The sequence below is a fragment of the Crocuta crocuta genome, unplaced genomic scaffold (assembly GCF_008692635.1).
Source record: "Crocuta crocuta isolate KB4526 unplaced genomic scaffold, BGI_CrCroc_1.0 scaffold348, whole genome shotgun sequence".
In the NCBI taxonomy this organism is placed as follows: domain Eukaryota; kingdom Metazoa; phylum Chordata; class Mammalia; order Carnivora; family Hyaenidae; genus Crocuta; species Crocuta crocuta.
The window spans coordinates 2,597,462-2,659,610 of record NW_027529573.1 but is presented as its reverse complement, the minus strand read 5'-3'; the positions used below and the strand labels follow the sequence as shown (position 1 = coordinate 2,659,610).

Below are 62,149 nucleotides of genomic sequence, written 5' to 3'. Positions count from 1 at the left end.
GAGAGAGAGAGAGAGACAGCGTGAGCAGGGGAGGGTCAGAGAGAGAGGGAGACACAGAATCCGAAACAGGCTCCAGGCTCTGAGCTGGCAGTCAGCACAGCCCGACGCGGGGCTCGAACCCACGAACCGCGAGATCCTGACCAGAGCGAAAGTCGGACGCTTAACCGACTAAGCCACCCAGGCGCCCCAGCCCCCGCCATTTCTGTTCCCAATAAAGAATGAGTGGTCTCCAGATCTCCCCTTTCTAGGCCAGGGTTCTACCGGGCAAAGCCCGGGGATGACGGGAATAGGAAGGAGGCCCGGTAAAGCAATTCAAGCCCCAAGACCCAACTTTTGCCAAGGGCTCCAACTCTAGGCCTGGACACGGGGTTCACAAAGGTGACAGGCTGAGATGAGCCGAATACCTAGACAGCGAGGCCCTCTCGCCCTTTTATTCACTCCCCGTTCCGTTAAGTGCTGCGGCCCAAACAGGGGGTCAGGGGCTTAGAAAGAAGAGCCCACGTCCACCCGTTGGGGAAAGAAGACTAAGACTCGCCGCTCGAGACGTACTGCCAAAGTAGGTACCTGGCTCTGCCGGGCCGACGGCTCCGAACTCCTCCTCCTTCTGCGCCTTCGTGTCTCGAACTGCTTGCTGGGATTCGTAGTCCTTCCTTGAGTATCAGTCTGCCGTTCCCAGAAACCTTTGGGAATCATAGCAGAGACAGCGCGGGGCGGGGAGGAGGTAAAAGAAGCGCGAGGGCTTCTGGGTGTTGTAGTTCGAGGTATTCAATCAGCAAGAGATTACAGAGGAGAAAAATTGGATAACAAATCACACCATACTATTTGGGCCGTCCTGATTTGACTCCGATGAGATTTTCCCCCTCTGCAAGCCATCACTTGCCTCTGTCGTTCAAAATGACAAGCATTGAGATTCAGAAAAACTACAAATCCCATAAAGTGTTGCACGTCTAGGGCTTTTGGAGAGCATGGTCGGCCGCGGCGCAGGCGTGGTCTCAACAGTGGAGAAAGATGGCGGCCCCGGCGTTTACTGCGAGGTTATATTCTCTACTGTTCCGCAGGACCTCCACCTTCGCCCTCACCATCGCCGTGGGCGCCTTGTTCTTCGAGCGCGCCTTCGACCAAGGCGCGGACGCGATCTACGAACACATCAACGAGGGGGTGAGGGACTGGGCCATCCCTGACCTTGGGCCCACCTGAGGGGTGACTGTGGGAGTGGAGGTGGGGTGGGACTTAGTTTTCCTTACAAAGAGGGGTTAAAGCTATGGGCGTCTTCTGTCGGTCGACTGCCGTATGTCCTCTCCACCAGCTGTGAATCCCCAAACATTAAATGAGGTTAGTAGATCCCATTTGGGGGGTGGTGGTTATAAATAGATATCTCACCTCCCACATACCACTTGTTCATTTGCAGAAGCAAAAACTAAAGCCTAGTGAGAGCAAAGGACTTAACTAAGGCTACCCCATTAGAAGTCAGTGGCGAGTCCCACTGTCTCCTGAAAGTTTCAAGGGCAGATATGAGCGGGCAATTGTGAAAAGGACATTTTAGATTCTATGGCTGGCCTTTTCAGATTGCACGCTTCACCTCCCGAAGGCTTCCCACGCAGACATGGTAGTAATAATGGTTAAGAAATGGGAATATGAAATCAGAGGCCTGGATGGTAAGACTGGGCCTTGTCACGTGATAACTGTGGCGTTCATTTGGGCGAGTTTCTTAACTTCTATAAGCTTCATTCTTATCTGTGATATAGAGATGTTAATAATAGTAACTAGAGTAGAGAATTACTGTGAGGATTATGTGAGATACAGACAAGGTGCCACAGGACCTGGTAGGTGGTGCACTCAGAAAAATAACATTTTGTGACTTTCCTCAGGAGAACGTAGGTAGGGAATGACCATACCTTTTAGACTCATTGTGTGCGAACAGTGTGCTAGATGCCGTACACACTTTATATCATTACACTGTGGCTCATACTAGGGAAGGTCTCCTACAGATGGCCGCCTTGTTTCGCCATTCACTTGTGTTTTTAATTCAGAGCTGTCTGACCCTACAGCCTAGGCCGACTCTGCCCACTAATGCTGTACGGTCTGTGGCCTGGACAACTTAATGCCCCTCTGAAAGTGTTGCCACTGTTCCATCTCCTGAAAGCATTTCTGTTGGCCATTCCCAGTGTTTGGGAAAGGCATTTAGGTATGCCATCAAAACTTACCATTCTGTGCCTTTAGGAATGGAAATCCAACTAGTTCCTGACCCAAGAATCAAATATTTAAGAAACTAAAAAACAATTCAATTATTTGGGGCTATGCATTTAGGATCTCTTGAGTAATACCTGGGAGTTGAGAAAATAAGGCATCTTCCGGTCTCTGCTCCTTAATTGTGCACTTTTGAGCAGTTACTTCAATCTCTTCACCTCAGCTTCCTGTAAAAGAAAGATCATCCTTTCCCACTTAATTTTACATGGCAATTGATAATATCAAAGCATTTTACAAGTGTTTGGAATGTGCGTCAAGTCTAGTGTTGCTTCCATTTTGCCCACCCCAGCTGTCCAGACATCATACATGTTTCTCTCAAGCTTGTTTTAGAGACCAGGACAGTGGGAGTAGCTGTAAAACGTGAGAAACAAAACTAAAAGTTTGTGTTTTTAAAATGCAGAAGCTGTGGAAACACATCAAGCACAAGTATGAGAATAAGTAGTTCCTCGGAGACCTCTACCCAAGTCAGAAGGACCAGGTCCATCCACCAGCTGTTTGCCCAGAACCAGGGCCTCAGCCTGAAGATGATGCTCACATTACTCGTCACCGACCACCTTTAGCTGTTGGCAAGAGATGGCTTCACCTGACAGACTCTTTAACTTCTGTGTCTGAAGTACGTTTAATCAGTCATCAGCAAATAAATGTAAATTGTCCTTGAGACATGCTTCTGCATCTAGTGCTTTGTTAACTCTACCTGATCTTCACTCGTTGGTTGTGACCACTTCAGAGTTTTCTGCAAATATCTGAAGGGCAAGTTCCATTATTTCGGGTTCCCCATTAACTTCCAAAAAACTCTGGTTTGCAAAACATGAGCTATAATTGGAGGTGTTACTTTCCAACTCTTGCTTCTAAATCAGTAATTCCACTCTCTCTCTCTCTTTTTATTTTTTTTAAATGTTATTGTTTATTTTTAAGAGTCAGAGAGAGACAGTGCAAGCAGGGGAGGGTCAGAGAGAGAGGGAGATACTGAATCCGAAGACAGGCTCCAGGCTCTGAGCTAGCTGTTAGCACAGAGCCTGATGCAGGGCTCAAACCCACGAACCGTGAGATCATGACCTAAGCTGAAGTTGGACGCTTAGCCAGCTGAGCCACCCAGGCGCCCCCCTCTCTCTTTTTAATGTAAGCTCTGCATCCAGTGTAGGGCTGAAATTCACAACCCTGAGATCAAGAGTTGCATGCTTGATCCTGGCCTCCTGGCTGGCTCAGTTGGTGGAGCATGCAACTCTTGATCTAGGAGTTGAGTTTGAGCCCCATGTTGGTTGTAGAGATTACTTAAATAAATAAAACTTGAAAAGAGTTGCATGCTCTACCAACTAAGTCAGCCAGGTGCCCCAATAATTCCATTTTATTTTGGGGGCACCTGGGGTGGCTCAGTCATCGGATGAGCATCCAACTTCAGCTCAGGTCATGATCTTGCGGTTTGTGAGTTTGAGTTGCACGGCAGGCTCTATGCTGACAGCTCAAAGCCTGGTGCCTGTTTTCAGATTCTGTGTCTCCTTCTCTCTGCCCCTCCCCAACTCATGCTTTGTCTATCTTCATTTCTCTCTCAAAAAATAAACATTTTTAGGGGCGCCTGAGTGGCTCAGACGGTTAAGCATCCAACTCATGAATTTGGCTCAGGTCATGATCTCACAGTTCATGAGACTGAGCCCCTTGTTGAGCTCTGTGCTGACAGCCTGCTTAGGATTCTCTCCTTCTGCCCCTCTCCCCCAAATAAAGAAACATTTAAATGTAGTTAATACAGTCACAGATCCTGGCTCATGGACATAACTACTGACAGAGAGAGATGGGGGGATGTTTAAGGACCTGGAGAACCAGAAGATTCTTTCAGGAGGCTGTGGAGCAGTAAGGCTGTGAGGAAGGGGGGTTCAAGGAACATAGTACATTCATTCATTCAACAAATATTTGGGTGGCCACTCTGTGAAGCATTGTGGTAGGTGCTACCAGGCATGTGGTGAGAAACATGAGGCTTGAACTACAGGAGACACTGTAAATGCCAATTTTTTTTTAAAGTGTATTTATTTTGAGAGAGAGAGGGAAGGGCAGAGAGGGAGAGGGAGGGAATCTCAAACAGGCTGTGCACTGTCATCGAGGAGTCTAATGTGGAGCTCAAATTCATGAAATGCAAGATCATAACCGGAGCTGAAATCAAGAGTGGGGCACTTAACCCACTGAGCCACCCAGGTGCTCCTTGTAAATGCCATTCTGTATCAAATCTATATGGAACTTGTACTATGAGAAAGTATGTGTGAAGTGGCACCATTTTCCTGAAGGATATTTTGTACCTATGTATTACAGTCTTTAATGTGCATATCTTTGACCCAAGAAATCCCACTTCTGGCAAATTTTCCTTAAAAAATATGGGTACCCATAAGGGAAGTTCATCATGGTGTTTTTTATAATGGGAAAAATGAAAACAACATCCAAAATAAGAACTGTTGTTCAGGTGAAATATGCAGTTGTTGACAACCTTGTTTTAACTGGAAGATCCAACACATATATGGCAAAGTACCAACCTCACTAATACATGAAGTAGTCTTACAAGTTAATAAGAAAAAGGTAAATAACTCAGAAGTTAGTACAAGAAATACAAATGGCTACAGACATGAAAAAATGCCCAGTTTCATTAATAAACAAAATGGAATACTCTTTTTTGACTATCAAATCAACAAAGACGCAAAAGATTAGCAACCCCAGAGAATTTCCGTATCTGTGTGAGCTCCCCCTACGTGCATATGCATGCTATTAAATTTGGTTTCTCGAGCTCCTGGCTGGCTCCATCAGAAGAGCCTGCAACTTTTGCTCTTGAGTTCGAGCCCCATGATGGTATAGAGGTGACCTAAATAAATAAAATTTTAAAATAAAATAGGGGTGCCTGGTGGCTCAGTGGGTTAAGCAACCGACTCTTGATTTCAGCTCAGGTCATGATCTCACAGTTTGTGAGTTCGAGCACAGCATCAGGCTCTGTGCTGACAGTGTGGAGCCTGCTTGGGATTCTGTCTCTGCCTCTCCCCTGCTCACACACTCTCTCTCTCAAACTAAATAATCATTAAAAAATAAATAAATTTGGTTTTCTCATGTTTACAAAAAGGGTGTTGCCTGGGTGGCTCGGTCGATTAAGCATCTGACTCTTGATTTCAGCTTAGGTCATGATCCCAGGGTCGTGGGTTCGAGCCCTGAGTTGGTCTCCACGCAGAATGTAGAGCCTGCTTGAGATCATCTCTCTGCTCCTCTCCCCTGTTCATGCTCTCTCTCTCAAAAAATAAATAAAATACACATAACGAAATTTACCATCTTAACCATTTTTAGGTGTATGGGATATTAAATATACTCACATTGTGGTGCAGCCTCACACTGTCCATCTCCAGACTGTCCTCATCTTGTGAAACTGAAACTCACTACCTAGTCAATAGCTCCCCATTCTCCCCTTCCCCAGCCTCTGGCAACCACCATTATAATTTCTGTCCCTATGATTTTGACTAAGTACCTCCTATAAGTAGAATCACATAGTATTTGTATTTTTGTGGCTGGCTTATTTCTCTTTAGCATACTGTCCTCAAAGTTTATCCATGTTGTAGCATTTTGCTGAATTTCTTTTTTCACGCTGAGTAATATTTCATTGTGTATATATACATACACATACACATTTTGCTAATCCATCCAGTAGACACTTGGGTTTCCATGTTTATGGTATTTTGAATAATGCTGCTATGACCATGGGTGTACAAAAGTATCTTCAAGATCCTGATTTTAATTAGGTATATTAGGTATATATATATATATATATATATATAAAAATATATATATATATTGGGTATATACCAGAAATAGAATTACTGGGTAACACAGTAATTCTTTTTACTATTATTATTAGTCAGTGTGCTTTTTGTTTTTAAAGTTTAGTTTTGAGAGAGCACACATGCATGTGAGCGGAGAGGGTCAGAGAGAGAGGGAGAGAGAGAATCCCAAGCAGGCTCCACACTGTCAGCACAGGGCCGATATGGGGCTTGATCCCATGAATCATGAGATCATGACCTGAGCCAAAATCAAGAGTCGGGCTCTTAACCGACTGAGCCACCCAGGCTCCCCTAATCAATGTACTTTTAAGTAATCTCTACAGCCAACATGGGGCTCGAGCACACAAACGCGAGATTAAGAGTTGCATGCTCTTCCGACAGCCAGTCAGGCACCCCAAGCATGTATTATTTTTATAATAGGAGGAGATTAAAATGAGGCTGCCTTTGGGGCACCTGGGTGGCTCAGTCGGTTAAGTGTCCGACTTTGGCTCAGGTCATGAACTTGTGGTTCGTGGGTTGAGCCCCGCGTTGGCGGGCTCTGTGCTGACGACTAAGCTCAGAGCCTGAAGCCTGCTTCAGATTCTGTATATCCATCTCTCTCTGACCCTCCCCTGCTCATGCTGTCTCTCTCCCTCTCTCAGAAATAAATTAAAAAAACATTAAAAAAAATAAAAAATAAATTTAAAAAAGGAGGCTGCCCAGAGAGGGTGTGAACACAGACAAATACAAAATGTGAGCCTCTGGCCCTGGCTCCAGGCCTAGAACCCATTGCTCGGAGGCCCCAGGATTCCCCTTCCTGAGGTCAATGAGAACTTGTCCTTGAGTGGCACTGCCAACTAAGAGCTAGGCCTTCCCAGAGCTCCGTGGGTGGATGTGTCCCACAGGTGGGGGAAATAAGGATTAGCACCCTCCTCAGACTGGCACCAAGAAGCTGTTTATTACTGGAAAAAGTTTCCTTCCCCAGCTCAGCCTGAGATAGTTCCTGGAGTCCAGAGCTGAGACAATCTTTATGGTTAGAAAGCCCCAGGAACTTCTCACCTGTTCCCCTCGGACAGGTGTTAGGAAAAGCTAAATGCCTGGGTACCTCATAAAAGTAGGTTCCTCTTCTGAGAAATTGGTCTCCAGTATAACTCTGAGCAAGCAGGACCACTCTCGGCTAAGGATATTGGAGCTAATGTCCTGTTTCAAAAATCTCTAGAAAACTGATAGAAACCAGTCATTTGGTCATTCGGTTAGTCAACCAATACATCAACCAATACATAATGTATTGAGTGCCTACACTGCCTGGCTCTGTTCTAGACACTGGGTATAGAGTGGAGAACAAGAAAGATCCCTACCCTCATACAGCTTACATTCAAGTAGAGGAGACAGATGGTAAACAAATTAAATAAGTACTTCAGCTCATGTTAAGGGCTATGAAGAAAGTAAAACTGGGTAAAATATAGGGGGTAACTCAGGTTTAAAGAGCAGTGTGAGGTGCTACTAACTAGGTAGCTAGTGAGGGAACATGTATGGTCTTGTAGGTCATGCTAAAAGAGTGTGGATTTCATTCTAAGAAGAAAGGTAAGCCTCTGGAGGGTTTCTGATTAATAGCTTACACTTCTCAACTAGTTGCCATGAGCCAGGCATCATATTAAGTGCTTTGCAGTTTGTGTGTCACTTTACTTGAAACATAATCCAAGAGGTCATTTTATTATTCCCACTGAATTAACTCTAGTGAGGTGTAAAGAGCACTGATTTCAGAATGGACAGCACTGGGTTAGAATTCAAGCCCCACCACCTACTGGCTGTGTGAATTTAGGCAAATTACTTACTCTCCCTGAGCCAGTTTTCTCATCTCTAAAATACGCAGCATGGTATTGCAGAATGGCAGCTATGATTCTTGTTATTTCTGGAGATGTTGTCGTCTTGGAGGGGTGTCAAAGGGAGTCAGGATTACTGTGCAGTAAATCCTCACCAGGCTGACTGCTTAATTAACCCAGCCAGGGGCTATCCGGGCTGACACTCTAGGGCTGCCTGCCAAGGTTCAAAACTTTTCAGCTCTGGGTGGAGTCCAACTTGTCCTGGCAGCTCAAAGAAAGGCCCAGCCCTTGGAACATTCTAGACTTTTCCCCCGGTAGACACAAGGATGCTGCCTATCATAGGCTAAGTTCCTCAGGAAGCCAACTCTGGGCTTAGTGTGCAAGAGGTTTACTGCTCAGGTCCATTGAATTATTTTTTTAATGTTCTTTATTTTTATTATTATTTTTTTAATTTGAGAGAGAAGAGTGTGGGAAAGGGGGGTCAGGGGGGAGGGAGGGAGAGAGAGAGAGAGAGAAAGTCTCAAGCAAGCTCCATGCTCCGCGCAGAGCCCAAAGCAGGGTTAGATCCCACAATTCTGGGATCATGACCTGAGCTGAAATCAAGAGTTGGACGCTCAACTGACAGCCACCTAGGCACCCCCATTTAATTTTTTAAATTAATTTTTTATTTGAGTGTAGCTGACACACAGTGTTACATTAGTTTTAGGTGTACAACATAGTGATTTGATAAGTTTATACATTATACTATACTCACCACAAGTGTAGCTACCATCTGTCATCAGCTATTACAGTATCATTGACTATATTTCCTACACTGTGCCTTTTATTCCCATGACTTACTCATTCCATAACTGGAAGCCTTTATCTCCCACTCCCCTTCACCCATTTTGCCCCCCTGCTTATCAGGCCCATTTTATACCTACATCTACTCCTTGAGACTCTGCAAGAATGGATCTGCAAAGTAAAAATAGTTAGACATGCAAACTTGTGAAGATTTTGGGCACCTGGGTGGCTCCGTTGTTAAGCATCTGACTACAGCTCAGGTCATGATCTCACAGTTCATGAGTTCGAGTCCCACGTCAGGTGAGCTCATGACCTGCATCGGTGAACACGAGCCCTGCTTTGGGTAAAAACACAAGCCCTGGGTGAGCCCCACTTCTCTCTCTGTCTCTCTCTCTGCACCTTATGGGATCCTCTCTCTCTCTGTCTATTTCTCTCTGCAGCTCTCTCTCTTGTGCCCTCTCAAAAAATAAAAAATAAAAAAATAAACTTGTGAAGATTTTTAAAAATTATAATACCCAGCCTGAGCAAAGATATAGGAAGTGATTTTTCTCAAATCCTGTTAGTGGGAAGACCAATGTGACAGTAAAAAAACTTGACTCAGCAATTCTAAGAACTGACCCTGAGAAAATAATCATGGATGTGGACAAATATTTAGCCACGAGGTTGTTCACTGTAGTTTAATAGCAAATAATCAGAAACAACCAAAATGCACAGCTACTGGGTTGACTAAAGTATAGTCTGATAGAATAGCATTAACCCCTTAAAAAGGACAAAGACTAGCAATGGAAACATGTTCACAATGTCTAACTGAAAAAATGGTGGCAGTAACGTGTAGTATGATTCCATTTTTGGAGAAAAATTCCTTTTTCCAAAATAATGTCGGAAGGATACGAGCTAAAATCTTAACAGCAATTCTTTCCGGATGGTGAAACGTTCTTTCTCTTTGCTTACTTATGTGAACCACACCGAGAAGCATGTTACTGTTTTTGTAATAAGGGGGGGTGGGGGGAGAAGCAATATAAGTGATTAAAAAGTAATAGATTCCATCCCATAACTCAGCCAGCCCTTCCAATAACAAGGAACAAGGACTGTCCTACAAATGAATTTGAAGCCTTGCGAGGAAAGGACAGAAATCAATGAATTTCAAATGTCTGAGCAATGCGCATAGTTGGAGGGAATACAAATTCCTCAGGCAAAGTGAGGGTGATGGCAATTGCCTTCGTACGAGCAAAGGACGAACACTCTGCACAGGGGCAGACACCAGCACACGTAGAGGATCACACACCCACACGCAAAAATAGCTGCCTTCTCTAGGCACTCACCCAGGGCCAGGCCTCGGCCTGGTGCCACGAACGTACCCTAGGTCACTAGATTCTCAGTTGCAGGTGGGCGCTGCTCTCCACGCCATTTTATAAGTGGAAAATGAGGTTCAGAAGGGTTAAGTATTTTGTCTAGGGTAACACAGCTAGTGAGAGTAGAGCAGAGGTTCAAATACAGCACAGTTGACTCCCGAGGCTATGCTCATAGCCATAGCTCCACACGGTGTAAAAATCATTTCTCTCTCTTCACTGGGGCCTTGGCCTGATATGCTTGGATTTATACACAGACTGAATGCCAAGGGCAGACTCCAGCAGGCATCAAGGACAAGGCAATGATGGAATGCAGAGAAAGTGTCAGCTGGGAGCCACTTGGCCGACAGTCTGTGAATACAGGGGTGCTATCTATCTGCTTCTCCTGGCCCATCCTCCCTTCATAACTCCTGCACAGAACCTTCCTCAGCTGCTCTGGACACTTCTTCTCCACTGCACCCTTATGAGGCTGCCAGATCAACTCCCCTGCTCAAACACCTTTGATGGCTCCTCACTATAGGTAAGACCAAGTTCAAATTCCTTGGCCTGACATTTAAGATCCAAGCTACCTCAAATCTCACTTTACAAACCTTCCAAATACGGTCCTTGCTATGGGTCCCTTTGCTGTCCTGTCTTCTGCCTAGGCATGGATTACCGAAATAGCACATGCCTGTGTTTGAATTCTAGCTCTGCTACTCTCCAGTCAAGTGACCCTGTCAGGCAGGTTGCTTCCTCTGTGTGAGCCTTGCTCTCCTCATGTGGAAAATGGGACCGTGATGGCAAAACCTCACAGGGTGTTTGGGAAGATATGTGTGAAAATGCTTGTAATGTCCTCAGCACATGCCGATTAGGGGTGGTTTTGTTATGTTGCTACAGTGAGTAAATAAAAGGGGGCTCCCTGCACAGTCTTCAGGACCAGTGCCTAATTAGCATATTCAATCCACAAAATGCAGGCTGAGAACTTTGGCCATGACTGTACAGCTGAATCATCCAAGTGCCCTACCCCTTGTCCCAGCTGTTTTGAAACTGGGATCCTGACATCCTTTCTATCCCCCTAACGCCCGATCACTTTCTTGTGCTCCCCTGTGTGTGGCTGGGATAATCTCGTTTTCTGTGTCTCTAACTAACACTGTTTTAAACTCCAGCAGACTTGTGCATTCCTCCAGTAATCCTTATCTCTTCCCCACACCTTTAACCATGTAACAGACTCCTGTCTGCCTCTATCTATCTTCCTCCCTTCCAGATGTCTGAGCACATTTCTGTCTCCCTCCTGTAAGGGCTATCAACAGAGAGGCCACTTCCTGCCCTGGGGCTGCAGTTTTGTGTGATGCCTTGTGTCTGCAGCTCACTAATCTTTCTTTATGAAACACCTCTTTCAAACTGGACCCTCTAAGGGGCATCCCTTCCTTCCATTAGCAGACAGGGGAAACTACTGCAAAGTGGAGATTTGGAAAATATGTCCTGCCCAACTTCCTACTCTCATCTCCTTCTCCCTGCTCTTCCGTCAATGGAATGAGTTGATTTTATAGGTTGTATTAATAGATGTATGGTATTTAGAACAAAGGAGGTGACAGGTCCTCTTTTCCATGCTGAGCCAACCACGCAGGGATTAAGTGTCCGCTACAGGGAGCAGGAAAGCCAAGAGGCTGAAAATATGGACTTTGGAGGCTGGCAAGCCTCAGTCTGAATCTTGACTCAGCCACTGCTCAGCCATGAATAAGTGGCCAAACCTCTAAATGAGACTTACAATTACACCTATTACATGGTTTTGGTTCAAAGATTCAGTGAGGTAATTTCCTGTCCCACAAAGCTAAGCAGGGTACCTCCCCCTTGCTCCCAGGGCACCTATCACATGCTTATCAGGCTGGATGGTGCCCTTCTTCTCTTGCCAGCTCCTGTGTGTCCAGTTCATCCTGAGACCAGAGGCTTCTGGGAGGACCGCCCTAGAGGAATCGGGGCAGCCGTGCTGAGAAGGTGAGAGGTGGAGTGCACAGAAAGCCAGCTGGGACACTGGTGGGAGGCCCCTGCCACCCTTCTCTGGGGTCCCTGTGAACAGGGCCCTGCCAGTTCACTAGCCTGTCTCACAGCGGGCCAGCACTGCACACCTTATCCCACCAGCATCTCAATTTAGAAACAACTGTGGCTCAGAGAAACGAAGCCACCTTGCTCAGAGTCACAGGGCCAGGGAGTGGCCGAGGCCGGCTTGGTTCTGACCCTGGAGCCCAGGCCCTGCTCTAAATGGCAAAAGCCTAATAGACCACTGACCATTCAGAGGACCCTATTACCCAAGAAAAAGTTCTGGCGTGCCATTGCATGTTACTTGGAGGTAATACTCTGGGGGAAGAACCAATGCCTTTCTGTGTAGACCTGTCCCGAGCTGGGCAGTCTGATTTTCCAGCTGTGACAGGCTGAACACATCCCTGTAGCAGGTCCTCATCTGTCGCCCCTCTCCTGTGACAGAGGTCACCGGGAGCTGGGGCCTGCGCTCTGCCCATTGGATCTGTCGTGTGGCACCTGATAGGCCTCTCAGAGGGAAGGAATAACAATCTCACCTTCTAAACAGCCTCCCATCCCAAGCGGTCCCAGTGTGACCATGCCAGGCTTCTCTAGAGGCAGGGGCCTTGCGGGGAGGCTGTTTCATGACAGAACTTGCTCGTGGAGCCAAAAGCTTTGGAGTTCAAGCTGTTCCCTGATTCTGTCTTTCTAGTAGGAATGGTCAGCAAAAATCCAGACAGAGGCAGCTCTAAATCTTTTCCTGGCTCTGGGACCCCAGCATTCTATTCTTGGAAATGTGTCCACTGGAAATAGGTGATTTGTGCAAAGAAGTTTCTGGCAGGGTGATTAAAAGAGAGAAGTGGAAACTGCCCCCAAAGCAAGGTAGACAGGCAATTTTCTTCTCTCCTATTTGAGTAAGATTCACCAATTTCAGAGTGCACCTTCCCTCCATCTGACCATCACAATTACCCATGACCATAAGGCAAGAGAGGGTAAATGATCATTCCCATTTCATGTCAGAAGAAATTGAGGCCCAGAGAGGCCAAGTAAATGACCCAAGGTCACACAGCTTGCTGAAATTTAGGGCCTAGACCCCAGCCTCCTGACCCTTAGTCCAGTGCTCTTTTCACCACCCCAGGTCACCGAACAAAATAACAATAAAAAGGATGGGCTTGTGAGGCTTGTGAATGTACATAGGAAAGAACGCAGAATAAGCAGATCAGACGACAAGATGGGAGACAGGGTGACAGCCTGTGTGTAAGCTCTGCAAATAAAATTCCGAAATGGATGGGAATGGCTGGCCTCCATCCCACTGGGTGTCCCCTTTCGGCCAGCCTCTTCTGTGAAAACCACTTTAAGAAGGAGAAAACCATAATTACCCCCTTGGGATGGCAGAGCACTTAAGGGACCAGTCGGAGTGTCAAGGGTGGGCTCACACAGCCAGAAAAACCATATTCAATGTCATAATGTCATAGTTGGGAAACTAGAATTAAGCGCCTGTTATTTTTGTAATTCAGACCACAGAGAGCAAAGCTTGATATAACCTCCATGGCTGGGAGAGCATCATGGAAGCCCAGTGAATTCTTAAGTAGAGCAAACCTCCTCACTCCCAGGGGTGGGGGAGTGGGTAACTGAAATCCCAGGGTCTGAGATTGTTGGGAGTTTAAATAGGTTGAGAAATTCTGGACAAAATGCCCTTTAAGGCTCTCCCAGGTCTGCCAGCTGTGTAAAATTCTCTTGATGATTATTGATTGTTGGGAGAAAATTTTCAGTGTGATGTGCAGTTTGAATTTGATTCTCATTTTAAGATCCCCCCCCCCCGCCGCCCCATACACACACATTGGACTGGAGATAGTAACTTTAGACTGCATTGTTTACCTTGCTTAGGCTACAGGTTGGCAACAGCAGCCTCTGGCCATAGGCCCCTTCCTCCTGCCCCAGCACCCAGGGATCTAGCTAGGACCTGACACCAGGCTGATCTGGGGAGCTCCTACTGGGGACTAGCCTTCCCCCAAGTGGGTCCCTTAGAGCTCTGGCACATCCTGTCAACATGGTCTGGGTTCTGACGCTCCCTCCTCACTTCTGAGCTCCCTCTTCCTCCTCTCTGCACCAAGTTTCTTAGAAGAGGGGCCCACTCCCCTGCCTCCTTTTCCTCCCCTTCCATTCTTTCTACTGACTGCCTCCCCATCACTTCCTGGCCAAGCTGGGGCAGTGGCCCAGGGAGCCCCACTAACAGCCTTCTTAACCTCCCAGCTGCTGCCTGACACTGACCACTATCCTTTGCTTTTGGAAAGTCTCTTTGCTCTTGTCTTCTTTCTATTCCCCTTGCCTGCCCTTTTCTTCATTTATTTGTTTTGTTTTTCATTCAAGTTTTACTTTAGTAAGTCTCCAAACTGAAACTCTTATCTATGATGCTGGGAAAACTTAGACAAAAGCTACAGTTAAAAAAAAAAAGTGAACAGAAAAAATAATTGGGAGAGAGCTGTGTGGTATATTCTTTTTTGTTTATTTATCTATTTTGAGAGAGACAGACAGAATGTGAGTGGGGGAGGGGCAGAGGAAGAGGGAGACAGAATCTGAAGTAGGCTCCAGGCCCTGAGCTGTCAGCACAGAGCCCGATGCAGGGCTGGAACTCATGAGCTGTGAGATCATGACCTGAGCTGAAGTGGGACGCTTAACCGACTGAGCCACCCAGGTGCCCCTCTATGTGGTATATTCTTCAATCACTCATTTTTTAGGGCTCAGTACAACTGTGACTAAATCGCTTTCCCAAAATGTCTTCACATCCAGATCCCGCCTTGGACTGTGAACTCCATGGGGGCGGGGCCCAGTCTTTCTCACGCACACCTGACACAGAGCCTGGCACCTAGTAGATGTTGGTCAACATGTGCTGAGTGGATTCATTTGTCCTCTCCTCCCCTGGTCCTTCCAACCAGGCTGAGGACAGGCAGTAAATACTGGGAGTTGTGGGCAAATGTCCTGGCCATGGCCTGGCCTCTGGTCCTAATTCTGGGACTCCCTCTGTCTCTCCTATCCTTCTTCCATACTCACCTTGCATCCTTTGACCCTGGCCTCTTGGCCCCTCCCTGGCCTCAGTGCCCCTTGGGCTCTGCTGCTCCCCTCTTGGCTGAGAGAGCTCTACCCTCAGCCTTTTCTCTGCTTCCCACGGAGAGGGACTGGACATAAAAATGAAGAATCATTCAGTGGACTCGATGGCAGCCTGGACAGAGGAAAGGACGCACGGATCTGAAAACTAAATGTGAGAAAAAATGCAGCAGGACACCTGTGATCTGACAGTAGCCAGTGGTGCACATACATGCAAGTAGAGTCCCATCAACCTGGTCTGCCCTCCCACCCTCCTGTTCTGCAGCTACCTGACTTGTATTTTCTTCTTTCTTTGTAACAACAGTAGTAACAAGGATAAAGATGTGGGGGCAAGAAAGGAATGGCATGTGGTTTCGGGGTAAAGAGCATGGGCTTTAGGAGACAATCCAGGGACCGAATCCCACCTTGGTCACCTGCCAAATGTGGGGCATTAGGCCGGTCACCTACCCTCTCTGACCTTGGTTTTCTCATCCGTACCTACCTTGTAAGAATCAAACAAGATAATGCAAGGAAAGAGCCCAGCAGATACTCTGGTCATGGTAAGTGCTCAGTAAGTGCTTTTATTCTCATTACAAATGTCATGGTCTTACCATCATTTTCATTTATGCACATTCCTTTCCAGACTCGGTCTGCAGGCAAATATTTAAAAAACATTTTCACAATCATGATGCATTACCATCCAATTTATTCTCTTAAAAAAAAACAACTTACTCATCAATATTTAGCTTTTTACATTGCTACTAAGTGTTCAATGACATCATTTTAAAGAAGGGGGCTCCACAACCACCCCCTGCATTTTTGGTGGGTTTACTCTTGTGTTGTTCGTTTCCCTCCCTGTATCGTTTAACCCAAGCTCCCAGTGTGACAGGGACAGGCAGGTTCTTGCCAATCACGTACCTTTCCAGACTGCACCTGGAGCTCAAAAAGGATCTGTATCCAGGCTCTGCTGCTAACTTGCCATGGGCTGTGGACAAGTTCGTTGCCCTTCCTGGGCTCCCAGGTCCCTTTTTTATCAATGACAGGCTCTGCCCTACCTATCTCACAGAGGCACAGAAGCACAGCTCAAACATGTCTGCCATCATTGCCACTCATGAGCTAGAAACAAAGACACTCAAAGTCCTAAGTCCTCTGGGAGGCACTAGGTTGTAAAAGCTTCCTAGGAAATGCCTGTGATAGTCATGTTCTCTAACAGGGTGTAGAGAAGGCACTTAGAAATTCCTGCTTAGGGGTGGTGGGGTGATGGGGCCCATTGATCAAGTGAGCAGGGTTCAGGGCTCTCACCCCACTCACTTGTAACACTCTGCCATTGCTCGTCTTAAACCTTGGGGCCTCTTCAGAGGATTTAACTGGCACCAAGCGGAAACCATTCACTTGGCCCAACATACCCACTTTGCAGATGGGAAAACCGAGGCCCTGAGAGGTGAAGGGATGTGCTGACCAGCACCGTTCTGAATGACCCCTGAGTGAGGTGTTTGCAAAGCATCCCTGAAAGGGTGCCCTCAAGATCTGAAATGAGAAAGAACATAGTTCTTCAAGGGAGATCAAGTTTGACCTAGGAGTACTTTCTGGGAAATTTGAAAAATTGCCTGTCTTCTCAAATCCTTTAAACCAGGATGCCAGTAGGAGGTTTGAACACCACTCCAAGTGGTTAGGAGGTACGTATGACAAAATGAAGGGCAAAATGAGAGGGGCTGTGTGAACAGTAACATGGTAGGAAAAGTCCAGAGCTCCCCTCACTCACCTCACTTTGCTTCAAGTCCAAGAACTGGGTCTGAGGAGCTCAGGGAGAGAGAAAAGAAATCACCCTCGCCTCCATGGTCCCCGGCAAATGCCTCTGGGAGGAAACAGTCTTCCTGCTACCTGTCAGAATGGCTGACCTCCCAGCCTGATCTCACCTAATTCAGTAGCTGGAGGGGAAGACACCACTCCCATCTCCGCTCTGCATCTCAAATGCACCAGGAGAACTGGCGCGGCTCAGAGGAATTGCTATTGATTTTCACTTGTGCAGCTGACCTAACAAAACCAATTCGTCAAGTGCCTGTCTGCCTGGCTGCTCCAGACACTCATCCTAACCACGTGCAAATAAATTGCACAAGCATCTAGGGTGATTTGTCCAGGTCCAGCTGGGCAGGGGCCCTGACTTCCCCAGATGGACGCCAGGCTAGGCTGGGTAGGATTGGGCCAGCAAATACCCCACTGCTGATCCTCTGTTGATCAGAAGTGTTCAGGGGTGAGGTGGGGTGAGGAATCAGGATGCCTGCCAGCTGCCGCCACACTATGAACCACTGCCCACCACTCCCCTGCCCTGGGAGGAGGTTTTGAGGAACTAGGCCCAAGTCCTTCAACAGGGCTTGGCAGTGACATCCCCACTTGTGTCTCCTGGTCTCTGACCCCTTGATTTTGGAGGATTTGATGGGGTGCACACACAACCAGGACACACCGAGCTCCAGTTTTGGCTGTTACTGGACAGGTGTCCTTGAGTCAGCTATGGGATGGTGATGACAACACCTATGGGGGTCTAGGACCCTAGAAAGGCCAGGGGTCAGACTGAGGGTCCCTGTTCTACTTCCTAGCTGTTGCCTGGGCTGGCACCTTTAGCTTTCAGTGCCTCACCTTCCTCACCTATACCACGGGGCTGGAAATAGTACCTACCTCCCTGGGAGGAGGTCTCAGGGACTGAACAAGAGCATGGAAAGGACTGCAGGACCTCACACCCTTATCTCTTCCTTCCACGAGCAGGGACTAGGTACTCAGAGAAAGGAGTGATGTGCTCAGTACCCCAAGGCAAAGCCTGGCAACATCAGGAGGGGTTACAACGAGACGCAAGCACAAAAGGCTGATGAGAAGAGCGGGTGATCATCCGGCTCTCTTGCTCTCCTGATGGTGGCTGTCACTGAAGAATGGGATACAGGGGGAGCGGGCCATGGGCACATCATGGATCATTGCTTGAAAGGATCAAAAACTTTATTTGCAGGCCTTTTTTGTTTTGGTTTTTAAAATTTACAGGTTTCCTGCCATCCAGGGTAAAAGAGAAGTGGTGTCTTGCTGTACGAGGTTTGTGGGGCTTGCCTTGGGGCTCTGTCCCCATCCGTTTTGCCTGCTCGCTGGCCCCAGGGGTTCTTCCACTGTGGGATAAGGCACTGTGTGTTCTGCAAGAAGGCGCTCACGGCTGGCTGGTGGACGACGAGGCGGCCTTCTCAGGGGCTGCAAAGCTGAGGCTGTTGAGGGGTGGAGTTGAACTTGGGGCCCTGGCAGGAGGCCAATTAGTGAGAAGACCCGAGGCTTCAGTTACTCAGCCCAGCAGGTCTGGTGCCATTGCCCCCCAGCTGGCTCTGCCATGGCGGCCTCAGGATGGAATCATGCCTTTGCTTCTTTTGCGGTCAGCCATGGTTCTCCGGTTGTGGTTGGCTCGTGTTGCCTTGTTGGCTTCCTTCTTCCTGCGTTCCTGGGTTGTCTCACGGCTCTGCCCGTGGCCTCGGGGGCTGCCGGCCACTGCCGTCGAGCTGTCATGCCGGTACCTGAGGGAGGAATGACCCACCCCAGGAGATGGGAGGAGCCTTTCTCGGAGGTCCCTGGGAGAGGACACACAGCTTGGGCCAGGAAACCCATGTCCCAGCTTCCAGTGGGAGAAGAAATGGAGCCCAGCATGGGCAGGGCTATGGGGGTTTTGGCCGGTCCTGTGTCTAGTGAATTCTCTTCTCTGAGCCTTGCCTCTGGATGGGTCCCTGGTGAAGCTGAGGGAAGGTACCTGCTGTGGGCTGACCACAGCCCACAATAAGGAGAGGAAGGCTTAGGGATGGGGATGGGCCTGTTTCTTCCTCTGTAAAATGAGGATAATGAAATAGTGGCTACTTCATATGGCTGTTGTGAGGATTAAATTAATACATGTAAAGCACTCAGGGTTTATGTGTGGGCTTCCTAGGTGGTTGGCTGAGCCCTCCCTGGATAGCTCCCCTCTCACCAGAAACAGCTTTTTAAAATGCTTACCCCTTCCTGGCGAGGAACGCCATGCGCCTAGCTTCTGCTTTCTCCCGCAGCACTGCTGGGTCCTGCACGAAATGGTCAGGCTGTGGAGGGGAGGGGAGAAAAAAATCTAGAGTCACGAGCCTGTCTATCCCCCAAGGCTGTGGCAAGGCGGCGCCTGACTGAATCTTGTTGATACCTCCATGCCAGGAGTGGGGGAAAGCCAGGCTGTGGCAGGGTGATGTCCTAGAAGGAGACACCCTTGCTTGGTCCAAGGTTTTCCATTCCAAATCTCTCTCCTCTGTCCCTCCCACCTCTTTTGTGATGGGGAGGCAGCTAAAGGGACTGAGGCTTTCCCACACAGGCATGATGGGACAGGTGGACCATAGTTGGAGCATGGATAACAACCGGGGGTCTGGCCAGGATGGCCACCATGAGAGACCACATAGAGCCTTGAAAGCTGCCCCTGGGAGCTGACTTGTCCTCACTCTAGCACCACTACCAACATGCTATGGGAGTGCCCACTCTTTTTTTTTTAATTTTAAGGTTTTATTTATTTACTGGAGGAGGAGAGGCAGAGAGAGAGAGAGAGAGAGAGAGAGAGAAAAGGTAGTAGGAGAGAAGAATCCTAAGCAGACTGCACCATTAATACAGAGCCTGATATGGGTCTTGAACTCAAAAACTGTGAGATCATGACCTGAGCCGAGATCAAGGGTCGGATGCTTAACTGGCAAAGCCACCCAGGTGCCCTGAGGGAGAACCCACTCTCGACTGTGCTTTTGTTTTTTGTTTTTTTTTTTGTTTTTGTTTGTTTTCGCCAACAAAAAAGGAGCCTGAACTAGCAGCAGGAAAAACTGTGACCTAAGAACCATAGATAGCTTTTGCTGGCCTGTACTGTTAAAACACACACACACACACACACACACACAGAAGTACAACAGATAACATTTGACAACTGGAAGATTATACATAGAAATCTGGGCTGACCTCCTGCCTGGGAAGGGAAAGCCCTGGAAGCTCTGGGCCTACATGTATGCTAAAGAGCCCCTCGGGCAGGGTGTATGTGTGCTTCTGCTCCACTAGTCACAGTCTCCATCAGGCCCTACTACTCATTTACGCTGGTAACCTGGCCTGGACACATCTGAATTTGTCACCCTGATGGGAGGGCACGAGGGGATGCAGGGGGTCCCAGGGTGCCACTAGGGTTCAAGCTGAGCAATCCGCCCTTAACTGTTTTATATGTTGAGGTTCTAGTTAAGATTTCATTTGAAGAAAAAGTTCAGCTGCTAAAAAATAGAATTTTCAAACTCACCAGCCCAGATGACCACCAAGGGCCCTGGGGCTTTAACATCTCTGTGAATTTAAGAACTGCCATCCTGAGCATGGTGGCCAAGTACTGCCTGGCTCTCTCTCTCGGTCCCCAGGCTCCTGGGCCTCATGAATCCAGTGGCCCCTAATCCATCCCCTGAGCCCCCACTGGGTATGGAGGTGAGTTCTAAGCTAGCAACTCTCCACGCAGGCATCTCGGGCTTGAAGGAACCCCTCTTCTTCTGAGCAGTGACGATGGGGCTGCCTCAAAGCCAGATGCAGGCAAGCAGGGGCCCGTGCTCCCAATTTGCCCTTCAGAACTGCACCCTCCAATTCATCTGCCACCTGCCTACGAGGTACCTTGGGAGCCTCAGCCTCAGCCTCCTCCTCCTCCTCTTCCTCGTCCTCTTCCTGCCCTTCCCCGGGCACTTTGGTTCTTAGCACCTGAGGGATGGTGAAGGGCCTGAGGGTTTAGAGAGAAAGTGAGATCAAAGATTAGATTAAACCTGGAGAGGGAGCTTCAGGGAAGAGGGAATCAGGCTGGGTGAGAGGGAGCTGTCAGGATGGGGAAGGGCTCAGGCAGCTGGAAAAAAAACAAAGTGCCTTTCAAGCCAGCTCTGCTCTAGCCCCCGGACCCTCTAGGGGTACCAGAGTCTGATATGGGGGCTTAGCCAGAGCGGGGCAGCTCTACTTTTCTCTGCACTGGGAAATCTCTGTAAGGTTCCACTGGGGAGAATTTTCTGCAGTTAAAAAGAACAATGTAAAATGACAGCCTGAAACCAAATCAATGCTGCCCCACTCAGGATGGGTTGGACCAACTGGCCAAGGGGGTGGCCTGGGGTGAAGGGAGCACTGGACCGGGAGTCAAGAGACCTCGGTTTGGGCCCTGGCTCTACCACTGACTTGCTCACGTGATCAGGGCCTTGGTCTCCCCAGCTGTATACACAAGAGGCTCTGGGACTGTCGCTGTGCCCCTGGAATTCTGCCCTCTGTCCACCCTGCAGCCTCACCTGCGGCTGATGAGCTCATCATCCGAGTCGGCATCGTTGGCGCCCACCTGGTTGCCATCATACGTGTCATCATACTCGTCCTCATAGTCGTCCCCGCGATAGGGCAGGCCCTCACCTGGCTGCAGCGGCACCTGCAACAGCAGCAGCATGGGGCAGAGGGGCCCGGGGCTGGCTGGCTTCCCCCACCCGGCAAAGGGCCGGCAGCCTGGGGCCGCCTACCTCCTCCACCACCACGCTGTACTGCTCGTAGCGCTGCCGCTGTGCCACCACGTCCCGTTTGTCATTCAGCAGGCTCCGCGTGTTCTCCTCCTTCCTAGAGTTGTGAGGGGACAGCGCAGAAAACCATCAGGCTTTGGAGGCTGCAAGTGCCAGGGCCCAAAGTACCAAGGGCTCAGGCTGGCACAAACTGTGACAAATGGTATCAAAAACTGGCAGGGGCACCCACTGGGGTGCCCATGCGACCAGGTCCAGCCACTTTGGAAGGCACTCCAAAACAGCTGTTGCAATGTAAAATGTGCCCACCCTTTGGCCAGGAAATTCCTCTTTGAGGCGCCCACCCGGGGGAAACACTGGCCATGAGCATTAAGAGCTCTGATCGGAATTTTCTTCCCAGTGTTGTTTGTAACAACGAAAAATGGAAAACAACTAGTGTTCATCACAAGTGAAATAGCCAAATAATGCGCCACATCTTTATTACAGAACGCCAGGTGGCAGTTATCAAGAATGACATTCATCTGTTTGTGCTGATGCAGAGAGAATTCTAAGACTTACTCAAGAGGAAAAAACCAAGCTGCAGAAAAATGTATATGGTATGAGTCCATTTGTATAAGAGACAGAAAGCAAACCAAACTAGCTGTTCCTATGAGCACATATGATTTACATACATCAATGCACAGAGAGGACTAGTTAAGTCCCCCACCAAATGACAATGGTTACTCCTAGGTGGGGCCTGGTATTATTTGAACCTTTTAGAAAACAAAAACTTAAGAAAGGGAAAGGCCAGGGGCACTTGGGTGGCTTAGTCATTTAAGTGTCTGACTTTAGCTCAGGTCGTGATCTCACGGTTCGTGAGTCGAGCCACATATCTGGTTCTCTGCTGTCAGCACAGAATCTGCTTGGGATCCTCTGTCCCCCTTTCTCACTGCCTCTCCCCCACTTATTCTCTCTCTCAAAAAACAAACTTAAAACAGAACAAAAAAAGAAAGAGAAAGGCCATATGTGGCCTTCTTACTGAGTTCAAGGGAGCCACAGGGGACTTCCGGGGTGTGAGGGGCAAGCTGGGGTCCTGTCCGCTTCCTCCTACCCCTGCTTCCTCACGGTGACCTTCTATCTTATACAGTTCAATCTTCCATGTCAAATTGCATTGGAAGAAAAAGCCCAAAAGTTCAACCGCTGTGATAGCACAGGTGAGGAACCTCGGGTGCCGTGGAGGGAAGAAGGGATGTGCCTGGGATCAGTGAACTGTAGCACAGCCTCAGTGGGGACTCAGGGCTCTTGACTGTGGCTTCGCAAATCTGTAGAAAAACCTGGCTTGTCAGACACATAGGCCTGTGGAATGTAGTTTCTAGCCCTGCAGGGGAAAATCAATATGAGATGCCAGGCAAGAAAATCCAGCTTAGCTGTGAAATCAGTTTTCTGGAATGTATCAAAGGTAGGGGGGGGAAAAGAAGAAGAAGAAGAAGAAAAAGAAGAGATACAAACTCATACACAGCTCCATTAAAATCTTCTATTAACTGGCTTTTGGTGCAGGGAGGGACAAGGGCCTGAGTCTCTCAGGCTGTCTGCCTGGGAGCCTGGGGCAGGTCAGGTTTTGGCTGCCTTGAGTAGCTTTTACTAAGGGCCTACTACATGCCAGGGAGGGTACTGAGGCTGAGCTGGGGACAGACTGAAAAAAGAGGAAGATCTGGGTCTGTCCTCATGGAACTCACAGTCCGGTGAGGGTCACAGGCAAATGGCAGCTGACACAAAATGTACCGAATGGACGCAAGCCTGCCCTGGAACCCGGACCCTCCTCGTTTAGGGGGTCTGGCTGGTGGGGGTAAGGGGGAGGAGAAGATGAAATGGAGGCTCCGTGAGGTGGGGGGCATTTGATCTAGACCAGAGAAGATTCTTAGCCCACAGGGAAAGTCTGTATCACACCAGGAAAGGGGGCCTATGCCTGTGGCCTTGGCTCCTACCTGGCTCTTTTCACCAGGCTGGAGGCAGGAGAGGAAAGAGACAGAGAGGAAGTGAAGGGGGTCTGGGCAGTTGGTGCCACTGGAAGGAACACATCTACTCATTCCACATACATTTCCTGAGGGCCTACCAGGTGCCAGGGCCTGTGCTGAGCCAGGTGTCCAAGGATGAATGAGAGGTGTCACTGTCCTTTCTGCCACATCCCACAGCCCCTGGTCCATCCAGTTCCCGGTTCTTGTGTGGAAGGTCCCACTATGGGCCTCTGGTTATGTGGCCCCCTGGCAGGGCCAGAGAAGCCTTGCAAACTCCACTCACCCAGGGTCCTGGGAGAGGACAGAGGCAGGGCCAGTGGAGCCTGGTGCTCTGGGCAGCCCCATTCAGGGAGGTGCAGCTTTGGCCCCATGACCTCCCCTTTGGAGCCAGGAAGGAAAAGAAAAGTGAGGCTCAAATCCAGCCAGGAAAAGATTCATCGGAGGCCTGAACTTCAGTCAAGTCTGGAAACACAGGCAACAGTCGCTCCAGAGATTTCTTCGGAGCAGGTGCTTCCTCAGGGATCCCAGGGGACATGTGGGCTCCCCTGAAGCTGAGGGGAGCCCACTTCCCTCCTCACTTCTTCCAGCCTATCCTTCAAGGCCCAACTCAAACTGGCCCTTAGCGGGGTGACTCCCACCTTTGAACTTCTAAAGGAACTGTAGAGCCAATAAATCCTTCCTTTTCAAGGTAAGGAAACGAACCCAAGAGGCAGAGCAACTTTCCCAAGGTCACACAGCTTCTGTCAGCAGAGCCAGGCTAGAACACAGGTCTACTGACTCAAGTCTACTGGGTACTTCTTGAGCTGTGTGATCATAAGCAAGCTCCTTACCCTTGCTGAGTCTTTTTTTTTTTTTTTTTAAGTTTATTTACTCATTTCGAGAGAGACAGAGAGAGTGAGCAGGGGAGGGGCAGAGAGACTAGGAGAAAGAATCCCAAGCAGGCTCCGTACTGTCAGTGCTCGAACTCACGAAACACAAGACCATGACTTGAGCTGAAACCAGAGTCAGACGCTTAACTGACTGAGCCACCCGGGCACCCCTCCTTGCCAAGTCTTGATTCTGCATCCCAGGGATGAAATTGGATAATGACTAGAAGTGAACTTGGCACATGCTGGGCTCAACAAAATGAATCCTATTTCTTTTTACTGCAGGACTTGTCAGAGCCTTTAATGTGCTAATGTGCTCTGTGACTCACCAAGTAGCAAAGTATACAGACTTTTTTGGCCATAGAGCCTGTTTTGAGGGAGAACACTCATAATCTTCCAGGGTACCACTGTTCAGTCCAAAGGATTTATGGGACCCCACCTTATACACACTGCCTCCTTCATTTTCCTATGATATACCTGCAGCACATGTGCTCGGCCTCTACCCAACAGCCATCCCCTACCTCACCCCCATTCCTAATATACCCTCACATTTGGTTCAGGTCTTTCCACCTTTCCCCCTTCTCCTGGAGCTCTGGACCTCAGCCCTGTGACCCAGCTGCCCACTGAGATATGAGTGGAGTCTGGAGACTTCCAGGAAAGGCCTCCTAGTCTCTAAGAGAAATACAGGAAGACCTGGTCCAGACTTCCTCTTGGCACTGTCATTTCTGGAGGTCATAGATGAAGTAGCTGTGGCCACCCATTGGTTTTGAAGGAACTAGCTCCCAGAGATGAAAAAGATGTATCCTTGATGATGAGATTATATCACAGGTTAACCAAGCCTAGATGGACCCACCTTGCAACTACTTTTCCTGCAAGGGAAAGATTTCTCTATTACTTGAGCCACTGAGTGCATCCTATTTGATTTAACCACATACACACATTTTAACTCAAGTGTGACCTTGTGCTATTTTTCTCATGTGCCCGTTGACTGCCCTGTCCAGATTAGGACAAGTGTCGCTACGGAGGCCCTTGTATGCCCCACCGTGGCACCTCTCCCACTCCGTCTCTACTTATTTAATGGTCTAAATCTTTCCCACAGTCTCTGCGCTGTTTGAGAGCGAGGCCCGGGTACCCTGCTCACCTTGTCTCCCTGGTGTCTAGCACAGGATCTGGCATTAGTACATCACTTAATAAATATTTGCTGAATGAATAAGTAAATAATGGACACATGAATGGAGGCTTTGCCTCTTTGCAATCCCCAGCCCCTGGGCTACCCAGCACAAGGAGTTCAGTAAACATTTGCCTCCCAGTCTTTCCGCCCGGCAGCTCGGAGTGCCCTACGAGCAGGGCACAGCCCTCCTCATCTGCCTCTTTCTCCACAGCAGAAGCTGCAGAGGGTCATTCAGACCTGGAACAGTGGCCATGGAGGCAGGATAACATCACTAGTCTGGGATCTGGGGATGTTGCAACGTGTGTGACTCAGCAGTTTACAAATGCTTCCTGTCCAGCCAGCCAGATGGCTTAACAGCTGCCCTGCGCCCGCTCCCCAAAGCCCTCAGCCAGTCAAGCTTCCAGCACGGGGCCCTCACTGAAGCAGCAGCCTGTAATTCTGCCACTGGGGCTCCTAGCGCAAGAATGGGGCAGGTCCCCCTTCGCCCCTCTCTGAACCTTGCTGTCTCCATATACGTGATGGGGGAGAGGGTATGCTGTACTTGTCCAGCGGTCCCTGGATTTCTGGATTTCATGAACTAGTACAATTTAGTAGACCTCTGGGGGCTAGCACAGTGTTGTCAATGTCTCATTTTGCCATTTGTCTTGAACTGTCATCACTATTAACTCTTGGTCCCTCCAGTGGGCCTCCGTTCCAAAGCCAGGTGATCTTTCCAAAACACGTTGGCTCCTGGGACCCTCATCATGCTCCCTGCGACCTCGGGGCCATTGCCCCTGTTTTTCACTCTGCCTGGAAAGTTTCTCCTTCCCCGCTCTTTACAGAATTGGCCCTTTGAGCTTTCCTCAAGCTTCTACTCTTGGTCCCATATCATTTCCTCAGAGGAGTCTCCCAGCCTGGATGGAACCCTCTACTAGAGGCTCGGAAGTCTGCACGCCTTCACCTTATAGCGCCTGTCATATCTGCAATTTTACTTTGCTTCTTTGACAAAGTGATTAGTGCACACTCCACAGGGGCAGGGGCCATGTCTGTTTCCCTGCCCGCTACACCTCCAGCACCCGATAAATCCAGGGCCAAGTATGCCGTGAGCACCAGGCAAATATTTGTTGAAAGAATGAATAAATCATAAATGGACTTTTCAATGCCAAAAGGACATAAACTAAAAGTAAGCAGAAAGACCTTAAAATGGAGTAAGTTCACCTTCTGAAAAGCTAAGTACAAGTCCTTTGTTTTCTCATTTTGTCACAGGATGGAGAAAATCAGGTCGAGGAGCATCTTCTGGGAAGTACTGCTTGGCTCTGTCACCCAGAGATTCGACGATTGACACATCCAAAGTTGTAGGAAGGGAAGAGGGGGACAGTTTAGGTCCCTCTGGGCTTTTGCTATCAACAAGGGGATTAATTTAAAAAACACCCTGTCAGAGTCAGAGCCTAATGTATAAGCATAAGAGAAGCTGCCCCTGCCTGCTGGGAGCACACAGGTCCTGGACTGCTGGGGGGGTGGTGGGACCCTGAGCCGAAACTCAAGCCAGTTCTGTAAACATGGAGCCCTTAGTTTCTCTGGATTTTCTCACTGCACTTACAGAGTTGGGGTGCCTGGCACCCTGCAGCCCACTGTACTCACCTCCTGCCTTTGTGCACCCGGCTCAGGTCCACTGTATCTCTGCTGAACACATCAAACTCGTCATTCTGGAAGATGTTGTGACGAGATGTGAGCAGGGGTGTCGGGTCTGGTTTCACCTGTCTGCGGGGTAACAGAGAAATCAATTCGAGGGAGAACAGTCAGCTGATGTCTACCTGTGCTCTCTTGACCCATACCATGTTACATCCATCAGATTCTCCACTCCCCTTCCACGGCCACATGATACACAATCTAAAAATCCTGCCCTGTGGCCCCTACATGGGTATGCAGCCATGCCTCACAAAGATCCCCCTCAGTCCCACGTGCCATTCAGAGATCTTCTCAGAAGTTCCCTCCCTCACTGAACACTCACACAGTTCTGTAACACAGGTAGCTAAAATGATTCGACCTCTCTGGGCCTCGGTGCCCTCCTCTGTAAAAAGGGCACAAAGTGGCTAAGGTACTTGTCCAAAGGCTCGAACTTCATTCATTCGATAAACATCATCTTCTGCGGAGGAAACACCCATTTGTGCACTCATTCCTGCTGCCCCACAGGCCTTCAGAGGAACAGTGGGTCAAACTCAGAAAGGGAAGGTGTGAAGAAAGTGAGAAGCTCTGGCTGTCCTCCCTCAGGAATCTGCTGGAAAGGTGACAATGTCAGGGGCAAGCCAGAGACTTCGGAGCTCTGAGAGGCTGAGCAAACCCTTTGTCATATCCTGTGTTTCTGACGGGTCCTCTAGCAAGGAGCAGCTGCGATGTCCAGCTGTGCACGCTCTCCACCCTGCAGGGGGCATGTGAGAACCACCCGGAGGGCCCTAAGTTTTGCTGTTTTCCCAAGGAGGCCATTCAGTTACACGGCTGGGGAACACTGCTATAGTGAAGAGAGAGGAGGCCGAGTTCTGGCCCCCGAGCGGGAAGCAGAGAAGCTAAGAAGGGGCCCTGACGAGGCCCCCGGAACACCTGTAGCTGGGGCCCTGAGACAGCCTGGGTGCCGTGAGACCCCTCCCACCTATGTCTCCCACCTGTCTAGGCTGCGGTCCAGCTGACTGAGGGCAGGGGCCAGCTGCTCCTCCAGGATGTTGTTGATCACCTGCTCCGGGCTGTAGCTGCAGTGCTCCAGGCAGGCCAGGATGAAGCCCTCCCCGAGATCTGGCAACAGGTCCTTCACCTGGGAGATGAGCGAGTCCAGCTCCACGCCACACACAGGGGGGCCCAAGGGAGCAGCCGCCCCCATGCACTGTGGAGAGAGCTAGAGTGAAGGAGGGAAAAGGCAGGCCAAGCAGGCGAGAGGGCAACAGGCCTCCAACAGCACAGGACCTGGAATCGGGGGACCTGGTATGAGTTCTGGCCCTGCCACTCCTGGGCCAAGATCTCAGCCAAGTGACCCAGGTCTCTTGAGTCTCCAATTCCTGAAGCCCTGTGAAGAGGGGAGGGCTCTATGACTTAGTGGTTGAGCTACTTCTGGCTGTGTGATTTGGGGCAGGGCACTTCCCCTCTCCAAACCCCCAGCTTCTTCCATGTAAAATGCGCGTACTGCCTTCTACCTCACGCTGTTTCAGACGGTTCAAAGAGACTAATGAGGAGCACAGTGCCTGGAGAAGGCGAGGCACTCCACAAATGGTCATAACTTCAACTAATCCTTTCCCAACTCTAACAGGTTAATGGCTGACATTGGAGAGAAACAGCAACCAACAGCCCTGGACTGTGTGGAGATGCTCCCCTTTGACTATATTCTTCTTAATAAGGGAGTTCAGTTCATATCCTGCTTGATGTGGCTTAAATCTGTTAGAGTTTTCATTTAAGGAAATCCCCAAATCAAAAAACAACAATAAAAATCATCCGTGTCTCAGAGAAGAAGCCACATGGGGAAGAAGGTGGGAAGAGTGGAGGGGATTGTCATTTTCCAAGCCCCTATGACAACCACAGGGCCTGAGTCTAACACAGGAAGGAGAGCAGCGTCTGTCGACAGCTAGAGGGCCAGCTGGGCTTGCGGCACTCCACCCAACAGCTCTGGGAATCCCAACAACCTCGTGGAGGTAGGGATAGAGACTATCCCCACCTTATACATGGGGAACAGAGGCCAGATGTGAGTGATGTGCTTCCAGCCACAGAGCTGGGAGTGGCATAACCAGGGTCCAACCCCAGAGACTGTATGGTCTTAATCCCTATGTCACGCTGCCTCCCAACATGCAGGGAAGAGTCCTGGGCTCAGGGGCAATCTGTATGGCCACAGACTCGGCGAGTTCTGGAAGAAGCTGGAACACCAGAAGCTTCCACACTTGCTCAGTAGAGCCCTGCAGTCCCATGGCGGGTGTCCAGGCTGGCCAGGCAGTGAGGGAGACCAGGCGTTGCTCTCCACTGCATCCAAAGTGGCTATGCGGTCATCTGTTTAGAGGAGAGCTCTGGGAAGGATTTCACGTGGAAAAAAGCTCCATCACTTCATTTTATAGAGGAGAAATGGGGGGTTTTGGCAGCTGCAGGGACTTGCAGAACTCTCTAAAGGCAGCAGGGAGCTGACCCGCAGCTCAGGGCTGTCAATTCCAAAAGAAACCTTTTTCTCAGAGAGCAGAAACAAAGAAGGGACAGGTTTCCCGGAAGGGGGAGGGGAAACAGGAAAACGTCGCTCCAGACACACACCTCCTCTTCCTCTGAGTTTTCCAGATGTGAGGATGGTCCACTGGCTGGTTCCACCATCGCAATGACCCCATTGGGGTTCTCAGCCACCGGTGGGTCTTTAGCATCTGTGGCTTTCTGTCGGTCCACCCCTTCCCACGCACTCTCGACTGCCTGGAGGATGTAGGCAGTCCGAGTCTCGTCCCTGTGACACATGTTAAGGTGTCTCTCTCTCAGGTGCCAGAGCCTTTTCTGCCTCTCTAGCTCTAAGGCAGCATAATTTCTCAATCCTGTCCCAGCATCTGACCCTTTGACTTGTGTCAGGGGCTATCTGGGTTGTCTACCCAGTGGGCATCACAGGTACCGGGGCTGCTTGAGGAAAGAGGCCAGATCATGGCCACACTGGCCTTGAAACCTAGATCTGCCACTCAGCAGAAAGCAGCTCTGGATGAAGACAAGGCCACGGGCATCCTAGGACATGATAACTGGAGGAGCCAGCAGCAACTTCTATGCACTGACCCCCAGGAGGAGGACCTGATGGAGTCACTGCTAACAGGGCTTCCTGACCCCTTGCTGAGGGCTTGCAGAGGGCCCATAGGGTATCCCTGAGGCAAGACTAGCCCAGCCTCCAAAATGGCCCACAGGTTCTCCTCCCTGTCCTTCCTCCCTCTCTACCACCCTGGGCACTGCCAAGCCAGATATCTGGGAGTTGTCCTAGGCTCCCCCCTCTACTTCTAATCTAACTCCCCACTGGCCATCCCTGGATGCCAGCAACGGAATCCTCACCAGCCCCTGGGGCTCCCAGAAGTCTTAAGCCTGTCTGTTCTCCTCCCTGTGCCAGACAGAGCTTCTCCAAAGTTTAAAACTGACTCTGTCACTCCCTGTTTCACACTCTTCCATGACACCCCGGTGCTTGTAGGACAGAGTCCCAACTTTCAGTGAGAGTCATCCCAAAGGCGTGCAGGTCTGCTCACCCCCAGCTCATCTACCATGCCGTAGCCTCCTCCCCCAGTCCCCAGGCCCCCAGCCCCACCCTGAGAGCTACGCAAAATGTCTGTGGGCTCCTCAGATGGGCCTCTCTGTCCTCCATCCATTGGGAACACTTAGCTCTGGCCTTGGCCACCTCCAATTTCTTCTGCTGGTCTCGGCTTGGACATCACCTCCGTCTCACAGCCTTACCCTGAGCTTGCAGGGTTAGGTGCCTTCCTTGTCTTTCCTAAGCCTCTGAATTTTTCCCATATGACACTTTAACTGCTTGTTTACTTGTCTGTCTCTTCTCCTGCAATGAGGTCTGTGAGAGTGGGGCTGAGTCCATGTTTGTCACATGGGCCCGGACACTCAGTAAACAGTTAGAGAATGCAGGATGCTACCCCACCCAGCTCTGAGGATTGGAGTAGTCATCTCCTCCAGAAACAGGGGCTGGGGCTTTGGCGGGCTTCTGGGGAAAGCTGGCTGACCCGTGTGTTCTGGGAATAAACCTCCCTCTGCTCCTCTGGGTCCTCGCAGCCCAACTCCCGCCTGGCCGGGCCAGGTCCTGTGCCAGTGGCTGTGGAAGGATACAAGACTGCTGAGGCCTGCTGTAGCAAGCTGACATCATCGGCCACAGGGAAGAGTGTGTCGTAGTCCCGGAGGAACCTGCCGAGCAGAGAGCAGATGAAAGGGACAGGGCTGGGGCAAACCGGTCTGCTGCCCAACCACAAATCCCAGAACCTTAGACCATGATGAGCATATGGTAGAGGCTCTAGGATGTAAGGCCTTGTGGGGACTGGTCCCAGCTCAGCCACACTCACCTCTTCTCCTGCAGCAAGGAGCTGAAGATCTGAAGGAACTCTTCGATGAAGCCCTGAATGTTGTCACAGCTGGAACAGGACATCAGGGAGGATGAGCTCACTCGATACAAATGATCTGTAGCTCCCCTCCCTGCTGCCCGCCCTGCTCCCCTGCGAGGCCTCAGACCAGCTGGACGAAAGAGGCATTTGTCTCTTTTCCCCATCACTGTTCAGCAACCCCGGAGCAGGGAAGGGGGCAGATGACATGAGGGAAATACCTCTGCTGGGCTTGGGGAGGGTTCTTCCACCCGGGCAGCTGCTCCCCAGGGCTCACCTATTTTCCAGGATGGGGAGGAGGCAGATCTGGTTCATGAGGATGTGAAAAATCTCCAGTAGCTTCTTCCTGGAATGGGACAGTCTCTGCCACAGGTCACCTAACAGCCTTTGAAGGCCCATGAAAGAGGAAAAAAAAAAACAACAGAGATTTGGGAGATTAAAAGGCCTAGAGGGATTCTCAACAGCTGCAGGTTTCCCTCCCCACAGCTGAGAAAGCCTCACAAGTCACTGGACAGCAACTGGCAAAGGGTTACAGGCCCTGAGAGGCGAGCTGATTCCAGGGCCGCTTCTGAGTTTAAACAGTGGGTGGGAAACCAGTAGGTCAGTTACCAAGAGCTTGGAGCATCAGCTGAGAGGAAAGGTTAGGACGCAGGGGGCAGGAGGCCACTAGGTAGGGACACTGAAGCTAGAGTTGCACAGTCCATGGTGCCACCTCGTTTGTCTTAGAGATGGAGATGTTAAAGCCCAGGAAAGGCAGGGCCTCTATCTCCCATGACAGTGTGCTTAGTTTTGGCCCCGGCTCACTTGCTATCTTCAAGCCTCCTCTTCTTGATTGCAGACTCTAGTTCGGGAATTGCAGTTTCATAGAAGGAAGCTAGTCTGTGGAGGCACACATGGGGGAAAAGGCAAGATTAGTTCATAAATACCACACTTCATCAGAAAATCAAAGCAAACCACAGGAAGCGGGAAGGCCCATTTCTCACTTCCAGGTTGTCACCACAACAGTTTTCTCCCAGAACCACCCTGGCTCTTCCCTAAGCCCAGACTGGCCCTCTGTGGATGGTCCCAGAAAAGCCTTGAGAAGTGACCCGTAGCTATATCCACCTTTCACTGGGAAACCAAGGCCCAGGTAGGCTCATTCTAACAGAGCAATGAGCTACTGAGGTTTGAGAAACCAATACAAGGCCACTCTGTGTTTGCTCCAATCTGTCAGTAGCTTCCTACCTCCTATGACATGAAACTGTAGCTCCTCTCTCTGGTACATCCATAGCCAGCACAGACTAGCTAACCTTGCTTCTCACCTCAGCAACCTCACAGTGACCCCCCGCCCTTCCCAACTCAAATTCAAACTCTTCAGCCAGTGACAGATTTCCAGATCATGCTCACTCACGTGACTTCTCCTTCCTGGAATTAGGTGCACAGCTTCAGAATTATGTTACCCTTACAACTTAAAACGCAGCTGCCTCTCTTTTGTGGTCTAATTCTTCCTCTGAACATCTTAAGCTTCCCAAAGCCAGAACAGTAGCCTTAGTGTCTAAGATGATGCTGAATTTGTAGCGGGTAATCTATAAACATTTAACTACTGACTGGCTGGATTCTGGCAACTTCTATGTTAGTGTAGTCCTGTGTGCAGCAGAGGGTAACTAGGCCCAAAGAGACAGGCTTTACTAGGCCCACAGCATGGCACCCAGAAAAAGAGAGGGCAATTTGGCCCAAACAGATTCAGGTGTTGCCAGGATACATCGCTGGTGGGAAGGTAAATTGGAACTACCCCTATGGAGGGCGATTTGGTGAGATCTATAAAAATTAAAAATGCACAAACCATCTGTTCTTGTGATTCTACTTCCAGGAAAGTATTCCTCAAATATACTTACAAAGGTACAAAATGATGTATGTGCAGTTATTCTTTGTAACGTTTTTCTGTAATAGCAAACAACTGAAGAAAAATCTAAAGATCGATCTATGGGGTCTGGCATTGGTATCTAGCCATACCAAAGACTGAGGATGCTTTGTGTACTGATACATATTAAATTTAAAAATAAACTGCAGGGCACCTGGGTGGCTCAGTTGGTTAAGTGTCTGACTTCAGCTCAGGTCATGATCTCATGGTTCATGGGCTCAAGCCTCGTGTTGGGCTCTGTTCTGACAGCTCAGAGCCTGGAGCCTGCTTCGGATTTTCTGTCTCCCCCTCTCTCTGCCCTTACGCCACTCACGTCCTGTCTCTCTCAAAAATAAACAAACATAAAAATTTTTTTAAAAAAATGCAAACAGTACATATAGTACTCATAATATGTCAGCAGTTTAAAAGGCAGAGGGGGTGATATATAATGTGCATATTTACTTGTATATGTGTATTTATATGCATATCTCTGGAAAACCCCACATAAAAACCTTAACAATGGTTATGTGTGAGGAACAGAACTAAAGAAGGGGGAAAGGAAGACTTCATTGCATATGTATATACATCATATATGTACTATTTACATGTATGTCTGTGTGTGTATATTTATACACATTTAATACACAATGAAAAGTCTTTTTCTCCCCCTTCTCTAGTATATATGTTCATATATATGTATATATATATTTGTTGCTGTTCGTGTTGTTGTTTTAATGTGTTTTTTAAAGTAGGCTCTGTACCCAGGTGCCCCTCATTATATATTTTACACCTTTCCAGTTTTGAACCCTGTGACTGTATTATTCATTCATAAAATTAAGCCACAGAGAGAGATATTCTAATATACCTGAGGACTTAGAGGACGGAGGTTGTTATGAGAGGATTAGCGCAGAGTTGTGTGGTGCCCACAGCCCCTTCCAGAGAGTTGCAGGACTGAGCTTGCTGCGTTTGCTCAGCGAGCGTTCTTGGCCTCCGGCACAGTGAAAACAGGCTGGGCCAGCCCAGGGCTGTTTCTGTTTGTGGGTCAAAGGCAGTGCCACTTGCAGGCAATAGTGTTTTCCTTTCTTCCTCCTCACCCCAAGATGGGTGGAGCCACTCCCCTGCTTTCACTGACCCTTGCAGGAAAGTCAGTTCTTCCAAAAATTACCCTCCATTTCCAGAGACCCTTTCAAAAACAATTTGAGAAGATGCTTTAATAAAATGGGAAAATGCCTGTGGGGGTGCCTGGCTGGCTCAGTCGGTAGAGCATGTGACTCTTGATCATGGGGTCATGATTTTGAGCCCCACGTTTGGGGTAGAGTTTACTTAAAGAAAGAAAGAGAAAGAGAGAGAGAGAGAGAGACAAAGCAAGCAAGCAAGCAAATGCTTATGATAAGTGAAGATAAACAGGGTACAAAATCCTAAGAATATAATGATCTCTCACGGTGATTTTAATTTTCTACCTTCCAGAATTTTCCAAATTTCATATGAGCATTTGCCAGTTTATGCTACTTTAATCATGAGAAAAGATACCTTTTTCAAAAAGTGGACAGCTACAGGCTCATCCTAACCCCTTTCTTCCGGGGAGGGTGCTGATTGGTGCTTTATTCTAACATCTGGGAGGCTGATCAGTCCTCACATCTGATTTTCACGAGCTGAAAAGACCCAGGAGGGGTCAGAGCACCAGCTGCCATCTCTGGCACATGTAAGCACTAGATAAATGTTTTGTTGAATGGGCAAGTAAATGACTGAATGGACCGATGGCTGAGTGGACAGAGTTGGGCAGCTCCCAGAAGCTCCTGCGAATGGTGGGGAGAGACGCCTGGCAAAAGCAACAGCCAGAGGCCATGGAGAACAAGCCAGTCCCCACTGTTGCCAGGCAACATGCAGGTTACCAGTCCAGGCCTGTGGACCTCTTTCTCACCACACAAGGAACGGACCATTGTTCGTGGCACTAAGTGGGCAAGGAAGGTCTCGCTCCCTATATCTTTCTTTACTCATATCCTCCTGTACAACTTTCCTCATCTTGGCAGGATCGTTCTAGAACTCTTTTGGATAGAAGCTTTCAGGGGCTCCCTACTGCCTTCAGAATAAATGCCCCACTCCCTGCCGGCAAGTTCAAGGCTCCTCACAATCACTTCTAGCAACTCTCTGGAGACTCCATTGTTACCAGCTCCTCTTCCTGCTGCCCCAGGCCCTGCTTCATTCCAATCCACTTCCTGGCTCTCCTTGGACCCACTCTGGGCCTTCCCACCTGTACTCTGCCTGCCTGGAATGCCCTTCCTGCTAATGTAATCTTACTCTGTCTGGAAGGTTCCTGTTCATTCTTCCAGATCTTGCTTAAGAGCCATTTTGAAACCTCTTATTTCACCAGATGGAATTTTGCCTCCCTCCTCTGTGTTCCCAGGGCACTTCATAATATGGCCACAACGGCTGGCCCCACAAGTCAGCAAATCTGCCTGTTTCTTCGTGCATGCTCTAGACTAGATGCTGAAGTTCTCAGACCACTTCTTATTGTCTGTTACTCCCTTGTACCTGTCCGTGATAGGAACCTTGAAACAACAGAACTGAACTAAAACTGCCCTGTTCTTGGTTGCTGGGTTTTTTTATTCCCTCCCCTGCTTAGTTCTTAGCCCAAAATGGGAATGCTTCTAAAATGCGGGCTTGGAGTGCCTGGGTGGCTCAGTCAGTTGAGCGTCCAATACCTGATCTCGATTTGGGTCATGATCTCACAGTTCATGGGTTTGAACCCTGCATTGGGCTCTGTGGTGACAGCTCAGAGACTGGAGCCTGCTTCGGAGTCTGCGTCTCCCTCTCTCTCTGCCCCTGCCCCACCTGTGCTCTGTATCTCTCTCAAAAATAAATGACATTAAAAAAATAATAATAATAAAAGTTAAAAAACAATAACTAACTAACTAAATAAATACAATGTAGGCTCCACACAAGCAGGAGCCTTCTCTGTTGTCCTCACTGCTGTACACTCAGGCTGGAAGAGGGCCTGGCACATTCTAAGTACCCAGTAAGTATCTGCTGATGGAGGATGTCAACTACAACCTCTACTTCAGCAGTCAGAACTACTACTGTACCTGTAACAGAAGTCATGTTTCTGGAAGGTTTGGCAAGCCAAAGGGAAGATATCCAGGAAGGCCCAGAGTGTAGTGCAGGTATCACAAAGGTAGAGAACAACGTCTTTTAATTCCTGTTGCCAAAAGAAAACACTGCATTATTTTCCTCCACCCCCATACACAGCTCTGTAGTGGGTCTGAGACAAAATTGACAAAAGCCAGGAGGAGCCAACAGGAAGATACCTTGTTGGGGGGATGAGAAACTAGACATTTGCGCAAAGCCTGGCTGGTCCATCTCGAGGAGCACCATCTGTACAAGTTACTCAATCTCCCTACTTCAGGTCTTGCTATCTTAGCTCCAATGGGCACTGACCCAATGAGCTCTGGGGTTACTTCTACATCTAGGATAATATACTTCTCTCCTCTAAGCTGAAAGAGAATCACCCCTGAACCTGAAGACAATGCCTGTGGTCCCACACAAAAGCACATTCTACTGAGGACAACAATATCAAGTCCATATTTTTCATACAGTTTGAAGAGGACAGAACATACATGTTCCTGAGTCTCTTGACTACTTAGAAAGGAGGCTAAGCAGTTGTTAGGATCTCTATTTTACAGAGAAGGAAACTGAGGTTCAGAGGGGTAAAATGACTTGCTCCCACAGTACTCTGTGTCTTTCTGAAACATGTGTTTAAAGCCTATTTTCCGAAGAGACTGGAAGCTCCAGGAGGGCAGCTCACAGCTGCCTCTTTCCTGCTCTGCCTCTTGTGATTTTAGGCCTTTTAGGCCTTTTAGCATAAGGCCTGACGCATGTCTAGGCTCCTTAAGTATCCACCTCTGACTCAGACTCCATGAGAGCAGGCGCCATGTCTGCTTTTGCCTACAGTTTTATCCTGAAGTCTCCACACATGCTGGGGGCTCCTCAGTATAAATTCACTGAACGAACACAGGGCTCAGTGAATAACACGAATGAGCTCATTGCGCTGAACTAAGTGAAGACTAAACCCCCATCCTCTGACCTCTAGTTCCCTGTTCTTTCCACTACTCCATAAGTGAAGCTCCCAGGGAAAAATAAAAGCCTGCTGAAATGGTCTAAACCTGTGTGATGGGAATAACTGCTTATGGAGTTGGGTAAAAAGGGCCACAAACATGGGAAGAAGCTGCTGGGTCCCCTGCCAGCCAAAAAGAGGCTGGGCTGAAGTGTAACCTCACCAGGAGAGGCATGTCGCTGGGGGTCAACCGGCTCCTCTCCTCAAGCTTCTGGGGTGTGGCGCTGGCCCCGTCCCCTTGCAAACCACAGTGCTGGAGGATATTGCTAAAAACCTGTGAAACACAAGAAGAGACTCTCCCACATCCTGTCACACCAACAGCTAGGACCCCTGACCTGCAGTCTGGGACGGGTGATCTGAAAGCTACCTTGGAATCTCTGGACTATATGCTAGTGTTTCTATGAAACCAGAGACAATGACAGGGTGCAGGGCACAATCTTATAGGATTGTGGTGAGGATTAAAAAGACAAAATGTATGGAAGCCCCCAGAGTCCTGCAGATATTACCTGAATGGATATGCTGGGCAAATGTATGGTAATAAATATTTAAGATACATAGTCAGAAAAATATATGTATATTTAGCAACATATTATATATGCTTTGGATTCTCTGAAGATGCAATCATCGGTGAGGAGAAAATAGAGTCCATCGTAAAATCATGTATGTCTTTAACTCATTGCACCATCTTAAGTACGCTAGCACATAACTAACCTAAAAAGTTATCGTGAATAGTGGAATTTCTTGGTGGTGGGATTATGGGTTAATTTTCCTCTTTCTGTTTTTTTTTTCATAATTTCCAAATTTTCTACAATGAACATTATTTTATAAAACAATTTTATAGAAATTTAAAGCTCTTATATGAGAAACATGGGTATCTGAGAGGGGTATCCTTAGAGCCTTACAGCTGTTGGCAAACAGCACACAATTTAAGCCAAGCTCTTTTTGTGTGAGTGCTAGACAGCCCTTAGATTTCAGTTCTGTTCAAGCAGGGAAAAACGCAAATTTGAGAGGGTGTGCTGAGGGGCAGACACAAGGACTGGCTGGAGACGGGGCTGGAGAGAGGTAGGGAGGAAGCATTTCTCCCAGGCTCTTCCAGGAAAGTCCAGGGACACCACCAAGTTGGAGAAGGGATCTGGGCAGGGCTGAGAGCTGATACCTGAAGGATGGTGGGCATGGTTTCATCCAGGTCATTATAGTAACTTGGCTGCTGAGTAAAGATGTTTCCTGAAAAGAGAAGAGAAAAGTAGGAATTGGGAAAAGACAGTGGGGGAAGGGAGGACACATTACAAATGGTTGCCAGCATATTCTATGACCTTTCTCCCTTTTCCTAAGCCTGTCTGCACTAGAGCAGTCCTGGCCCCAGGCCCTGCTGGCACAGAGCTTTGGCCCAGCCTAGAAACTTCCCCAGCATGAGGGAGGGACTTTACTCAGTACAAATTAACCTTTTAAGCACCTCTGCCTAGTGAATTACATAAAAGGCCTGCCCTGGTCAAACCAGCTTGTCCTGATGTCCCCAGGGTGTGATCACATTTGGGCACCGTGCCTTGTATGACAGCATTGGCTTTGGAAGTGGGAATTAGTCATCCAGGAAAATTAGAAGATATGATCTCTTTGTTCAAGAAACCTGGATGCTATAATCCAAGATTCTTGCCAGGCCACACCTCTAATAATGTGAGGAGACACTAAGGAGAAATTTGTCTAGAAATTCTCTTACCTTCTGCTTTTGAATATGCTAGCCATATTAATCCATCCTCCTCCAAGGTGAGAAGCCTTAGAGAGATCTCGAACTAAGTTTACCACACATTTGCAGTTGTCTTAAAAAACAAAGCTCCTTTCCGAATGTTTACTACCTCCAAGCGCGGCTGCTGTGAGCGCGTAGGTTAGAGCATATGGTAACTGGAACAGTAACCAAGTGTTCTGGCTGCCCAAATGGTGAGGGAAGGAAGGAAAATCACAGCAAGCTAGGAGACATGATGACACAAAATGCCAACACCCTTAAGGAGAGGCCAGGATTCTTCATCCCACCACGATCCTAAAGTCTAAGGCTGGCTGACTGTCAGGATGTGCTGCATTCTATGAGTCTTTTGTCCTTGGGCAGGTGTGTCCTTGGCCTCCCTTAATGAAAACCCTGCAGCCCTTGCCCCATCCCGGAGGATTTGAAAAATCAATGAGATCAAAGGCCAGATGGGGCTGGGTGAGTAAGCAAGTCACTATGTAGCCAGACTTTCTGTAAACACTTTCTTGGATGCCACTTCACTGCTTGATTCCAGAAAGCTGAGTTTTAGCAGCATGAGCTTGCTCAGTGCATCCCACCTCCAGATGGGTGCTGACCCCTCAACCTGTAAAGGTACTCCCTGACCATCTGTGCTCACATTCTAATCTTGACAGCAGGGAGGGACTGAGCTGTCTCCCCACCAGGTTCTGTTCTTTCTCACAAAACCCTCCCATCCAATGGTATCCTCAAGGTCAAGTCACAGAACTCCTGACCACAGCACAAAGGGCCATGTGACATCTGGCCCTGGCAGCATCTCCAACCACCCTCTCCCCATTTCCTGCCTTGCATTCCTCTCTCACACCTCTTCAACCTCAGAGAACAAGTCCCATCCCGTCCCTCCCATCCCTGGAGTGACCTCCCAGAGCTCAGTCCACCCTAAGGCAGGTGTCACCTTCTCCAGGCAGTGCCTCCTGACCCAGGCATTAGGAGCAGATCTCTGCCCTCACCCCATACCAGACAGTGGACCCCACCACACCCTGACCACCTGGCATGGGGTAAGGCGCTCTCTTATAATCCTTCTAGTGCTTAAGCCTGAGTAACAGGGATGTTTTACAAGCACCAAAACAGATCACATTTCACAACTGACCCTTTCCTCTCCTTTATCTGATCCAGTGACAGTGAAGATCTGACTTTCAATTTCACAAAGAAACTGTTAAGAAGTAAAGGACAACCTTCTCAGGCTAAAGCAGTTCATAAACCCAGAGGGAGAAAAAGAAAAGTGGGGGCGCCTGGGTGGCTCAGTTGGTTAAGCATCTGACTCTTGATTCTGGCTCAGGTCATGATCTCAGGGTTCGTGAGTTCAAGCCCCACATTGGGCTACACACTGAGTGTAGGGCCTGCTTGGGATTCTCCCTCTCTCTCTTTCTCTCTCTCTCTCTCCCTCTCTCTGACCCTTTCCTCCCTCTGTGCATGCATGGGCCCAATTTCTCTCTCCCTCTCTCCCTCTCACAATAAACAAACTTAAAAAGAAAAAAAGGGGGGCCCCTGGATTGCTCAGTTGGTTAAGTGTCTGACTTCGGCTCACTCAGGTCATGATCTCACAGTTCATGAGTTCGAGCCCTGCATCAGGCTCTGAGCTGACAGCCCAGAGCCTGGAGCCCGCTTCAAATTCTGTGTCTTGCTCTCTCTGCCCCTCCCCTCCTTAACGTTAAAAAAATTTTTTTTAAAGGAAAGAAAGAAAGAAAAGAAACCCAGGTGAATGGGAGGTATTGCCAAAGAGATCAGTGCAAGTTCTTGGTAGGGCCAAGGCCTGATGTACCCCTGCTTTCGAAAAGAGGCTCCAAGAGTCTAACTGAAAGGCCCTACTTTCAAAATTATAATTATTGATTCAGAATATCAACCTTGAAGTTTAAAAAAAAATCCAGGTGTGTGTACAGGGGGCTGGGGGTGCTAGATAAGGACAGGGCTTCTGCCCAAAGGAAAATCAGCCAGTTCCCTTGTTCCTTCCTTTTCTCCCTTGTCAACTCTACTACTATGGCTCATCTGCTATCTCCCCACCAAGAGCTCAAGAGCTTCTGTGGTACAGAAAGTGGAGGCCACCTCTTTGGGTTGGAAAGAGAGCTGCTGTGTGTGTGTGTGTGTGTGCATGCATGCGTGCATGTGTACGTGTGTGTGTGTGTGAGTGTCTGCAGGCCCTTCCTCCATACTCCCCTCAATCCACACACCCCAGCACACACACAATGAAGGGACTCTGGGTGCCTTTCTCATCCTCTTTTCCATTAACCACCCTCTAAGAGCCGAAGAAAGGGCTCTCCTAAATAAGCCAATTAAGAGTTCTCAATCTGGGGCTAAAAACATTCTAAAATGCCTCAAAATCTATAAGGTGGTATGTTTTTCTGGGGACAAGATTCATCTGATTCTCAACGAAGTCAGTGACTCAAAAGATTAGGGGCTTTCTCACTCTACCCTTGTCCACCTGGAAATGCTCTCCCCCAGCATCTCATGCCCCAAAGATCTCTATGCCTCCACTCACAACCCACTCCATTCCTCCCTCGTCCTGCCCAAAGGCCCTTTCCCTGCACCCGACACCAGTTTTCTCCAGAATTGTTCAGTCTTTTCCCTCCAGCTGACCTCCCTAAGCACTGCTTTATTCTGCTCCAGCAGCCAAACCAGGCTCTCACCTTCAAACCCACACTGAAGCACTGGTCCCCTCCTCAACCTCTTGTTACTACCCTCCCCATTGGCATACTGCCAAATAAACTTTGACACCAGATATCTCCTCCTCGCAGTTCCCATGGCCTCATGACACTAAGAGCTTACAGTCACCAGGCGCTTGTAATGAGCCAGGCACTATGCCAATCCTTACAACCATCCTATGAGGTGGGTGTATCATTAGTCTTCCCACCCTTCAGATGAGAAAACTGAGGCTGAGAGAGGCTGACTGACTTGGACAAAGTGACACAGTCAGGAACAGAGCTGGGGTGTGAATTGGGCAGAGCCTGCTTTCTGAGCCACCAAGTGATACTTTTCCCCAAGTGCTAAAGGCTGGCACAGAGCCCTCCTTGAACCGGCCCCAGCTTCCCCTTCCCCATCTCCTGCTGCTGCCCTCCCAGCATGCTCTGCTCTAACCAGACTGGCCTATAACTGTTTCTCTAACTAATCATGCCTGTTTTTGCTCACTCACCCCATGCCCTCAGTCCACAGTAACATTATGAAGAGTCTTTCTCTGGGAAAGTCAAAGAAATGAACTGATGACCAGGGAATAATTAGATTTGAATGGGAAATCAGAGGCTATTCCAATGAAAAGGCTGGATGTGAAATTTCATATATATTATGCTCTGATATGGTTTTGAAAAATAGAGAAAAGACTAGAAAGAAATAATCACCAAATGATTGTCTCTGGGTGCAGGAATTTGGTAACTGCTTTCCTGCTTTTTTACATTTTATATTCCCTCCAAGCTTTCTAAATTAACATATATTATCTTTATTATTACCTTTATTATTAGGAGAAAAGAAAGAAGCAACCCATTTCAAGGGAAAACTTAGCTTTGTAATTGGGTATTGAGAAACTATGTCCTATGATCTCAGGGTGAGGAGGGCCGACAGTGGTGCCCTGGGTGAGCACCTCTTTGTGTCTGGCCCAATACCATCAGCCGTGGTTCAAAGAGGAATCCACTGGTTGGAGCGCTTGGGTGGCTCAGTCAGTTAAGCGCCTGACTCTTCATTTTGGCTCAGGTCATGATCTCACGGTTCATGAGATCCAGTCCCACACTGGGCTCTGTATTGACAGCATCAAAACAAATCAAAGAGAAATCCACTGCAGCGTTTTTCCCTCTGTCATATCCCAACCAAGTTCCAGTCTGTGATGAAACCTTCCAGCCCACTGCTTTTTTTTTTTAATGTTTACTTATATTTGAGAGAGAGAAAGCATGTGTACACACAAGGAGAGGAGGGGCAGAGAGAGGAGGACAGAAGATCCAAAGTGGGCTCGGCGCTGTCAGCAGCAAGCCCAATGTGGGGCTTGAACAAACAAACCACGAACAAGTTCACGACTTCAGGCAAAGTCGGACACTCAACTGACTAAGCCACCCAGGTACCTCTGGCCCACGGCCTCTTGATGGGATCCAACTCCTGAAGTTATTCCTTTCTCAACCCAAAAGAGTCCTCTCTGAACTCTGTCTTCATCTATTCTCAGCAACAATACAAATGATGACATTTTGGGGGCAGCCCTATTATCCTTGAGGCAGGGAGGGACGAAGAGCAAGAGCTCGAGAGTCAGGCCTATGTGACATAAATCCCAGCTTGGCCACTTATTAGTCATGGCCTCTCAGGCAAGTCCCTCATTTTAACCTCCATTTCCTTGTCTGTAAATAGTGGTATTACAGGGTCGTATCACAAGGCTGCTGTGAGGATCCGTTAAGATCACACAGGAGGAGCACTCAGCAGGGTGCTGGGCCCCCAGTGAGCACTCACACAAAGGTTAGCAATCACTGCTGTTCCTACTCTCACCATCAAAGCAAACTTCCTCACTACTTCAACTGGCTGGCATGCGGCCTAATACTAAGATCCTTGAGGGACCCTGAGATACAGTGTTGTCTCCACTCCCCCATGGCCACCCAGTCGCATCTTTCGGAGTTGACACACCTATATCTGCAAGGTCATACCCAAGCCCCACCTGCCACCGCAGCTCTGAATCCCCCTGTGCTCATTGAGGTGCCGCGTTTAGAATGTCTAGTTTGGCATGTGGGGGCCATGTCCGTGCAGCCCTCCAGGCCCTGTGCCTTACGTACCTATCATCTTCTGGAGCAATGGCGAGTTGCCTTTTCCAAAGAGCACACAGAGGTCCAAGATCTTTGGGATGTCAAACAGGAAGTTATTGTAGAGGATTTCTCCAAATGCAGAGGGGGAAATGAAGTGTTCCTAAGGAACAGTGCAGAGAGACAGGATGAGAGACTGTCTGAAAGCATATCTTTGTGAAGGAATAGCAAACTCACAAGAAACAACAGGCTAATAAATGAAGGTCTGTCCACACTGTGGACACATCTGGGCCTCATATATTGACCAGGAGCAATAGCTATTCTTCATTTTAATGTAAGAAGAAGCAAAAATACACTATAAAAAGTTGGTTGGGCATTCATCCTAAAATATTTATGGGTTGTAGCACCTGGTTGGTAAAGCATGTGACTCTTGATCTTGGGGTAATGAGTTTAAGCCCCACATTGGGTACAGAACTTATTTAAAATAAAAATAAAATATTTACAGGTAGATTACCATGATGTTTGGAATTGTTTTAAAATACTCCAGGAAAATAAAATACTCCAGAAAAAAAAAAAAAAGAAAATTCAGGGGAAGAAAGAAATAAGATTGGCAAAATATTGATAATTATTGAAGCTGGTGATGGGTATGTAGGATTCATTATGCTTTTGTATGTATTTAAAAATTTCTATACTACAAAATTAAAAACAAAAAGCAAGATCCTATTGTAAAAATAAATGTACACACACATACATATATCAAATGGAAAAAGATTCCCTGAAGGAATATGCATCTTAATGGCGGTTATTTTCAGGGAAAGGGATTTTGTGGGTGACTTTACCCACAAAATATTTCTGCAATGCTTGAATTGTTTAGAGACAGCATTATTTTTAAAATTGGAGGAATAAAAGTAAGTGTTTTTAAAAAGTACATACAAGTTCCTTGGGCACCTGAGTGGTGCAGTCAGTTAAGCATTCAGCTTCGACTCAGGTCATGATCTTGTGGTTCGTGAGTTCGAGGCCCACATTGGGCTGTCTGCTGTCAGCACAGAGCCTGCTTCAAATCCTCTGTCTCCCTCTCTCTCTGTCCCTCCGCTGCTCATCCTCTCTTTCTCAAAAATAAATAAACTTAGGGGCACTTGGGTGGCTCAGGCAGGTTAAGCATCCAACTCTTGGTTTTGGCTTGGGTCATGATCTCACAGTTTGTGAGTTTAAGTACCACATCGGGCTCTGTGCTAACAGTGTGGAGCCTGCTTGGGATTCTCTTTCTCTCCTTCTCTCTTTGTTCCTTCCCTGCTTGTATCCTCTCTCTCAAAATAAATGAATAAACTTTACAAAAATTTAAAAAATAAAAAACTTTCAAAAAAAAAAGCACATACAAGTTCCTTTAACAAATCAGAATCAATGTTTTCACCCTCTGAAGCATAAAAAAAAGGCAGTCACATGTCTACTGGCAAAGGGCCCTCGGCTCCTATTGATGAAAATACCTGATGTAACAAAGACCCGGTGAATTTGCGGATAAGGGGGGTGGCACAGATTTCTTCCCCAATGGTGGGAATAAAGGCAGAGGGGAGACAAAGAGGAAACGCGACACTTTCAGAGCCTTCCTTCCCAGGGGCGGGAGAGTCGGGCACAGAGGTATTAGGTGTCAGGTGGCGCCCTGTCGCTGGATCAGGGGCTTACTTTGGATTCCTTATGAGTGGACATGCGGAGGAAAGTGAGGAAAATACTTCGATGGAGCCGTTTCTGCATGTCAACAACCTCAGGGGCCGGGGCCACCCACTCGTCGAACTTTCGGGGGACATAGCGCAGATAGGAGTCCAGGCACTTCTGCAGGGTTTCATCGAAGATAACCTATGCCAGACAACAGATCAGAGCAAGGATTTGTCACTGAGGCCCAAGGGCTTGTGGGTAGACTGCGCAAGGGCTCATGGCCTACCAGCCCTGGCCTAAGGCAAACACTCCAACCCCAAGGGACTAAGGAGGTATGAATGAGCTGAGGGCTAAACACAAGTTTCTAAAAATGACATGTTGGAAGGCGTTGTGTAAACATCATTAAGATCGTGATACAAGACAGAACAATCCAAACCACAATTTGCTGTTAAGGATCCAGTGTAAGAAGTAGAGAAAAAAGCATCTCCTAGGGGGAGAAAAACAACGACAGCAACCAACCAACGGCATGTCATGTGCTTTGTCTTAGTGTTAATTTTGATAGAATGTTACCTGGCACCAGAATTTATCGTGAGGCAAGGCCAGGAGCCAGTCGAGGTCATTGGCTACGAAGGTGGCGCGTTCCAGGTACTCCTCCACTAGGGCGGGAATGTTGTCTTTAGGGGGCGGTTTGTATAACACAAAATACCGGTCTGCCTTCTGCTCGGGGTGCTACGGATCCAAAAACCACGTGTTAACGTGGCAGAGGTTAGTCAGCGAGGGCCCATTTGCCAACCCACAGCAATGACAACACTTGGCTGTTCCAACCAGTGACCCTCCAAGGAGTTTTAAAGCATAAAGAACCAAGTGTCTCTAACAAAGGGGGCTTGGTTGCATCCAGGGAACACTAGGCAGGCATTCAAAACCATGTGTTTTGGAGGATATTGAATGACATGGGGAAAGGTCAAGGGAAGAGAAAGCAGGATATGAACCTATCTAATATAAGCAGTTTGGGGATTTTTAAAGAAGTATATATTTAACACAGGTTAAAAAAAACTGGCGGGGTGGGGGGAGTAACATCCCAAAGCTAATAGTGATTACCTTTTGTGGGGGGTAATGAGGGCTTGAATATATTTTCCAATTAAAAAAATCTATACGTGTATTGATTTTTCAGTTATTGTGTAATTACATGAGGGAGAACACATCTTTTCTTTCAAAACCTACAACCCTGCCGAGAGGGGAGTCTCCTTGGACGATACTCCTTGTCCCCATGTCCTCCCAGGGGTGACCACTCACCATCTGGTAAGTGTCCCTGCAGGCCTTTTCTAGGTTTTTATGGGAAAATATACCCATAGAAGGTATTTCAGATCTGTTTTCATCTTTCTTACATAAAACAGTATCATACTGTATGTATCATGCTGTATCCTTCTTAGAATCAGAGGGAAAAAAACCTCAGGAATTTTTTTCTGTTAAAGATGCTAATCCAGAAATAACAGGTCTCAGCTTAGAATCACAAGTTCTTTCTTCCAACCCTTACCTTGCCATGAACAAACCTTATTTTGTTCACCTTAAAGATGAGATGAGCTCAGTTTTCTCCTCTGACTACATAAGGGCTGCTTTCTCCAGGGGAAGTGGTAATAGGAGGAAGGCTGGGCAACATCTCAGCGGTTATCAACCATAATCCACCCACTTCCAGGTCTGTCAGTCCAGGGGGACAGGAAAGTCATGACTGATTGGTCAGTTTTCTCAAGAACTCCCTATGCCTCCCTACTGCCTAATGCAAGTCTTCAAACTGTGGAGTCTTTGAATCACACAAGGATTCCTTGGAGGCCAGCTAAGAGGTGGGTCTTCAGAACCCCTCTCACTGAAATCAGAATTTAAGGGATGCCTGAGTGACGCTGTCAGTTAAGTTTCAGACTTCAGCTCAGGTCATGATCTCACAGTTCATGGGTTTTTGAGTTCAAGCCCCGCATTGGACTCTCTGCTGTCAGCACAGAGCCCCCTTTGGATCTTCTGTCTCCCTCTCGCTCTGGCCTCTCCTGCTCGTTCTCTATTTCTCTCAAGATAAATAAAAACTTTAAAAAAAAGAAAAAAAAAAGAAATCAAGATTTATACAGTGGGCTTCCAGGTACAAATTTTTTGAAAAATGGAATCCTGCTGACCGAAACAAATTCAAATCTACTCTCTAGGACCTAAGTTCATCTCTTTGATTTCTAAGCTCTTCCCCTCCTCTATATGTTGACATCTCCTCTCTTAGGTCACTTCCTAGGCAGGGCTACTCATCGCCCCCTACTCCTCTGACAGATGTGCTCGCGCACACACACCCTGAAATTCTACCTTCCTTGCAATCTTACTAACGTTTACTGGCACACTGTTGTGTGCCATGTGCATGTTCATGTACATGAGGAAAACATCTGCGTGCTCACAGAGCCTATGCTCCAGAGGGGCAGATGCACATCTAAGCCATCAAGTGAGCACAAAACAGAGGAAGTGACAGCTCAAAACTGGCAAAGGGACCGTGGGAGTGTAAAAGGTGATTATTTGCACCTGGGGGACAAGGGACAACTTCCCAGAGCAGGCAGCATCTAAGCGGGCTTTGAAAACTAAGAAGGATTTTTAGAGGGAAGAAATGGTATTTTAAGAAGGGATAAAAATGGGCCATGAAATAAAAGGGACCTAGAATGCACTGAGTGGTGGGAAATAGATTTGGAGGAAGAGAACACTGGAATGGTGCTAATAAAAGCCACCACTTGGGGCATCTGGGTGGCTCAGTCGGTTAAGCATCTGACTTCGGCTCAGGTCATGATCTCAGGGTTTGTGAGTCTGAGCCCCACACTGGGCTCTATGTTGACAGTGTGGAACGCACCTGGTATTCTCTCTCCCTCTCCCTGTCCCTCCCCAACTTGCACACATGCATAGTCCCTCTCTCTCTCAAAATAAATTAATTGAAAAAAAAATTTTTTTAAAGCCACCACTTAACAGGGACCTGCCCAATGCCAGGCTGCTGAGTAGGTGTGTCCAACAGCCTATTTCTTTTTTATCTACAACTACTTAAAAGGGAGGTAGTATTCTCCCCATTTTATGGAGGAGGAAACAAAGAATCAGTAAGGTTCAGGAATTTTGCTAAGGTCACAGGGCTAAGGAGGCAACTGAGGCAAGATGTGAAGCAAAGCTTATGCTGCTGACCTACTGAGTGACCTACAGTACCCACGTGCCATCCTGGTCTCCCTGCTTATCCCTGCTCAGCTCTGACCTCGTCTCCCCAACTCCCACCCCTGACTAGGTTAGGGGTTCACTGGGTCTCCCCAAACACCTGCTCTCTGTGCTTTCCCAACCACAGCACCTGCTGAACTGTATCAAAAGTACTTTCAGATCAGTGGTTACTGCAGATGGGGAGAGAGGAAAGAATGGGACATAGAAGGGCACAAGGAAACTTTTGATGAGAGTGGTAGAAATGTTCATTATCTTGATTACAATGATGGTTTTGTGGGTATATACTAGTGTCAACACCAACCAAATTGTATACTTTTATTTTTTTTAATTTTTTAAATCTTTTATTTATTTCTGAGAGAGAGAGAGAGACAGCGTGAGCAGGGGAGGGTCAGAGAGAGAGGGAGACACAGAATCTGAAACAGGCTCCAGGCTCTGAGCTAGCTGTCAGCACAGAGCCTAACATGGGGCTCAAACTCACGAACCAGGAGATCATGACCTGAACCGAAGTTGGATGCTTAATTGACTGAGCCATCCAGGCAACCCCCAAATTGTATACTTTAAATATGTGCAGTTTAGGGGTGCCTGGGTGGCTCAATCAGTTAAGCATCCGACTTCGGCTCAGGTCACGCTGTCATTGCTTGTGGGTTTGAGCCCCATGTTGGGCTCTGTGCTAACAGCTCAGAGTCTGGAACCTACTTTGGATTCTGGTTCTCCCTCTCTCTCTGCCCCTCCCCTGCTTACGCTCTGTCTCTCTTTCTCAAAAATAAATAAATATTAAATATGTGCAGTTTAGTGTGCTTCAATGATGCCCCAATAAGGTTATGTAAAAAGGGAAGGCCTGCCTTCTCTGTCTCCCCCACTAGTCTGTGGGTCTCCGGAAGCCATCTGGGCCTTGCTCACCACAGCATTCCCAGTCCTTAGAATAGTGTCTGACATTGAGCTGACTCTCTGTATACATTTACTGGCTGGACAAAGAATGAAGGTGTGTAATGAAGGACTAGATCCCACCAAGTTCTTTGAAGGACCTTGGATGCCAAATTCAAGAGTGGGGACTTTATTCTGTAGGTAACAGGAGCCATGGGAGATTTCAAGGCAGACAGCAACAGACTCCAGCTGTATCTTCCACCCTTCAAGCCTGGCTCAGGTCCCACTTGCTCTGTGAAGCTTTCTGGACATTCCCTGCCCATGAAACTTCTATTCTGCTTATCTTGATAAGAAACCATTTTATACAGCTCTCCAAATGTTCCACTTATGTGAGTTCTGTCTTCCTCAAGACCTCATTCACTCATTCTGGCCCAAGACTTAATTTCTTTTGGATTTTCAAGAGCACCAAGCGTGTGCTGTGTGTGCAGTTAGCTACTCAATAAACACTAGCTCCACCTATCACCCTGCAAAGGCAGCATAGTGGCTGTCCCTTGATTAGAGATCTTCTTGTCCTAAGTTGGGACTAAAGAGACAAAGATACAGGGGCGTCTGGCTGGCTCAGTCAGCTAAGCGTCCAACTCTTGGTTTTGGCTCAAGTCATGATCTCACAGTTTGTGGGATCGAGCCTTGTGTCCGGCTCCGTGTGGATGACACACAGCCTCCTTAGGATTCTCTCTCTCTCTCTCTCTCTCTCTCTCCCACTTGTGCTCTCCTTCTCTCTCAAAATAAATAAATAAACCTTAAAAAAGAGAGAGAGAGACAAATATACAGTGGGTAAATATCTCTTCAACATGGTCAATAAGACCACTCCTTGATCAGGCAGCTGATCCTTCTTCCCACCTACTTCCCATTTGAAGCTTCTGCCACTGTCACTGTTGTCATCATCACCACTATCGAGTGCTTACTATATTCTGGTCACATGGCCAAGTATGTGTGAGATTTAACACAAAGCTTGTGTGCCTTAACTCAATGATACCGCTTCTACCCAAGTCACTGGTGGTTGGTGTAGGAGTCAGGCCCTCTCAGGACTCCAGGACAGTATACTTGGGTCCTCCTGCCAGGTTCGTCCTTCTGCCACTGCTCTGCCCGGCTAGTGCTTATTCCCCCTTCAATACCTAGTTTGGGACTCCCCTCTTTCAGGATGCCTCCCCTAGCTGTACGTGCCCCACCACCGTGCCCAAGACCTCCCTGCCCTACACAGTCCTTCAGTCTAGATCAGTGGCTTGGGCTCTGCACTCATATCGCCACCTGGACTTCTATCACAACCCTGATCACACTATAGAGAAACTACTGGTCTGCTTTTCTCTTAGTCCATATACCCCTCAAGGCCAGGGACCATGTCTTTTTTCTCTGTAGCCCCAGCATCTGGCACAAAGCCTAGTTGGAGTTCTTGACTCATTTACTGAATGTTTCCTGAGAGAAATGAACCTGGCACTGGGAAACAGAATGAAGGGAAGGGACCAGGTCTCTGTTCTCATGGAGCCCACAGCCTTGCAACCTAGGTATTAAGTGCATGGGGAAGAACTGAGGTGGAAAATCAGAGTGAACTACCTAAGGAGTCAGTCTCCACCAGCCCAACAAAACTTTCTGTGTTTGTGTGTGTGTGTGTGTGTGTTTTAATGTTTCTTTAAATTTATTTTGGGAGTGAGAGAGTGAGAGTGACAGAATGAGAGTGAGAGTGAGAGAGAGAGAGAGAGAGAGAGAGAGACTGCAGCGAGGAGATGCAGAGAGTGGAGAGAGAGAATCCCAAGCAGTTCCGCACTGTCAGCACAAAGTCCAATATGGGGCTCGAACTCACAAACTGTGAGATTATGACCTGAGCTGAAATCAAGAGTGAGACCCTTAACCAACTGAGCCACCCAAGAGCCCCAGAACTTTCTGTGTTAATGGAACTGTTCTATACCCATGCTAAAAAATACAGTACACATTTACCACACGGGCTATTTTAATTTAAATTATCTAAAATTAAATTAAAAATGCAGTTCTTCAAACTATCCATGTTTCAAGTGTGCGATCCCTACATGTGGCGAATGACTACTATGGCTACTATACTGAGCAGAACAGTTGTAGATTTTCTGATAAATATCCTCCTCACGTAAAAAGGTTATGAAAACAAACTCGCAGGCTTTCTAGCAGAAAAGTTAAGGGTATGAGGGTCAGTCTAGCTAGGCTCCCATCCTGGCTCCCCTAACTTCCCAGTTCCGTGACCCTGAACTTTCAGTTTCCTCATCTGTAAAATGGGGACAATCAAAACACTTACTCACAGGTCTATGGTACAGCTTAAATGAGATAATCCAAGCAAAGTGTTTAGAAAGGTTTGGCCCAAGGAAAGTGCTCTACAAATGTTAAGTCCTATTACTAAAGAGTAATTAGAAAATAAAAGGAAGCCATCCAGAAAGCAGGAAATAAAATACCAAGCTCTTGTTTCCCACGACTTTACTCAAGCCCCCTAGAAAATACTTCCTGCCACCTTGTTTGAGGAAGCTCATATCCTTGGGAAAACAGTAAGGGGCTGTGGGCTCCAGTCCCCACATGTGTCTCCTGCAGCAGTCTGGCACCTCTCCGCAGCCCTAATCTCTCTCTGCAGCTAGTAATCGGCACACTCACAGCCTCCTTATTTTTCAGTCTCCCAAGCCCTGCAGAGTTGGTATGTGGCAGGTGGTGCTTCTTAGCCCACTACAATAAAAGACAGGCTGACCTCTGAAACTGGTGTTCCCCCTGAAGTGTGGATAATAGGTGAGATAGCTCTGAAAAAGGCCTACTTGAAACCTGAACACTTCCCGCAGGGTCAAATCCCCAAACCCGACTTTGGGCTGGATCTTTTTTCTAGGCCAGCTTAGGTTGAGTCAGAACTGCCATGAGACTCTAATTCAAAACGAAATGCTTTAGAGGAAAGGTGGCGGGTGGCAACATGGAAAATACTACTCAAATTCAAGCTGCTGCAGAAAGGAAACTTCTGCAACTGGGCCTGGAAGGACCTAGTAGGTCCCAGCTACTGAATTACTGACTGTGGCCCTCGGGTCATTCTTAGAACAGATAAAGGAGGAATTTGCTTTTTGCTTCTGAAATTGCAAGAATGATAATATCAAGCTGAACGGCCTCAAGGTACCGGCTCACCAGCGCTGGTGAAGTCCTCAGTTTTCCTGTCTTCAGGTCCGTGTGGGTGATCTGGAGTTGGTCCAAGGGCAGAGATGGCATTGTGCTGCGTGACCCTCCTGTAAGGAATATGGATGGGAAGAAGAGAGCAGACACATAGGCTCCTGGTGGAAGGGGCCTGCTCTGGAACTGATCCCAGAGCCAAGAGAGAAGTTTCACCCTCTGGCCTCAGGAGGCTCCTGACTTTGGCCTTGAAGATCCAGTTCCCACACCTATTAATTCAGACTGAGGTGAATTTCTGACCAATGCAGCAGTTTCTCACTGAGGAGGAAAACACTCTCCAAGTGACTTCGGATATATTCCCACCTTCTTTGTGTCGTATTAGCTAAAAGCACATAGATTATTTTGGGGAGCACCTGGGTAGCTCAGTCGGATGGGTATGACTTCAGCTCAGGTCATGCATCTCATGGTTCGTGGGTCTGAGCTCCACATCAGGCTCTGTGCTAACAGCTCAGAGCCTGGAACCTGCTTCAGATTCTGTGTCTCCCTCTCTCTCCACCCCTCCCCAGCTCATGCTATGTCTCTTCTCAAAAATGAATAAAACGCTAAAAAAAAGTATATAGATTGTTTTCATTATGGCTCCAACTCTGTGGTCCCTCTGAGTTCTGTGAAGACAGTGCCTGGGCTCTTTTTCTCTTGCTATGTTTTCCATGACAGACCTGGTACAGAGTTGGTCTCATCAAATGTTTGATGAGTGACTGAATATGAGGACACTTTTCTTAAGAATTCTAACCAGATTGGCAGATTTTTGAGGGAATGGAGTAATGAGCCTTTCCTCACTTATAAAGAGTTTTAAGGTTTTACAACTTCCCTAGGCTTCAGGGAAAAAGGACATGGATGAACAGAAGGACCAGAGAGGACAACGGAATTCACAGAAACCTGCCAGTGTGAGCTCTCTTCTGCAGAGGCCCAACCCCACCTCAGAGTCACTGAATGGCAGACATCATGTCTCTTGTCTTCCCATCCAATGTTCTCTCCATAATTCTACTTGGCCTGACCCACAGAAAGGGACACGCATATTGGCTGAATCATGGAATGGAAGTGAATTAGGCCCCTAATTACTAATAGAAGACATCCCATAAAAGGCCAGCACAGTCTCAATGACAACATAAAGACATACTGAGGCTGGGATAAGGAAACCATCTGTCATCTCCTGAGAACCTCACAGAGGAGCTGAGGGGCTCAGTCAGCTGTGAGTTACAGGGTGTCCCGTATCTCAGGTATCAGGCCAGGCCCTGGTGTTATTAAGACAGACTGATAACGCAGGGGCTCTGTCCACAGGAGCTTACAGTCCAATAATTACAACGATAATGGCAGCAGCAGCAACATGCATATCACATGCTGGTGCTTTTCCTAGGCATTTTTTCAGCATTAACACACTTGGCATATATTAATGCTCGTGACAACTCTAAGGTTGAGTCTATTTTTATCCCCATTTCATCAATGTGGAAACAGGGACTCAGAGAAGAGGAGAAACTTTCCCTGGGACTCAGTTAGTAGTTGGTGAAGCTGGCTGGCTCTTAACCATTAGCTGTACTGAGTCTAGTGATAGTGTAGTTGAACTTGGGTATTGTTGTCAGGAAAGCACTTCTAGGGAGCCTAAAGTATCAAGAGAGCCTGAATTGAGTCTTTATAGTGGAGATTAGTCAGGAAGAAGGGTACTCCAGGCAGAGGATACAGCAGAAGCAAAGGTAAGGAGGTAAGAACCAGCTTGGTACATAAAGAACCTTAGTTCATGGGCTGTTTTAAAGAAAGACTGTGAGGGGCGCCTGGGTGGCTCAGTCAGTTAAGCTTCTGATTCCAGCTCAGGTCATGAGCTCACAGTCTGTAGGTCTGAGCCCCACATTGGGCTCTGTGCTGATAGCTCAGAGCCTGGAGCCTGCTTCAGATTCTGTGTCTCCCTCTCTCTCTGCCCCTCCCCACTCATGCTCTGTCTCTCTCTGTCTCAAAAAAAAAAATTAAAAAAAAATTAAAAAAAAAAAAAAGACTGTGAGCTAGCCATTCTAAAAGGATGTAAAAGAGAGAGGACCACTCTGTCTAGTCCTCAAGGCTTATTCCAGCTCTAGAATCTCAGTGGGTTAGACATGTGCTCCCTGCACACACGAGGTGGCCTCAAAATAATCATAAGGTGAAGTAATGAAAGGGGCTTGGGTAAGTTTTCACCTCTCAGCTTTGCAAAACATAGATAAAGTATACATATTGCACATACAGTATTTCTAATCAAGTTACTATCTTACTAGCCTCTCACAACAACCCAGTTAAGGACAAGGATTATTATGTTCAGATGTCCAATGAGGGACTCTGATTTGCTGAAGGCAGATACATTAGTGGCCATGTTGAAATTGAAGCCCAGGCCTTCTGCCTTGGCATCTGGGTCTCTTATGCTGAACATACTAAAAATATTTATTTCCTAACCCCCTAGTGATGCTGGGAGGGCAGGTGGAAACACCAGGGGTCTGCTCACCAGACAGAACCTAAATGACTCACAGTCCTCATTCTTTCCATATTCACCTTCCAAAGACAGTTGTGGGAGTGTCCAATGTAGGGACCTAGGTTGGGGAAAGAGCCATAGTAGGTGGTGGCTCTTTGTCCTTTAAGTTCCAAGCTCCAGAGGCCAGGCCAAGATGGGTAGAGACAACTACCCGATTTCATAAGAAATCCACCCATACAAGCCAGTGCCTGTAAGGGTGGTTCAGACCCAGGCTAATGTGGTGGTTAGAAGACAGTTTTATAGTTCTGCAGCCTGGGTTCATATCCTGGCTCCACCTTTTCCTACTCATGTTTGAGACCTTGAGACAGTTCCTTAAACTCCCTAAGCCTTGATTTCCTCACCTGTAAAATCAAGATGTGAGAAGTAATCAATGTTAAGTGTTCAACACAGTACTTGGCACATAATAAGCACTCACTGAAGTATGGTTGTGATTATAAGTCCCAACTATAGGCAGAACACTTTGGATTTCCTCATTTACTCAGCGAACACTGATTGAATACATTCTAGGTCCTGGGCATATAAATGATTATTCAGTGTGATCAGAGCTGTAATAGGAAATTTCCAAAACAAGCACAGCAGAGAAAGGTAAGATGACCCATAAGTGGTTGTTGAAGGATAGGAGGAAAAGATGGTTAGGAAGAGCATTCCAAGCAAAGAACAAGTGTGAACAAAGACTCAGAACCAGTCGTTTTGAAGGAAGAAGGAGACATCTGGCATGGCTGAAAACACAGGGTCAGGAAGGGGATGATAGTAGAGGTGAGATTGGATAGGAAAGACAAAGACATTTTAAAAGAGCCTCCAGGGGTAGCTGGTGGCTCAGTCAGTCAAGTCTCCAACTCTTGATTTCAGCTCAGGTCATGATCTCACGGTTCGGGAGATAGAGCCCCACATTGGGCTCTGTGTTGACAGTGGGGAGCCTGCTTGGGATTCTCTCTCCCTCTCTTTCTGTCTCTCCCCTGGTCACTTGCTCTCTCTCTCTCTCTCAAAAAAAAAAAAAGCTTCCAATGCTATACTAAAAAATTTTGGTCTTTCATTTGAAGGCAGTGAGGAGTCATTTAAGTAGAGAAGAGATATAATCAGAAAGAAAAGACAATAACCTGGTGGCAGAGAAGCTGCCTATGAACCCCTGGAGAGCAAAGACCATATTAATGATTAATGATGAGTCATTTTTGATCACCTACTATGTGCCAAGCACTAAAGCCTGGTTTTGACATGTCCACTAATACCAAGGTGGACAAATAATAGACTTGGTCCTGCCCTTCATTGAGCTTACACTCTTTATGGGAAAGACAGATATGGATCAAATAGCCATACAAACCAGTTATACCATGATGTATGCTATGTAGGTCAGGCCCCTTGGGCCGTGACAGCACTTAATAGAGAGAACGAACTTGAGGAAGGGAGCATGTCAAGGAAGATCTGAGTTTTCATCTCAAGTATGGGTAGAAATTAACTAGGCAAAGACTAGACTCTAAGTTCCAAAAAGGCTCTAACTTCCATCTGTGTCCACCAGTGCATCCTTCATGCCAAGCAAGGCAGCAGAAGCCAAAATGGCTTTCTATAGAAGGTGAGCTTGGTGCAAGCACCAACTACAATAAGGCCTGGGAGAGTTCCCAGGGCTACTGCTGCTCAGCTGACTGTCATCACTCTTCCAGTCTCAATTCAATATTACTTTCCTCAGGGAGGTTCGCAGACCGCCCGATCTAAAGTATTCACTCCGCTGTTACTGTCATATCTTTAATTATCTTGTGCCTTTATGTGTCGCTGACTGTCTCCTCCCACTGGACTGTATGCTCCATGTGGGCGGGTGCCTTGATTGTCTTGCTGTTTGTATCCCCAGCGCCTAGATCTGCGCCTGGTACGAAGGAGGCGCTAGACATGTATTTGTTGAACGAATGAATGAACTCTAAGGAAACTGAAACCCAGAGTGAGAGTAGGAGGTCTGTGACTTGTCCAAGGTCACTCTGGGGCTGAGCCTCGAACCCGAGACTCACGGCTCTGGCGGCCTGGCCTCTGGGGCGACACACGGCCCCTGGGGCAGCGTCAGTCTCGGCCTCGCCAGGCAGGTTGGGAGGCCCGTGGCCGCCGGAGACTCGTCCCAGACCGATGCCCCCTATTCGGCAGGGCCCAGCCACGCACTCACCTCGGCGGCTCCACTACCGGCGCTGTGCCGCCCGGCCGCCGCCGCCTCCGTCCACGGTGACAGCTCCCAGTGCGCCGATACTTCCGGGGTCAAACGGCGATTCCGCAGGCGCAGACAGGAAGCCTCGGCCCCGCCCCCGTTCCCGGTGCTAACTGCCTTCGGGAAGACAGACCCGTGGTCACGCCCCCAGTCTTAAGACTCCGCCCCAACAAGGAACAAGCTCGACTGTAACCGCATGCCCTGCCCCCTCTCTTCTCCCAAGAGGTTCAACCTATTGGAAAGTACTAGTATTGTACCTGGCTTTACAGGATCTCAGGTTTCCACCTCCTTCCTAACTTCTCAGTCATTGCTTTACAAATTTAGTCCAAAAGAGTAGTTTTAACAAGTCAAAAGCATAAACGTGGTGCTGAGCAGGAAAAAGCAAAGTGTTACAGACTAAAATTTTGTTAATAGAAACTTATAGGACAGGCAAAACTAGTGAGTGGTGATGGGGTTAGAATGGTGGTTACCTCTGGAGCTCATGACTGGAAGAGGCCAAAAGTGAGACTGGGGACATTCCAATAAATGTGTTCTATTAGGAAGAGTCATCAAATTGTACAAACCTATGAGTTGTGCACTTTCCTATGTGTATGCAATGCAGACAGGTTTTTGGTTTTGTTTTTGTTTCAAATCAGGAAGACTGCATATAGCCATCTTAAAAGCAAAATGCAAAATTTCCACAGAATGTCTTAGGCAGTATGGGCTGGTGTTGCCAAACCTGGCTATGCATTAGAATCGTCATAGAAAGCTACTTAAAAATTCATAACCGAGGGGCACCTGGGTGCTCAGTCTGTTAAGCGACCAACTTCAGCTGAAGTCATGATCTTACTGTTCATGAGTTCGAGCCCTGCATCCAGCTCTCTGTTGTCAGCACAGACCCGATTTGGATCCTTGGTACTCCCCTCTCTCTCTGCTCCTCTCTCTTTCTGGTTCTATCTCTCTCTTTATTTCTCAAAATAAATAAACTTAAAAAAATACACAATCTGGCCTTCACCTCAGTGCCTAGCACCTGGTAAGGATTCAAAAACCACCACTGCCATTATCATGAGAGTGTTATGGAATCCCCTAATGGAACACAAAACCCAGCCCTGTGAGTCATGAAATACTATCCAGCACTCTCCTAGTGCCAGGCCCTGCTGTCTGCACTGGGGTCATAAGGAATGACAAGCACAGTACCTGGCCCCAAGAAGCTTACAAGATGGGGGTGGCAAGAAAACCAAAAGCTATAAGGATTTGTGATGAATGCAGGATGTTAAGAAAGTAGCGGAGATGGGCTCTGAACCAGAAATAGGGTGGAGAGGTTGGATACTATATTAGTTATGTATTGCTGCCTAACAAATTACTACAAACTTTGCAGCTAATAACAACACATGCTTATTATTTCATATTTACTATGGACCAGGAATCTGGACACAGCCTGACTCCTTTTCATCAGAGTCTTCCATAGGCTGCAGTCAAGGCGTCAGTCCGGGCTGGATCTCATCTGAAGGCTCAACTGAAGAAGGATCTCCTTCCAAGTTCATATGGCTGTTGGCCAAATTCAGTTCCTTCCTGGTTGTTATTCTGAAAGCCTCAGTTCCTAGCTGGATTTTGGCCAGAGGCTACCCTCAGTTCCTTAACACATGGGCTTGTCCAATGCAGCAGCCTGCTTCATCAAAGTGTGTAAGCTGAGAAGGCAATAGGGAGAGTTTGCTAACAAGACAGCAAGGCAGAAGTCACAATCTCATGTATCTCAATCAGGAAAGTAGCACCATAGCACCTTTGCCATGTTCAATTTTTTAGAAGCAAGTCAAGGTCCAGCCCACACTGTGAGGAGGGAATTACATAAGGGCATAAATACCAGGAGGTGGGAACCATTAGGGGTCACCTTAGAGTCTGCCTGGCACAGATTCTTAGAGGACACACATCAACTCCAGGTCTTCAGGAAGAGGAAGCGGAGGTGCAGAGAGGTAAAGCTTGATTTACCCCATGTAGCAATGACTATGTTTGTCAGGCCTTTATTCCATCACAGGTACTGGACTAAGTAAGTATTATCTCCTTGACTCTTTATAAGAATTATAAGGGGTGCCTGGCTGGCTCAGTCGCTAGAGCATGTGACTCTTGATCTTGGGGTTGTTAAGTCTGAGCTACATATTGGGTGTAGAGATTACTTAAAAATAAAATCTTCAAAAAAATTGTAAGAGGTAGTAATTATTATTATCCCATTTTACAGAGAGGTTTAGAGACCAAACCAGGGTCACAGAGCTTATATGTTGATGGAGTGGGGATTTGAACCCAGCTTTGTCTAGCTCCAGAGCTTGCCCTCATAACCTCCTTACCAAGGGCTAGCCCAAGTTCTATGAAACAAGTTTGAGGGTCTCAAGTCCAGGAAAAATTCTGTGGCCAAATATTGCAAGCTGTTTCAAAACAATGGGTGCTTCCTTTAATGTTTTTTTAAAATTTATTTATTTCTGAGAGAGAGCGTGTGAGCAGGGGAGGGTCAGAGAGAGAGGGAGACACAGAATATGAAACAGGCTCCAGGCTCTGAGCTGGCAGTCAGCACAGAGCCTGACGCGGGGCTCAAACCCACAAACCATGAGATCGTGACCTGAGCCGAAGTCCGATGCCCAACCGAGTGAGCCACCCAGGTCCCCCTGGGTGCTTCCTTTAACTTCTGTCATTTTTCAGGCAAAGCTGATCATCTAGGAAGTGTTACCAGCCTGACTCCAGGAACTTAGGAAATTACTAGTAGAAGCTTCTGCTTCACTGTCAATCTTACCTTTTAGGAACTAAACCCCTAGAAGCTTCTGCCTAGCTTTCAACCTTACTTTTTAGAAATAAACTAACAAACTGTTGGAACAGAAAAAGAAGCATTTGAGGAAGACCCCTGCACAGATGAATCAGAAAGCACCAGAAGTGACCAACAGTTACCTCAATCTCATTGTAGTGTTCAAATCTCCTTCTGAACATTCATCCCGAGCTCCATCAAAGGAGGCTGCCTTCCCTTTTTCAAAGAGCCACAGCTTTGGAAATTATTCCCCATAATCTCCTTATTTGTACAAATAAAGATTACTTGTATGGCAACTCCATCTGATGTAGTCTCTTTCTATAAATCACCAAGGAGCAGACCCACTTTGGGTCTGGTAACAGAGGGGCAAAAAAGTGCCAGAAATTCCCTGGGTTTTTTCCCTCTGGCGCCACACACGTTGGGCACACAGGAAATATAATCTGTATCTTGGTGATTGGTTGGAAGGAAATCATTTGTAGCAGCCTTTGGCACAGAGAAAGCTTAAAACAAGATTTCTGGCAAACATGTATGGATACATTTCATCTTTCCTCATGGGTGTTAATATCACTAAGACTTTGGAACTAAACAACAGAACTGTAAAAAGACAAATCATCCAATAAGACACCTAACTTCTCCAAATGTGTCATAGTTTCCTCGTCTGTTAAAAGGGGTTGTGGGGACACTTAGCTGGTTCAGTCTTTGGAATATGTGGCTCTTGACCTCGAGGTTGTAGGTTCAAGTCCCATGTTAGGTACGGAGATTACTTAAAAATGAAATCTTAAAAAAGGTCAGGGGGGTCATTAATACCCACTTCATGGTCATCAGGAGGTTTAATGAAATAATAATGTAGACAATGCCAGGTACATGATAGGTGCTCAAGAAATTTATTGGGAAGGAAGGAAGGAAGGAAAGAATGAAGGAAGGAAGGAAGGAGATTCCCATTTAGAGTGTTAACCCTTATATTTCCTTTACCTTAGTTTTCTTTTCTTTGCTTAAAGAGATTAATAAGGAATCTGAGCTTCCAAAGGAGACATCTTTGTCTAAGGTAACATATGTCCAATTGAAATTAAATTAAAAACCCATTTTAGGGGCACCTGGATGGTTCAGTCATTAAGCATCTGACTTCAGCCTGGATCAGGATCTCACAGTTTGTGATTTTGAGTCCCACATTAAGTGAGTTCAATCCCTACTTTCGGTGAGTGCAAGCCCTTCTTCAGATGAGCTCATGCCCCTCTTGGGGTGATCTTGAGCCTCACTGCAGATGAGCACAAGTCTGACTTCTGGTGAACACAACCCCCACTTCGAGTGAGCCCCTCTTCTCTCTCTCTCGCTCCCTCTTCCTCTGTCCCTTGCTCACTTGTGCCCCCCCCCCACCAAAAACAAAGCCATTTGAACAGAAGAAGCCTTAAGCCATACATTAATCACCCAATATGAAGGAATTTGGGGGCTTCAGTTGTCTAGATTAAAAATAACAAATAACTTACTTTAAGAGTAAATATTTGGATTGACAATAAAGGTGTCTGTGCTGCCCATAACCAATCAAGTCTAGGGATAACTTGGGAGAAAAACTGTCAGTAGTTGGAGCTGGAAAATCAGCATAGGAATTTCTGGGACTGTATTCCCCCGCCCCCCTCCCCAACCTTGTCCAG

At 47.7% G+C, this 62,149-nt stretch overlaps 3 protein-coding genes across 7 annotated transcripts in view; 1 reads left to right on the top strand and 2 right to left on the bottom strand.

Annotated features, from left to right (window-relative positions):
- ZMAT5 (zinc finger matrin-type 5) overlaps positions 1–681 on the bottom strand; it is a 29,606-nt gene extending 28,925 nt beyond the window's left edge. Inside the window, exon 1 of one of the 3 annotated variants that reach the window (XM_077761626.1) lies at positions 565–681. The gene's annotated coding sequence lies outside the window, so the exon portion shown is untranslated. The remainder of the gene's footprint in view (positions 1–564) is intronic. The other 2 variants (XM_077761625.1, XM_077761627.1) reach the window with 2 other exon arrangements.
- Positions 682–969: 288 nt separating this feature from the next.
- On the top strand, positions 970–2,905 carry UQCR10 (ubiquinol-cytochrome c reductase, complex III subunit X). Its single transcript, XM_077761629.1, has 2 exons — positions 970–1,158; positions 2,648–2,905. Exons 1-2 carry the CDS (start codon positions 1,009–1,011, stop codon positions 2,687–2,689), a joined length of 192 nt encoding a protein of 63 aa, XP_077617755.1. The 5' UTR covers positions 970–1,008; the 3' UTR covers positions 2,690–2,905.
- Positions 2,906–18,024: 15,119 nt separating this feature from the next.
- On the bottom strand, positions 18,025–57,768 carry ASCC2 (activating signal cointegrator 1 complex subunit 2). 3 transcript variants are annotated; one of them, XM_077761622.1, is made up of 20 exons: positions 57,695–57,768; positions 53,022–53,119; positions 46,341–46,499; positions 45,801–45,971; positions 44,154–44,283; positions 38,806–38,873; positions 37,813–37,923; positions 36,622–36,734; positions 32,464–32,538; positions 31,937–32,044; positions 31,624–31,692; positions 31,394–31,468; positions 29,858–30,038; positions 28,243–28,457; positions 27,224–27,343; positions 21,579–21,672; positions 21,360–21,490; positions 20,710–20,812; positions 19,066–19,145; positions 18,025–18,596 (listed from the first exon to the last, which is right to left on the bottom strand). In XM_077761622.1, exons 2-20 carry the CDS (start codon positions 53,100–53,102, stop codon positions 18,425–18,427), a joined length of 2,256 nt encoding a protein of 751 aa, XP_077617748.1. In that variant the 5' UTR covers positions 53,103–53,119; positions 57,695–57,768; the 3' UTR covers positions 18,025–18,424. The 3 variants fall into 3 exon arrangements, with proteins under 3 accessions (XP_077617748.1, XP_077617749.1, XP_077617750.1); XM_077761623.1 differs by lacking the exon at positions 46,341–46,499; XM_077761624.1 differs by lacking the exon at positions 57,695–57,768 and having other exon boundaries at positions 46,341–46,426; positions 53,022–53,103.
- Between the last annotated feature and the right edge of the window lie 4,381 nt (positions 57,769–62,149).

Coding starts and splice junctions, on each gene's coding strand:
- ASCC2 (XM_077761622.1), bottom strand. CDS start 53,102: ATGCCATCTCTGCCCTTGGACCAACTCCAGATCACCCACACGGACCTG. Junction 45,972..46,340: donor ACGATAAATTCTGGTGCCAG/GTAACATTCTAT, acceptor TGTCTGGCATAG/GTTATCTTCGATGAAACCCT. Junction 32,539..36,621: donor AAACATGACTTCTGTTACAG/GTACAGTAGTAG, acceptor GTGCCTCCACAG/ACTAGCTTCCTTCTATGAAA.
- UQCR10 (XM_077761629.1), top strand. CDS start 1,009: ATGGCGGCCCCGGCGTTTACTGCGAGGTTATATTCTCTACTGTTCCGC. Junction 1,159..2,647: donor ACGAACACATCAACGAGGGG/GTGAGGGACTGG, acceptor TTTAAAATGCAG/AAGCTGTGGAAACACATCAA.